A 72,089-nucleotide genomic window follows, 5' to 3' on the forward strand; every position below is an offset into this window, starting at 1 on the left:
AAAATCCAAGCCCTCTGCAGATCTAGGACGCAACTTTCACCATCAGGCACACATCACCCGCCGTCGGACGCCACCGAAAAGTTCAACGCGTACGACGCCCGCCCGCGCCTTTCGGCCGCGCCGATCAAGAAAGCCCGCGGCAACCCATCCGCGCGCGGGGACGAAACGCAACGCGACGACGACCGCGGCCTATCGACCGGCCGTTTTGTCGCCGGCCGGCCATCTCAGCCAGCCTACGCTACCAAGCTGGGGTCAAGCCGGGCGACGGCGATGCGGGTGGAAGATTTTAAGCGCGCGCGTCCACGTCGCGCCAGCCGAGCCGGCCCGGGCCGGGCGGCGTGACGACGGCGGGGCTGGGCTGTGCCGAGCCGAGCGCGGTCGGCCGACGGCGACGTGCGCGCGCGCTAGCCGTCGCAGGCCGGGCGAGCTCAGCTGCGCTGCGGCGTGTGAAAGCGCCCCTTGACCGTGGGGCCTTTTTCGTGTGGGTTGGTGCGGGATTTGCTTCCATCTTTAGCATTCCTTGGCGACGAAGTGCGGTCTCTTTTCGGCTTTGCCTCTTCCTTTCCTGAGCTTTCGGGGTCGGAGAGGCGGGTGTCCCGATCGGCGAATGCGATCTGTCAGACCATCAGAGCTGGCAGGTCAGGACGTGCGCGTAAACTGTAAAGCGCCTTTGGCGTTCTGTTCTTGGCCGGGCTCGGAGGGAAAGCGGCCAGCACGCCACCACGGATGGACGAAAGGAACGTGTGCGCCGCAAGGCAAGTGGGACACAGGCTGCACGTAAACGGTGAGTTTTTGGGGAGGACTGGGCCGGGTTTGCGCAGAATATGCAGGGCGGCGGACGTGGCTTTGCTCTCGGATGGGTGAATTATTACGCGCACTTGTATATGTACCTTTGGCCATTCAAAGATCTCCCGGGCAAAGCACTCGAGATTCACGTCCCGACAGAGGCAAATGCTATAGAAATGGAACCATTGACCGAGGTTGATGTCCACTGTGTGCGTGGTTCGGTCCGCAAAGCCACCGCGCAATCATCTCCAGCTCCACCCAACACGTCAGACGGGCAAAGCTTGTGCACGTGAAAAGAAGACTATACTATGCACACATTATAGTACTGGTGCCTACAGTATATTGTTAACTCAATAAAGGACAGTATACGTGTTTAGATAAGTAGTATACTGTCAGTGTCACTGGTTTCAACACACGAACAGTATACTATGCTACTGTACTTCTAATCTTTGCACCTGCAGATACGTGAACCGATGATCATCCCACGACACGGTTTAACGTTATCCTCGTCGCTTTACCTCTTTCTCCCATGATGATTAGCGCGGATTCGCGGGCCGCAAAGACTACAGAAGAGAAGAGCCGAAAAATCTCTCTTATTTCTTGGTGGGCCGACAAATGCCGAGACACAGGAAACGGGAAGTGATTGTCTCAAAAAAAAAGGAAACGGGGAGTGAAAAACCAAGAGCGCTCTGACATCCCTGCCTGGAGCGCTCGCTTGGAGCGCCGCGTTCCCACGGACCCCGACATGGCGGCGCGCGCGAGATCGATCGATACAGCCCCGACCCCGACCGGAGGCGGGGTCCACTCCCGTCTCAACGCCGTTGCATGTGTCGCCCAGACTACCCACAATGAGAGTAACATAGATAGTAATATCACACATATCTAGATAAAATAGATAATGTGACAAGCAATAAATAAAGAAAAAGAGGCATATGGTAACATAGCTAGTTACTACTAGTGAAAAGTAACATCACACATATCAAGACAAGATGAGTCTATAACCTAATAAATAAAGTGTTGCATGTTATCACACATATGTTACTCTCCACTATAGAGATAGTAACATAGTGTAGTATCATGGGCATGCTACTACTCTATATTACTATCCATTGTGCCTAGTCTCACTCGATCGGTCCCGAGCTGGCTCTAGATTTAGACCAGTAGTAGGGCGAGCTGGCCATGCACGAGTCCGACGCGAGTCTCCGCCTCATTAACTCATGTCAGGCTACGCTCGCTCGCTTTCCTCACGAACGTTGGCAGCGCCTCATTTACGTGCCGTGCCGAACAGCAAGCGCCATCAACGATTGATCTGGTATTTCTAGCTCTGCACTCTACGTAGTACTCCACAGTGAAGTGAGCATGCTACACCAGGACAAGGCTACCGGCGGCACTGAAACAGAAGCGCACGGAGCGTGGCGACGAGACGGCGGCCGGAAACCGGGGCCAAACGAGAGCTAGCGGCTACCGGCCTCGCCTGCGTTGTGTTGCGTTGCGTCCGGCCGGCCGCTGGCTGGACAGGTCAGGCGCATTAACCTCGGGTCTTAATAGCCCATGCCCCACCGCGAGTTAAGGCCGCGCGGCCGTAGGATCTGATCTGATCTGACGTGGCCGAGCAGCCGCGCGGTCAAAGCCAGCCGTAGGCCGCAGCCGAGGCCAGAGGTGATGTCGCGTCAGCAGCGCAGGGCCGTGGGGGGCCGCGCGCGAGCAAATGGCCTGCACGGGTCACGTCACGGGCGGGGCGCAGGGGCGCGGGCGGGCGGCCGCGACCATGGAGTACAGTGCTACGGCCGCGCGTCGCCTCGCCTCGGTTCTCGGCGTTGGCAGGCGGGCCTGGGGGGCCGGACGGAGGAGGGACAGCGAGACGTCACGGGCCGGCGGGAGGAACGGGTCAGCGTTCGGCGTGGCAGCGTGGCCCACCTTGTGCCCCGTCCAAGATTTTCTGCGGGCAACACCCGTCGTCCGATGGATGGCAGCTGGCTGGCTGGCTGTACGAGTAGCAGACCAGTGCGTGTACGCTAGCATGGGGGTACCGAATCAGCTCAACGTAGTTTCAAAAAAGAAAAAAGAATCAGCTCAACGTGTCGTACATGACGTGCACCGGCGGAGCAAGGCACTGTTGGGATTTTTGGGATTGCGGTAAAACGAAGGAAAAAGAAAAGTATACTACTAGGAGCAAAATTTTGTGGCGAGAAACTGTACCGTACCAATTGATTGGCTGTTCGGAACGTAGGGACATTTGGAAAGAGATTCTACCGATGTTGGTCCCACCAAACGAGTATAATACGTTAAAAGCACCCAGTTTATGTCGTAAATCCATATTCTATGGGTGTGGCTAGGTCTCAGTCGTCTGGGATTTAACCAAGTCTAAGTCAAGTGATATAGTATAGTATGTAAGGAGAAGAAAGAAAAACTGAAAATAATTTTTTTGCACAAATCTTCATGCAAAATCAAAGTAAAATACTATCGACTGAGACACAATGAAGTCTAAGTCGACTGAGACTTCGCAAAACTGATATTCTATATATGACATGGGCCCATGGGGGGCCAGATGCAGGGTTTCCCTTCCCCTTGCCTCGGGCCTCCGCGAACACATGAGGTGGGACTGGATGTTATTTTTTCTTCAGAAAGTGCACGTAGACAAGACTTTACAGAGGAAAGGAAGTGATGAATCCTTGGTTCCAAACGCTCTGAACGAAAGAATTCCTGTAGGATCGGCGTTCCTCCAAAATTCCTGCACGATTCCTACGTATCGAACGGAGCCTAATCAGCTGATCATTTTTTTTGCGGGAAATAACTCGTATTACTCATGTAGCACCTGCTACATCATAATTACAGAGTTCCACAATATTAACAGGACCATAGGTAAGCCAAACTGCAGTTCTACCACTGGTCCTCCCATAGCTAGCTAATACACGACTCATCAAATCATGGTTTCGTCGAATATGAGTAATACAAGAATTTATATGTGACATGAGTGATCTAATCTCATACACCATGAAGCCAAAAGAGTTCTATCCTTTCCATTTTTCTTTAACAGATTTACTGCTTCAACTGAGTCTGTCTCAATGTGAATTGGCATCTGCCCGTATGCAAGGCCAAAGCCAAACCTTCCTTGATTGCCGAGAGCTCCGCTTCAAATGCTTCGGAAGAATAGTGTAAGCATCTGCATGAAGAGAAAACAATGTCTCCTGCTTGGTCCCTAAGGATCATACCACTTCCTGCTGATCCATCTTCTCGAACAAAAGCTCCATCAGTATTTAACTTGACCCACATAGGTTCAGGGAGCTACCAAACGTATGCCACCATCGCCAGCATGTCCATGTCCATCGCGTAGCTTCAAATTTGCAGAAGGTTTAGAAACCGGCGCCTTGCCTTTTACTGGGTCGAAGAGAGGATCATTTTGGATAGCAAGGATGGACTGGACATAACTACACAAGAACCGCTTGGACATATCAGTAGGAGGTGGAGGTTTATAATGTTTAATTTCATTACGGACGAACCAAATCCTCCACAAGAGCATAAGCAGATGTAGCCTTAGAGATTCTCACCAACCAGAGGCAACAACCATTCATGTCCTGTATTCTGAACCTCGAGTACCGGTGGTAGCGGCCAAATTTTTGCGACTCAATTCCAAAGATCTACTGCATGGGGGCACCGGCACAACACATGAAAATGCTTTCAACCTCAATCGCAAAGATGGGACATCTAGCATCCGATTCCAGAGAAATTCTATGCTTCCTTTCCAATGTAGACTTTTGATATCCATCTATCCCTCTTGGTATCCATCTATCCCTCTAGATTCTTACTTGAGTACCATTGCCTATCGTCCACAATAGATCCTTTTAAAGGAGCTCCAACCCAAAGGCAATACCCTGCCATGATGATGATGGATTCGAAGTAAACACTATGTCCTCTAAACGACCATTGAACGCCCTGAACATCATGCATCTCTTAGGGTGTGTTTGGTAGCATTCCCAACCTAGCATGCTTGTTCTCCTTTGATACATGCTGAATGTAGACATGCTGAGTACATGCATTTGTTGTTGCTTGGTAGCGATGTATGTGTTGAGACATGCTAAACTGAGACTTTGTTTGACAGCTTGTATCTGTTTAGACATGTCGGTTGGTAATGTAGCAACGATATTTTCAAATAAGTGAATTGTTTTTTGAAAAATGTGAACATCTTTTTCAAATTCTGAAGTTTTTTTCAAAAATTAAACAAAATTTGAAAGTTTGATCTTTTTAAAAATTTAAAGAAAAATCCGAACATTTTTCGGGAAATCATTTTGTTTGAAAATCTGAACATTTTTTGGGAAATTATTTTTGTCTGAAAATCCAAACATTTTTTGAAAAATTTAAATAAATTTTGAAAATCTATTTTTAAAATTTAAACAAACTTTTAAAATTATGAAATTTCTTTGAAAATTTTAACAAAATTTGAAAATTTGTGCATTTTTGAAAATTTTAACAGAATTTGGAAATCTAGACTTTTTTGAATATTTTTTTTGAAAATCTGAACAAGGTTTGAAAATCTGAACAATTTTTTGGTATTCTGAACATTTTCTGAATCTTTTTTAAGAAATTCTGAACATTTCTTAAAACACGTTGTCGCTTGCTTCGCTCATGCATGCTGACCAGCGAACATGTGTTGGGTGATCTCTCTTTGTGGATGCTACGAGGATATTTGGGCTGAGCTCATGCATGCTGAGAAGGCCCCGTGTAGGTTACCAAACACCCAAAAATGGGTAGAGGAGAAAACTTTTGAGCTCATGCATCCTCCATGCACTATACCAAACACACCCTCAGGAAATAAGGAATGCTTCACGGACAGCGACGCTTCGTCTCATATGGCATATGAGCACAATACTCTTTCTTCCCTCCAACCCACCTCTCAAAATGTCATGGTCGGTAATGGTCAGTCTATTTCACCCACCCACATTGGTTCCCAAACCATTTCTCTCTTCTGCTCAACCTCTTTTTCTTCATAATATTCTAGCTATTCCCAATATCATAAAAACCTTATGTTCGCCAATTCATAGTTGGCATTCTTTTGTAGTGTTTCGACCCCTTTGGCTTTTCCGTGAAGGTGTTCCCTCTCAGAACCATGATCCTTCGATGCAATAGACGCGGACCACTCTACCATCTACATCGACCCACAGAGGCTACAATGTTCATCATAACCACCTCGTCATCACCATTGCCCTGGCCATCCCGGTCATCATACCATGTCACAACTTCAACAATCCCAGACATATCTTAAGTAATGAAATGGTTGATCTCAAAGGAAAAAAGAACTAAATACAGATGGATCAGTGCTCGAAGGTAATGCAGGCATGGTCCTTAGAGACCACGAGGGGATAATTATATTTCGCTCCTGTAGACACCTAATCTCATGCAATGATATATTGGAAGCTGAACTCTTGGCAATTAAGGAGGGGTTATCTCTGGCACTACAATGGGGTATTCTACCAATTGATCTGGAATCTGACTGTTTGGAGGCTGTCATGATGATTAAAGGAGGTGCTGAAGGAAATATGCCCTAGAGGTAATAATAAAGATGTTATTTATATTTCCTTATATCATGATAAATGTTTATTATTCATGCTAGAATTGTATTAACCGGAATCTTGATACATGGGTGAATACATAGACAAAACAGAGTGTCCCTAGTATGCCTCTACTTGACTAGCTCGTTAATCAAAGATGGTTAAGTTTCCTGACCATAGACATGAGTTGTCATTTGATGAACGGGATCACATTATTAGAGAACGATGTAATGGACTAGACCCATCCATTAGCTTAGCAATGATCGTTAAGTTTTATTGATATTGCTTTCTTCATGACTTATACATATTCCTTTGACTATGAGATTATGCAACTCCCGAATACCAGAGGAACACCTTGTGTGCTATCAAACATCACAACGTAAATGGTTGATTATAAAGATGCTCTACAGGTGTCTCTGAAGGTGTTTGTTGGGTTGGCATGGATCGAGATTAGGATTTGTCACTCCGAGTATCGAAAAGGTATCTCTGGGCCCTCTTGGTAATGCACATCACGATAAGCCTTGCAAGCAATGTGACTAATGAGTTAGTTGCGGGATGATGCATTACGGAACGAGTAAAGAGACTTGCCGGTAACGAGATTGAACTAGATATGAGGATACCAATGATTGAATCTCGGGCAAGTAACATACCGATGATCAAGGGAATAACATATGTTGTCATTGCGGTTTGACTGATAAAGATCTTCGTAGAATATGTAGGAACCAATATGAGCATCCAGGTTCCGCTTTTGGTTATTGACCGGAGATATGTCTCAGTCATGTCTACATAGTTCTCGAACCCGTAGGGTCCGCATGCCTAACGTTCGTTGATAATTTATATTATGAGTTATGTGTTTTGGTGACCGAAGATTGTTCGGAGCCCCGGATGAGATCACGGACATGACGAGGAGTCTCGAAATGGTCGAGAGGTAAAGATTGATATATTGGACGATAGTATTCGGGCACCAGAACGGTTCCGGATCGTTTCAGGTATTTTTCGGAGTACAGGGAGGTTACCGACCCCCCCCCCCCGGGGAAAGTAATGGGTCACTATGGGCCATAGGGGAGAAAGGAGGCAGCCCACAAGGGGTGCCTCCCCATGGGAGTCCGAATTGGACTAGGGAAGGGGGCGGCGCCCCCCTTTCCTTCTCCTCCTCCCTCTCCTCCCCCCTTTCCCCCCTCCATGAGAAGGAATAAGAGGGGGGTCGAATCCTACTAGGACCAGGAGTCCTAGTAGGACTCCTCCCACTTGGCGTGCCCCCTAGTGTCGTCCTCCTCCAAATCCCTCCTTTATATACACGGGCAGGGCATCCCTTGGAGACACACCAATTGTTCCAAGCCATGTGCGACGTCTCCTTCCATGGTTTACTCCTCCGGTCATATTCATGTAGTGCTTAGGCGAAGCCCTGCGCGGATCACATCACCATCACCCATGCCGTCGTGCTGATGAAACTCTCCCTCGACACTTTGCTGGATCAAGAGTTCGAGGGACATCATCGAGCTGAACGTGTGCTGAACCCAGAGGTGCCGTACGTTCGGTACTTGATCAGCTGGATCGCGAAGACATTCGACTACATCAACCGCGTTAACCTAACGCTTCTGCTTTTGGTCTATGAGGGTATGCTACCTCTTGAGCACTGCGTTGGATTTCCTTGAAGAGGAAAGGATGATGCAGCAAAGTAGCGTAAGTATTTCCCTTAGTTTTGAGAACCAAGGTATCAATCCAGTAGGAGGCTACGCGTGAGTCCCTCGTACCTGCACAAAACAAATAACTCCTCGCAACCAACGCGATAAGGGGTTGTCAATCCCTTCACGGTCACTTACGAGAGTGAGATCTGATAGATATGATAGAATAATATTTTTGGTATTTTTATGATAAATATGCAAAGTAAAATAAAAGCAAAGTAAAAAGCAAAGGAAATAACTAAGTATTGGAAGATTAATATGATGAAGATAGACCCGGGGGCCATAGGTTTCACTAGTGGCTTCTCTTAAGAGCATAAGTATTTTACGGTGGGTGAACGAATTACTGTTGAGCAATTGACAGAATTGAGCATAGTTATGAGAATATCTAGGTATGATCATGTATATAGGCATCACGTCCAAGACAAGTAGACCGACTCCTGCCTGCATCTACTACTATTACTCCACTCGTCGACCGCTATCCAGCATGCATCTAGAGTATTAAGTTCATGAAAATAGAGTAACGCCTTAAGCAAGATGACATGATGTAGAGGGATAAATTCATGCAATATGATAAAAAACCCATCTTGTTATCCTCGATGGCAACAATACAATACGTGCCTTGCTGCCCCTACTGTCACTGGGAAAGGACACCGCCAGATTGAACCCAAAGCCAAGCACTTCTCCCATTGCAAGAAAGATCAATCTAGTAGGCCAAACCAAACTGATAATTCGAAGAGACTTGCAAAGATAACCAATCATACATAAAAGAATTCAGAGAAGATTCAAATATTGTTCATAGATAATCTTGATCATAAACCCACAATTCATCGGTCTCAACAAACACACCGCAAAAAGAAGATTACATTGAATATATCTCCACAAGAGAGGGGGAGAACATTGTATTGAGATCCAAAAAGAGAGAAGAAGCCATCTTGCTAATAATTATGGACCCGAAGGTCTGAGATAATTAAACTACTCACACTTCATCGGAGAGGCTATGGTGTTGATGTAGAAGCCCTCCGTGATGAATGCCCCCTCCGGCGAAGCTCCGGAACAGGCCCCAAGATGGGATCTCGTGGATACAGAAGGTTGCGGCGGTGGAATTAGGTTTTTGGCTCCGTATCTGATCGTTTGGGGGTACGTAGGTATATATAGGAGGAAGGAGTACGTCGGTGGAGCAAAAGGGGGCCCATGAGGGTGGAGGGCGCGCCTGGGGGGGGGGGGGGGGGTAGGCGCGCCCCCCTACCTCGTGGCCTCCCTGTTGGTTGCTTGACGTAGGGTCCAAGTCTCCTGGGTCTTGTTCATTCCGAAACTCACGTTCCCGAAGGTTTCATTCCGTTTGGACTCCGTTTGATATTCCTTTTCTTCGAAACCCTAAAATAGGCAAAAAAACAACAATTCTGGGCTAGGCCTCCGGTTAATAGGTTAGTCCCAAAAATAATATAAAAGTGGATAATAAAGCCCAATAATGTCCAGAACAATATATAATATAGCATGGAGCTATCAAAAATTATAGATACGTTGGAGACATATCAGGGTACATGGACACACTCTCCCCCTCTCGTTGCTATGCATGTCCTAGATAGATCTTGCGTGATCATAGGATTTTTTTTGAAATTGCATGCTACGTTCCCCAATAGTGGCATCTGAGCCAGGTCTATGCGTAGATGATATTGATGACCCACAAGTATAGGGGATCAATTGTAGCTCTTTTGGATAAGTAAGAGTGTCGAACCCAACGAGGAGCGGAAGGAAATGACAAGTAGTTTTCAGTAAGATAATGTCTGCAAGTGCTGAAATTGTAAGTAGTTGAGTAGTTTGATAGCAAGATAATTTGTAACGAGCAAGTAACGATAATAGTAACAAGTATGCAGCAAGGTAGCCCAATCCTTTTGAGGCAAATGACATTGCCAAAACGGTCTCTTATAATAAGCAAAGCATTCTTGAGGGTACACGGGAATTTCATCTAGTCACTTTCATCATGTTGGTTCGATTTCTGTTCGCTACTTTGATAATTTGATATGTCGACGGACCGGTGCTTAGGTGTTGTTCTTACTTGAACAAACCTCCTACTTATGATTAACCCTCCCGCAAGCATCTGCAACTACGAGAAAAGTATTAAGAATAAATTCTAACCATATCATTAAACTATAGGATCCAATCGGTCCCTTACGGAATAGCGCATAAACTGGGGTTGAAGTTTCTGTCACTCTCGCAACCCATCATCTATTTGATACTCCACAATGCATTCCCTTAGGCCCAAATATGGCGAAGTGTCATGTAGTCGACGTTCACATGACACCACTAAGGGAATAACAACATACATACTATCAAAATATCGAACACATATCAAGTTCACAAGATTACTTGCAACATGATTTCTCCCGTGACCTCAAGAACAAAAGCAACTACTCACAAATAATTATCATTATCAAGATCAGAGGGTTATTAAATAGCATAGTGGATCTGAACATATAATATTCCACCAAATAAACCATATAGTAATCAACTACAATATGTAATCAACACTACTAGTCACCCACAAGTACCAATCTATAGTTCCGATAACAAGATTGAACACAAGAGGTGAACTAGGGTTTGAGAGGAGATGGTGATGTTGAAGATGTTGATGGAGATTGCCCTCCCCAAGATAGGAGAGTTGGTGGTGATGATGATGGCGATGATTTCCTCCTCCAGGAGGGAAGTTCCCCCGGCACAACGGAGGGCAAAAGTGCTCCTGCCCAAGTTCTGCCTCGAGGCTGCGGCGCTTCGTCCCGAAAGTCCTCTTTTTTTTCTAGGTCAAAACCACTTATATACCAGAAGATGGGCACCGGAGGTGGGTTGAGGAGGCCACAACCCAACAGGGTGCGCCCAGGTGGGTTGTGCCCACCTGGTGGCCCCCTCTGGTGTTGGTGTAGAATACGTGGCCCCCTTTGGTGTTTATTGGCTCCAGTATTTCTTATATATTCCATAAAAAATCTCCATGAAGTTTCAGCTCATTTGGAGTTGCGTAGAATAGGTGGCCTGACGTAGCTTTTCCAAGTCCAGATTTCCAGCTGCCGAATTCTCCCTCTTGGTGTGTTCCTTGCAAATAATGAAAGAAAAGGCATTAGAATTACTCCAAAAAGCATTATTATGGATAAAAACATTATAAATAACAGTAAGAAAACATGATGCAAAAATGGACGTATCAGATATGCACGAGTAGAACACAAAACAGTTGTGGGCGATCATAGTCATACTACTTACCACCAACGTCTTATTTTGATTCGGCGGTATTGTTGGATGAAGTGGCCCGGACCAACCTTACATGACCACGTTCATGAGACCGGTTCCACCGACAGACATGCAACTTGTTTTGCATAAAGGTGGCTGACGGTGTCTGTTTCTCCAACTTTAGTTGAATCGAATTTGACGAAAAATCGTTGTGGTTTTGATGCATAGGTAAGAACTGTTCTTACTAGAAGCCTGTAGCACCCACGTACAGCTTGCAACAACAAAGTAGAGGTTGTCTAACTTGTTTTTGCAGGGCATGTTGTGATGTGATATGGTCAAGATATGATGTGATATACGTTATTGTATGAGATGATCATGTTTTGTAAAAGTTATCGGCAACTGCCAGGAGCCTTATGGTTGTCGCTTTATTGTATGAAATGCAATCGCCATGTAATTGCATTACTTTATCACTATGCATTAGCGATAGTAGTAGAAGCAATAGTTGGCGAGACGACAACGATGCTGCGATAGAGATCAAGGTGTCAAGCCAGTGACGATGGAGATCATGACGGTGCTTTGGAGATGGAGATCAAAGGAACAAGATGATGACGGCCATATCATGTCACATATTTTGATTGCATGTGATGTTTATCTTTTATGCATCTTATTTTGCTTAGTACGGCGGCAGCATTATAAGATGATCCCTCACTAAATTTCAAGGTATAAGTGTTCTCCCTGAGTATGCACCGTTGCGACAGTTCGTCGTGCCGAGACACCACATGATGATCGGGTGTGATAAGCTCTACGTTCACATACAACGGGTGTAAGACAGTTTTGCACATGCAGAATACCCGGGTTAAACTTGACGAGCCTAGCATGTACAGACATGGCCTCGGAACACCGAGACCGAAAGGTGGAACGTGAATCATATAGTAGATATGATCAACATAGAGATCTTCACCATTGAAAACTACTCCATCTCACGTGATGATCGGACATGGTTTAGTTGATATGGATCACATGATCATTCAGATGACTGGAGGGATGTCTATCTAAGTGGGAGTTCTTAAGTAATATGATTAATTGAACTTAAATTTATCATGAACTTAGTCCTGATAGTTTTTACATATCTATGTTGTAGATCAGTGGCCCGTGCTACCGTTCCCTTGAATTTTAATGCGTTCCTAGAGAAAGCTAAGTTGAAAGATGATGGTAGAAACTACACACACTGGGTCCGTAACTTGATGATTATCCTCATTGTTGCATAGAAGAATTACGTCCTTGAAGCACCGCTAGGTCCAAGGCCTGCTGCAGGAGCAACTCCGGACGTTGTGAATGTATGGCAAGCTAAATCTGATGACTACTCGATAGTTCAGTGTCCCATGCTTTACATCTTAGAATCGGGAATTCAAAGACGTTTTGAACATCATGGAGCATATGAGATGTTCCAGGAGTTGAAGTTAATATTTCAACCAAATGCCAGAGTTGAGAGATATGAAGTCTCCAACAAGTTCTATAGCTGCAAGATGGAGGAGAACAGTTCTGTCAGTGAACACATACTCAGAATGTCTGGGTACCATAACCACTTGACTCAGCTGGGAGTTAATCTTCCGGATGATAGTGTTATTGACAGAGTTCTTCAATCACTGCCACCAAGCTACAATGGCTTCGTGATGAATCATAATATGCAAGGGATGGAAAAGAAGGGGTGGAAAAGACTATTCCCGAGCTCTTCGCAGTGCTCAAGGCTGCGGAGGTAGAAATCAAGAAGGAGCATCAAGTGTTGATGGTTAACAAGACCACTAGTTGCAAGAAAAAGGGCAAAGGAAGGAAGGGGAACTTCAAGAAGAATAGCAAACAAGTTGTTGCTCCCGGGAAGAAGCCCAAGTCTGGACCTAAGCCTGAAACCGAGTGCTTCTACTGTAAAGAGACTGGTCACTGGAAGCGGAACTGCCCCAAGTATTTGGCGGAGAAGAAGGATGGCAAAGTGAAAGGTATATTTGATATACATGCTATTGATGTGTACCTTACTAATTCTCGCAGTAGCGCCTGGGTATTTGATACTGGTTCTATTGCTCACATTTGCAACTCGAAACAGGGGCTACGGATTAAACGAAGATTGGCTAAGGACGAGGTGACAATGCGCGTCGGAAATGGTTCCAAAGTCGATGTGATCGCCGTCGGCACGCTACCTCTACATCTACCTTCGTGATTAGTTTTAGACCTGAAAAATTGTTATTTGGTTCCAGTGTTGAGCATGAACATTATATCCGGATCTTGTTTGATGCGAGACGGTTATTCATTTAAATCAGAGAGTAACGGTTGTTCTATTTATATGAGTAATATCTTTTATGGTCATGCACCCTTGATGAGTGGTCTATTTTTGTTCAATCTCGATCATAGTGATAGACATATTCATAATATTGATGACAAAAGATGCAAAGTTAATAATGACAGTGCAACTTATTTGTGGCACTGCCATTTAGGTCATATTGGTGTAAAGCGCATGAAGAAACTCCATGCAGATGGGCTTTTGGAATCACTTGATGCTTGCGAACCATGCCTCATGGGCAAGATGACCAAGACTCCGTTCTTCGAAACAATGGAGCGAGCTACTGACTTATTGGAAATAATACATACTGATGTATGCGGTCCGATGAGTGTTGAGGCTCACGGCAGGTATCGTTATTTTCTGACATTAACAGATGATTTGAGCAGATATGTGTATTTTTTGGCAACTGGCAGGAGCCTTATGGTTGTCACTTTATTGTATGAAATGCAAACGCCATGTAATTGCTTTACTTTATCACTATGCGTTAGCAATAGTTGTAGAAGCAATAGTTGGCGAGACGACAACGACGCTACGATGGAGATCAAGGTGTCAAGCCGGTGACGATGGAAATCATGACGGTGCTTTGGAGATGGAGATCAAAGGCACAAGATGATGATGGCCATATCAGGTCACATATTTTGATTGCATATGTTGTTTATCTTTTATGCATCTTATTTTGCTTAGTGCGGTGGTAGCATTATAAGATGATCCCTCACTAAAATTTCAAGGTATAAGTGTTCTACCTGAGTATGCACCATTGCGACAGTTCGTCGTGCCGAGACACCACGTGATGATCGGGTGTGATAAGCTCTACGTTCACATACAATGGGTGCAAGACAGTTTTGCACATGCGGAATAATCGGGTTAAACTTGATGAGCCTAGCATGTACAGACATGGCCTCGGAACACTGAGACCGAAAGGTCGAACGTGAATCATATAGTAGATATGATCAATATAGAGATCTTCATCATTGAAAACTACTCCATCTCACGTGATGATCGGACATGGTTTAGTTGATATGGACCACGTGATCATTTAGAAGACTCGAGGGATGTCTATCTAAGTGGGAGTTCTTAAGTAATATGATTAATTGAACTTAATTGATCATGAACTTAGTCCTGATAGTATCTGCATATGTATGTTGTAGATCAATAGCTCGCGTTGTAGCTCCCCTATGTTTTTGATATGTTCCTTGAGAAAACTAAGTTGAAAGATGATAGTAGCAATGATGCAAACTGAGTCCGTGATCTGAGGATTATCCTTGTTGCTGCACAGAAGAATTATATCCTTGATGCACCGCTAGGTGACAGACCTATTACAGGAGCAGATGCAGACGTTATGAACGTTTGACAAGCTCGGTATGATGACTACTTAATAGTTTAGTGCACCATGCTTTACGGATTATAACCGGGACTTCAAAAATGTTTTGAACGCTGATATGTCTCCAGCGTATCTATAATTTTTTATTGTTCCATGCTATTATATTATATTTTTTGGATGTTTAATGGGCTTTAATATGCACTTTTATATTATTTTTGGGACTAACCTATTAACCGGAGGCCCAGTGCAGATTGTTGTTTTTTTGCCTATTTCAGTGTTTCGCAGAAAAGGATTATCAAACGGAATGAAACCTTCGCTAGGATCTTTCTTGGAACAAACGCAACCCACGAGACTTGAATTACAAGTCTGGAAGTCCGCGAAGCTTCCACGAGGCAGGGGGCGTGCCCAGGGGGTAGGCGCCCCCACCCTCGTGGGCCTCATGAAGCTCCACCGACGTACTTCTTTCGCCTATATATACCCATGTACCCTAAAAACATCCAGGAGAGCCACGAAATCACTTTTCCACCGCCTCAACCTTCTGTACCCGTGAGATCCCATCTGGGGCCTTTTCTGATGATCTGCCGGAGGGGGATTCGATCACGGAGGGCTTCTACATCAACACCATAGCCTCTTCGATGATGTGTGAGTAGTTTACCACAGACCTTCGGGTCCATAGTTATTAGCTAGATGGCTTCTTCTCTCTCTTTGGTTCTCAATACAAAGTTCTCCTTGATGTTTTTGGAGATCTATTCGATGTAATACTCTTTTGCGGTGTGTTTGCCGAGATCCGATGAATTGTGGGTTTATGAATTTGATTATCTATGAATATTATTTGGTTCTTCTCTAAATTCTTATATGCATGATTTGATATCTTTGCAAGTCTCTTCAAATTATCGGTTTAGTTTGGCCTACTAGATTGATCTTTCTTGCAATGGGAGAAGTGCTTAGCTTTGGGTTCAATCTTGCGGTGTCCTTTCCCAATGACAGCAGGGGCAGTAAGGCACGTATTGTATTGTTGCCATCGAGGATAAAAAGATGGGTTTATATCATATTGCTTGAGTTTATCCCTCTACATCATGTCATCTTGCTTAATGTGTTACTCTGTTCTTATGAATTTAATACTCTAGATGCATGCGGGATAGCAGTCGATGTGTGGAGTAATAGTAGTAGATGCAGAATCATTTCGGTCTACTTGACACGGACGTGATGCCTATATTCATGATCATTGCCTTAGATATCATCATAACTATGCGATTTTCTATCAATTGCTCGACAGTAATTTGTTCACCCACCGTAATACATGCTATCTTGAGAGAAGCCACTAGTGAAACCTATGGCCCCCGGGTCTACTTTACATCATATAAGTTTCTGATCTATAATTCTAGTTTACTATTTATTTTATTTTGCAATCTTTATTTTCCAATCTATACAACAAAAATACTAAAAATATTTATCTTATTATCTTTATAAGATCTCACTTTTGCAAGTGGCCGTGAAGGGATTGACAACCCCTTTATCACGTTGGTTGCAAGGTTCTTGATTGTTTGTGCAGGTACTAGGCGACTTGTGTGTAGTCTCCTACTGGATTGATACCTTGGTTCTCAAAAACTGAGGGAAATACTTACACTACTTTGCTGCATCACCCTTTCCTCTTCAAGGGAAAACCAACGCATGCTCAAGAGGTAGCAAGAAGGATTTCTGGCGCCGTTGCCGGGGAGATCTATGCTCAAGTCAAGACATACCAAGTACCCATCATAAACTCTTCTCCCTCGCATTACATTATTTGCCATTCGCCTCTCGTTTTCCTCTCCCCCACTTCACCTTTGCCGTTTTCTTCGCCCCTCTTCCGTTCGTCCTTCTGTTTGCTCATGTTACCATGTGCCTTCTATTTGCTTGCATCTTCGCTTGCTAAACATCTATTGTTATGGGTCCTCATCCTCTTGCTAATCTTTTTAAAAGATCCAATTATGATGAACCAATTACTAGTGAGTTGAGTGCACTAGATTATCTTTATGAGGTTTTGCTTGAAATTCGTGAATCTAAAAATTGTGATGAAGTACTTTATGAAGTGATTCACGATAGATCTTTGAATAAACAACATGATTGCAATGATGTTATTATAAATTCTATGAATGTCAATTGTGCTAACAATATGCAAAACCCTAAGCTTGGGGATGCTAGTTTTGCTATGTCCACTACTTGTTGCAATGATCAGGATTGGGGTGATTCTTCTTACAATCTTGAAAATTTATTTAAACAACTGAGGAGTTTGGCATACTAATTATGATTGGTTATCTTTGCAAGTCTCTTCAAATTATCGGTTTAGTTTGGCCTACTAGATTGATCTTTCTTGCAATGGGAGAAGTGCTTAGCTTTGGGTTCAATCTTGCGGTGTCCTTTCCTAGTGACAGCAGGGGCAGCAAGGCACATATTGCATTGTTGCCATCGAGGATAAAAAGATGGGGTTTATATCATATTGCTTGATTTTATACCTCTACATCATGTCATCTTGCTTAATGCGTTACTCTGTTCTTATGAACTTAATACTCATTTCGGTCGATGTGTGGAGTAATAGTTGTAGATGCAGAATTGTTTCGGTCTACTTGACACGGACGTGATGCCTATATTCATGATCATTGCCTTAGATATCATAATAACCATGCGCTTTTCTATCAATTGCTCGGCAGTAATTTGTTCACCCACCGTAATACATGCTATCTTGAGAGAAGCCACTAGTAAAACCTATGGCCCCCGAGTCTACTTTACATCATATAAGTTTCCGATCTATAATTCTAGTTTACTATTTATTTTATTTTGCAATCCTTACTTTCCAATCTATACAACAAATATACCAAAAATATTTATCTTATTATCTTTATCAGATCTCACTTTTGCATGTGGGAATGAAGGGATTGACAACCCCTTTATCGCGTTGGTTGCAAGGTCTTGATTGTTTGTGCAGGTACTAGTCGACTTGCGTGTAGTCTCCTACTAGATTGATACCTTGGTTCTCAAAAACTGAGGGAAATACTTACGCTACTTTGCCGCATCACCCTTTCCTCTTCAAGGGAAAACCAACGCATGCTTAAGAGGTAGCAAATTCCATGGAGCATATGAGATGTTCCAAGAGCTGGAAATGATATTTCAGGCTCATGCCCGTGTTAAGAGGTATGAGACCTCCGACAAGTACTTTGCCTACAAGATGGAGGAGAATAGCTTAGGTAGTGAGCATGTGCTCAGAATGTCTGGGTACTACAATCGCTTGAATCAAGTGGGAGTTAATCTTCCAGATAAGATAGTGATTGATAGAGTTCTCTAGTCACTATCACCAAGTTACTAGAACTTCGTGATGAACTATAATATGCAAGGGATAATGAAAAAACGATTCCCAAGCTCTGCGCGATGCTGAAATCGGCGAAGGTAGAAATCAAGAAATAGCATCAAGTGTTGATGGTTAACAAAACCACTAGTTTCAAGAAAAAAGGGCAAGGGAAAGAAAGGGTACTTCAAGAAGAATGGCAAGCAAGTTGCCACTCCCGTGAAGAAGCCCAAAGCTAGACTCAAGCCTGAAACTTGGTGCTTCTACTACAAAGGAAATGGTCACTGGAAGCGGAAGTTCCCCGAATACTTGGCGGATAAGAAGGATGGCAAAGTGAACAAAGGTGTATTTGATATACAGATTATTGTGTACTTTACTAGTGTTCATAGCAACCCTTGGGTATTTGATACCGGTTCAGTTGCTAAATTAGCAAATCGAAACGGGAGTTGCAAAATGAACAGAGACTAGTTAAGGACGTGGTGATGATGTGTGTTGGAAGTATTCCAAGGTTGATACGATCACCATCGCACACTCCCTCTACTTTGGGATTAGTGTTGAACCTAAATAACTGTTATTTGGTGTTTACGTTGAGCATGAAGATGATTGGATCATGTTTATTGTAATACGTTAATTCATTTAAGTCAGAGAATAATTGTTGTTCTGTTTACACGAATAAAACCTTCTATGGTCATACACCCAATGTTAATGGTTTATTGAATCTCGATCGTAGTGATACACATATTCATAATATTGATGCCAAAAGATGCAAAGTTGATAATGATAGTGCAACATGCTTGTGGCACTGCCGTTTAGGTCATATTGGTGTAAAGCGCATGAAGAAACTTCATGCAGATGGACTTTTGGAATCACTTAATTATGAATCATTTTATACTTGCGAACCATACCTCATGGGAAAGATGACTAAAACTCCGTTCTTCGGAAGAATGGAGCGAGCTAATGACTTGTTGAAAATAATACATACCGATGTATGCGGTCCGATGAGTGTTGAGGCTTGCGGCGGGTATCGTTATTTTATAAACTTCACAGATGATTTGAGCAGATATGGGTATATCTACTTAATGAAACACAAGTCTGAAACATTAGAAAAGTTCAAAGAATTTCAGAGTGAAGTGGAGAATCATCGTAACAAGAAAAATAAAGTTTCTACGATCTGATCGCAGAGGCAAATATTTGAGTTACGAGTTTGGCCTTCATTTAAAGAATGTGGAATAGTTTCACAACTCACGCCACCTGGAACACCACAACGTAATGGTGTGTCCGAACATCATAACTGTACTTTATTGGATATGATGCGATCTATGATGTCTCTTACCGATTTACCACTATCGTTTTGGGGACATGCATTAGAGACAGTTGCATTCACGTTAAATAGGGCACCATCTAAATCTGTTGAGATGACACCGTATGAACTATGGTTTGGCAAGAAACCTAAGCTGTCGTTTGTTATAATTTGGGTTGCGATGCTTATGTGAAAAAGCTTCAGCCTAATAAGCTCAAACCCAAATCAGAGAAGTGCGTCTTCATAGGATACCCAAAAGAAACTGTTGGGTACACCTTCTATCACAGATCCGAAGGCAAGATATTTGTTGCTAAGAATATATGCTTTCTAGAGAAGGAGTTTCTCTCGAAAGAAGTGAGTGGGAGGAAAGTAGAACTTGATGAGGTAATTGTACCTTCTCTCGAATTGGATAGTAGCTCATCATAGAAAACTGTTCCCGTGATGCCTACACCAACTAGAGAGGAAGCTAATGATAATGATCATGAAACTTCAGATCAAGATACTACCGAATCTCGTAGGTCAACCAGAGCATGTCCGCACCAGAGTGGTATGGTAATCCTATTCTGGAAGTCATGTTACTCGACCATGACGAACCTACGAACTATGAGGAAGCGGTGATGAGCCCAGATTCCGCTAAATGGCTTGAGGCCATAAAACCTGAGATATGATCCATGTATGAGAACAAAGTGTGGACTTTGGTGGACTTGCCCGATGATCATCAAGCCATTGAGAATAAATGGATCTTCAAGAGGAATACGGACATTGATGATAGTGTTACTATCTACAAAGCTCGACTTGTTGCAAAAGGTTTTCGACAAGTTCAAGGTGTTGGCTACGATGAGATTTTCACTCATGGTGATGCTTAAGTCTATCCGAATCTTGTTAGCAATTGCCACATTTTATGAAATCTGGCAAATGGATGTCAAAACTACATTCCTTAATGGATTTCTTAAAGAAGAGTTGTATATGATGCAACCAGAAGGTTTTTTCAATCCTAAAGGTGCTAACAAAGTGTGCAAACTCCGGCGACCCATCTATGGACTGGTGCAAGCATCTCGGAGTTGGAATATACACTTTGATAAGGTGATCAAAGCATATGGTTTTATACAGACTTATGGTGAAGCCTGTATTTGCAAGAAAGTGAGTGGGAGCTTTGTAGAATTTCTGATAATATATGCGGATGACATATTGTTAATCAGAAATGATATATAATTTATGGATAGTGTAAAAGGATACTTGAATAAGAATTTTTCAATGAAAGACCTCGGTGAAGCTGCTTACATATTGAGCATCAAGATCCATAAAGATAGATCAAGACGCTTGATAAGATTTTTAATGAGTACATAACTTGACAAGATTTTGAAGTAGTTCAAAATGGAACAGTCAAAGAAGGAGTTCTTGCCTATGTTGCAAAGGTGTGAAGTTGACTAAGACTCAAAACCGACCACGGCAGAAAATAGAAAGAGAATGAAAGTCATTCCCTATGCCTCATCCATAGGTTCTATAAAGTATGCTATGCTGTGTACCAGACCTATTGTGTACCTTGCCATGAGTTTGGCAAGGGGGGTACGATAGTGATCCAGGAGTGGATCACTGGACAATAGTCAAAATTATCCTTAGTTACCTAAGAGGACTAAGGAAATGTTTCTCGGTTATGGCAGTGATAAAGAGTTCGTCGTAAAGAGTTACGCCGATGAAAGGTTTAACACTAATCCATATGACTCAAAATCTCAATCTGGATACATATTGAAAGTGGGAGCAATTAGCTAGAGTAGCTCCATGCAAAGCATTGTAGACATAGAAATTTGCAAAATACATACGGATCTGAATGTGGCAGATCCGTTGACTAAACTTCTCTCACAAGCAAAACATGATCACACCTTAGTACTCTTTGGGTGTTAATCACATGCAGATGTGAACTAGATTATTGACTCTAGTAAACCCTTTTGGTGTTGGTCACATGGCGATGTGAACTGTGGGTGTTAATCACATAAAGATGTGAACTATTGGTGTTAAATCACATGGCGATGTGAACTAGATTTTTGACTCTAGTGCAAGTGGGAGACTGAAGGAAATATGCCCCTAGAGGCAATAATAAAGTTGTTATTTTATATTTCTTTATATCATGATAAATGTTTATTATTCGTGCTAGAATTGTATTAACCGGAAACTTGATACATGTGTGGATACATAGACAAAACACCGTGTCCCTAGTAAGCCTCTACTAGACTAGCTCGTTTATCAAAGATGGTTAAGTTTCCTAACCATAGACATGTGTTGTCGTTTGATGAATGGGATCACATCATTAGGAGAATGATGTGATGGACAAGACCCATCCATTAGCTTAGCATTATGACCGTTCAGTTTTATTGCTATTGCTTTCTTCATGTCATATACATATTCCTTTGACTATGAGATTATGCAACTCCCGGATACTGGATGAATACCTTGTGTGCTATCAAACGCCACAACATAACTGGGTGACTATAAAGATGCTCTACAGGTATCTCCGAAGGTGTTTGTTGGGTTGGCATAGATCGAGATTAGGATTTGTCACTCCGAGCATCAGAGAGGTATCTCTGGGCCCTCTCGGTAATGCACATCATAATATGCCTTACAAGCAACGTGACTAATGAGTTAGTTGTGGGATAATGTATTACGGAACAAGTAAAGAGACTTGCCGGTAATGAGATTGAACTAGGTATGAAGATACCGACGATCGAATCTCGGGCAAGTAACATACCGATGACAAAGGGGATAACGTATGTTGTCATTGCGGTACGACTGATAAAGATCTTCGTAGAATATGTGGGAACCAATATGAGCATCCAGGTTCTATTGTTGGTTATTGACCGGAGAGGTGTCTCGGTCATGTCTACATAGTTCTCGAACCCGTAGGGTCTGCACGCTTAACGTTCGATGACGATTTTGTATTATATGAGTTATGTGATTTGGTGACCAAATGTTGTTCGGAGTCTTGGATGAGATCACGGACATGACGAGGAGTCTCGAAATGGTTGAGAGGTAAAGATTGATATATGGGACGATGGTATTCGGACACCGGAAGTGTTTCAGGATGCACCAGGTACTTATCGGGACACCGGAAGGGGTTCCGAGCACCCCCGGCAAAAGATATGGGCCTTATCGGCCAAGAGGGGAAACACACCAGCCACAAAGGGGCTGGTGCACCCCCTCCATATGGGCTGGCCAAATTGGAGAAGGAAAGGGGAAGAAGGAAAGAAAAAAGGGAATAGGATTCCCCCTTCCCCCTCTTCCCTTCCTACTCCGAATAAGAATAGGAAAGGGGGGAGGCCGAATTGGGAGGACCCCAAGTAGGGCGCCCCCTTGGCTGCCACTCCTCCCCTCCAACCTATATATATGAAGGGGGGCACCTCTAGAAGACACAACAAACATTGTTAGCCGTGTGCGGCGCCCCTCTCCATAGTTTACGCCTCCAGTCATATTCACGTAGTGCTTAGGCGAAGCCCTACGCGGATCACTTCACCATCACCGTCGTGCTAATGGAACTCTCCCTCGACACTTTGCTGGATTAAGATTTCGAGGGACGTCATCGAGATGAACGTGTGCGGAACTCGGAGGTGTCGTACGTCCGGTGCTTGATCGGTCGGAACGAGAAGAAGATCGACTACATCAACCGCGTTAACAAATGGTTCCGCTTTGGGTCTACGACGGTATGTGGACACACTCTCCCCCTCTCCTTGCTATACATCTCCTAGATAGATCTTGCGTGATCGTAGGAATTTTTTTGAAATTACATACTACACGTTCCCGAACAGATGTGATATACGTTATTGTATGAGATGATCATGTTTTGTAAAAGTTATCGGCAACTCACAGGAGCCTTATGGTTGTCGCTTTATGGTATGAAATGCAATCGCCATGTAATTGCTTTATTTTATCACTATGCTTTAGCGATAGTCGTAGAAGCAATAGTAGGCGAGACGACAACGACGCTACAATGGAGATCAAGGTGTCAAGCCGGTGATGATGGAGATCATCACGGTGCTTTGGAGATGGAGATCAAAGGCACAAGATGATGATGGCCATATATCATGTCACATATTTTGATTGCATATGATGTTTATCTTTTATGCATCTTATTTTGCTTAGTACGGTGGTAGCATTATAAGATGATCCCTCACTAAATTTCAAGGTATAAGTGTTCTCCCTGAGTATGCACCGTTGCGACAGTTCGTCGTGCCGAGACACCACGTGATGATCGGGTGTGATAAGTTCTATGTTCGCATACAACGGGTGTAAGACAGTTTTGCACGTGCAGAATACTCAGGCTAAACTTGACGAGCCTAGCATCTACAAACATGGCCTCGGAACACTGAGACCGAAAGGTCAAACATGAATCATATAGTAGATATGATCAACATAGAGATGTTCACCATTGAAAACTACTCCATCTCACGTGATGATCGGACATGGTTTAGTTGATATGGATCACGTGATCATTTAGATGACTAGAAGGATGTCTATCTAAGTGGGAGTTCTTAATTAATATGATTAATTGAACTTAAATTTACCATGAACTTAGTCCTGATAGTTTTTACATATCTATGTTGTAGATCAATGGCCCGTGCTACCGTTCCCTTGAATTTTAATGCGTTCCTAGAGAAAGCTAAGTTGAAAGATGATGGTAGCAACTACACGGACTGGGTCCGTAACTTGAGGATTATCCTCATTGCTGCATAGAAGAATTACGTCCTTGAAGCACCGCTAGGTGCAAGGCCTGCTGCAGGAGCACCTCCGGACGTTATGAACGTCTGGCAAGCTAAATCTGATGACTACTCGATAGTTCAGTGTCCCATGCTTTATGACTTAGAATCGGGACTTCGAAGACGTTTTGAACGCCATGGAGCATATGAGATGTTCCAGGAGTTGAAGTTAATATTTTATGCAAATGCCCGAGTTGAGAGATATGAAGTCTCCAACAAGTTCTATAGCTGCAAGATAGAGGAGAATAGTTTTGTCAGTGAACACATACTCATAATGTTTGGGTACCATAATCACTTGACTCGGCTGGGAGTTAATCTTTCGAATGATAGTGTTATTGACAGAGTTCTTCAATCACTTCCACCAAGGTACAAAGGCTTCGTGATGAACTATAATATGCAAGGGATGGAAAAGAAGGAGCATCAAGTGTTGATGGTTAACAAGACCACTAGTTTCGAGAAAAAAGGCAAAGGAAAAAAGGGGAACTTCAAGAAGAATAGCAAACAAGTTGCTGCTCCCAGGAAGAAGCCCAAGTTTGGACTTAAGCCTGAAAGTGAGTGCTTCTACTTCAAAGGGACTGGTCACTAGAAGCGGAACTGCCCCAAGCATTTGGCGGATAAGAAGGATGGCAAAGTGAAAGGTATATTTGATATACATGTTATGTATGTGTACCTTACTAATGCTTGTAGTAGCGCCTGGGTGTTTGATACTGGTTCTGTTGCTCACATTTGCAACTCGAAATAGGGGCTACGGATTAAACGAAGATTGGCTAAGAACGAGGTGACGATGCGCGTTAGAAATGGTTCCAAGGTCGATGTGATCTTCATCAACACGCTACCTCCACATCTACCTTCGGGATTAGTTTTAGACCTGAATAATTGTTATTTGGTGCCAACGTTGAGCATGAATATTATATCTGGATCTTGTTTGATGCGAGACGGTTGTTCATTTAAATCAGAGAATAATGATTGTTTTATTTATATGAGTTATATCTTTTATGGTCATGCATCCTTGATGAGTGGTCTATTTTTGTTGAATCTCGATCGTAGTGATACACATATTCATAATATTGACGCACCCTTGATGAGTGGTCCACAAGCGACACACGTTATCACTACTAGCATGTTGCGCACATAAGTGGGCAGCAAAGTTAGCCTCACGTCTTACAAAGATCAAATTACAATGTAGCAATTGTGAAGCGATCTCTTGAATCTGATGGAGGATTCCCATAATTTCAGACCGATGATGTTGACGAGCCTCCCAAAGTTGCACCAAATTATGATAGCCAGTTTCGACCGTTAGTCTCTGGAAGTTCAAAGTATTTGGAAGATCAACACCATCACGGTATGCGAGCGCTTCCACCGACAGGGCATTGGCCACAGAATTGTACCAACGACTTCTTGCAACAAGGATTCGACCCATGCTATCTCGTGCCACACATCCAGTAGCCCTAGTACCAGTTGTAGGATTAAAACTTCCATCTACATTTATCTTTATATCGTTTTCAGGAGGAGGGTTCCACTTAACTAGTTTCTTCTCATGATGATCAGTGGGATGAGTGGCACCAGATACCTCCTGTAGCACCTCTGCTACCCATCGGGCAACTTTGCTTGGTGAGAAGTTCTTATCTCCCCTTTTTTCCTTGTTTCGACTGGTCCATATGGCATATGCCGTTGTTGTAATAGTCGCAGCATCCTTCGCAGAACATACCTTCCCGTTGATGATATCTGATGCCCATGTTTCCAGGTGAAGACGAGGGAGTTTGATGCTAGTTGCCTTATTTACAGCTTTCCATGTTGCTTTAATAGATGGACACGATATAATCGCATGGAAGATAGACTCATCATTATTTCCACAGAAAGAACATGCCCCAATATGTTCAATATGTCTTCTCTTTAAGATACCCATGGTAGGAATGAACTCATGAAGTACTCTCCACCAGAAATGCTTTATCTTTGGGAGAACTTTGAGTTGCCAACATAGCCTCCACATGGGGTGATCAGAACCTCGTGATGATGTTGGATCAATGTGCCGGCGTGCAGCTGCATTACTCAATAAATAGTGATAAGCTGAGCGCACTAAATACATATCATGTTTCTCGAATGCCCAGGCTAAAGTGTCATAGTCCAAACCACCAAGAGGAATGGAGAGGATTGCATCAACATCCGAAGGGAGGAAAGAGTTTCTTATGAGATGATCATCCCATGTTCCATCTTCGTGAATGAGGTCACGCACTAGAGTAAGGTGAGTATTATCAGGTTTCCAAAAGGGGCGTAGTGATGAATTAGACATGATCCATTTATATTCCCAAATATTGATCTCTGTGCCCGTTCCCACCCTTTTGATGAGACCCATGTTTAGGACAGTTCACCCACTAATAATTGCTCGCCAAGTATGCGATGAGTGTTTCCCTTTCTTAGCTTGCATAAAATCGTAATGCGGGTAATATTTTCCTTTTAATACCCTAGCAAATAATGATTGTGGCTTCATCATTAAACGCCATCCTTATTTCCCAAGCATCGCGAGATTGAATGTAGGGAGATCACGAAAGCCCATACCACCATGCAGTTTGGAGTGAGTCATGTCCGGCCAATTTAACCAATGCATTTTCCTCTTCTCTGGACATCCTCCCCAATAGTAGCTGGATATTGACGATGTATTTTTTACATGTAACCGAACTAAGCATGAAACAATTCATTGAATAAATTGGCATGGCTTGCGCCACTGACTTGAGAAGAACATCTCTGCCGGCTGCATTTAGATTCTTTTCGCACCAACCTGATACCAATGAGCGTACACGTTCAGGAATATGCTCGAAGGCTTCCTTAGTGGGTCGACCAACAACCATAGGTAAACCCAAGTATTTAGCACCAAGGGCTTCATTTTGGATACCGAAGCTGTTACGCACTTCCATCTTAACATCATGTTCTGTATTTGGACTGAAGAAAACTGATGATTTTTGTTTATTGAGTAGTTGGCCTGAAGCTCGGTTATAATTCTCAATCACAGTCTTAATTCTGTCCGCTCCTTTCTTGGAAGCTTCAGAGAAAATAATGCAATCATCAGCGAACAAAAGATGTGACACCGAGGGGGCATGGATGCCAATTCTGATTCCTTTCGCTAAGTATCTTGGACCAGAATTCTTCAATAAAGAAGACAACCCTTCAGCACATAATATAAATAAATACGGTGATATGGGATCACCTTGTTGAAGTCCTCTGGATGGCTTGAAGAAACTTGAATATTCTCCATTCACATGCATGAAAAAGAGACCGTACATACACATTCCATTATTCGTTGTGTCCAAGCTTCACTAAAACCCAATGCAAGCATTATTTCTTGAAGATATAGCCATTCTACGCGGTCATAGGCCTTGGCCATATCAATTTTGATAGCACACCCACCGGTCTTTCCTTTCTTCCTTTTAAGGTAGTGAATACATTCATATGCCGTTAGAACATTATCAGCTATGAGTCTTCCTGGTATGAAGGCACTCCGTTCTTCCCCAATAATATCATCAATAATTATTCTCAAGCGATTAGCGAGCACTTTTGAGAAGATTTTATATAAAAACATTGCATAAAGAAATAGGGCGATGCTGTGACAAAAATTGCTGGTGTTTAACTTTGGGAATAAGAACCAGTACCGTCTTATTAATATCTTCGGGCATCACTCCACTATTCAAGAAATCTAGCACAACTGGTACCAACGCCATCTTTGACTAGATCCCAATGTTTTTGAAAAATCCTGCCATGAATCCATCTACACCCCGAATCTTATTTGGTCCCATACTAAATAGAGCTTTTGAGATTTCATCCTTTGTAAATGGTGCATCCAGGATCAAGTTCATGGCAGTAGTCACTTTCTTCTGAACAAAACGAGTGACTAGTGATGGGTTCAGTTCCTCTTGAGCTTGGAAAAGTTGAGCAAAGAAATCCTCGGCCATTGCCTTAAGTTCAGATTGATTAGTAGTGAGAGAACCATCTTCTTTAGTTAGAGGACCAATATGGTTTTGGCGGTTGCGTTCTTTTGCTTTGGCATGAAAAAATGCAGTATTTCTGTCACCATCTTGAAGCCATTGCACCCTAGACCGTTGCCTCATCATTGTTTCCTCACGGCTTAACATATTATTTAGCTGACGGATAAGGTTATGCTCCTCCACTGTTGGTCCTCGGTTGTAACACCCACGATGCGGCTATATCTCCCACGTGTCGGAGCACGACTTAGAGGCATAACCGCATTGTAGGCAATGTCGCAAGAGGGGTAATCTTTACACATCCCATGTACTGAAGAAGAAAAAGAGGTACATAGTTGGCTTACAATCGCCACTTCACACAATAGCATAAATATATCATTACAATCATACAAATACAATCAAGATCCGACTACGGAACCAAAATAAAGACAACCCCAAATGCATAATGTCCCCGATCGCCCCAACTGGGCTCCTCTACTGATCGTCTGAAAAGGAAACGTAGTATCGTCCTGAGTCCTCATCGAACTCCCACTTGAGTTCAGTCGCATCTCCTGAAACGGTATCATCGGCACCTGCATCTGGTTTTGGAAGTAATCTGTGAGTCACGGGGACTCAGCAATCTCACACCCTCGCGATCCAGACTATTTAAGCTTATAGGTAGGGAAAAGGTATGAGGTGGAGCTACAGCAAGCACTAGCATATATGGTGGCTAACATACGCAAATGAGAGCGAGAAGAGAAGGCAAAGCATGTTCGAGAATCTATGATGAAGAAGTGATCCTAGAAATACTTACGTTCAAGCATAACCCGAGACCGTGTTCTCTTCCCGGACTCCGCCGAAAAGAGACCATCAAGGCTACACACGTTGTTGATCCATTTTAATTAAGTTAAGTTTCAAGTTTTCTACAACCGGACATTAACAAATTCCCATCTGCCCATAACCGCGGGCACGGCTTACGAAAGTTCAAATCCCTGCAGGGGTGTCCCAACTTAGCCCATCACAAGCTCTCACGGTCAGCGAAGGATATTCCTTCTCCCAGGACGGCCCGATCAGACTCGGAATCCCGGTTACAAGACATCTCGACAATGGTAAAACTAAACCAGCAAAGACGCCCGAATGTGCCGACAAATCCCGATAGGAGCTGCACATATCTCGTTCTCAGGACACACCGAATAAGCAATCCGTACAACTAAAACCAACCCTCGAGTTTCTCCGAGGTGGCGCTGCAGGGGGCTCTAGTTTGGACCAACACTCAGAGGAGCACTGGCCCGGGGGTTTAAAATAAAGATGACCCTTGAGTCTGCAGAACCCAAGGGAAAAAGGCTAGGTGGCAAATGGTAAAACCAAGGTTGGGCCTTGCTGGAGGAGTTTTAATCAAGGCGAACTGTCAAGGGGTTCCCATTATAACCCAGCCGTGTAAGGAACGCAAAATCAAGGAACATAACACCGGTATGACGGAAACTAGGGCGGCAAGAGTGGAACAAAACACCAGGCATAAGGCCGAGCCTTCCACCATTTACCAAATATATATGCATTAAAGTAGACAAGATATAATAGTGATATCCCAACAATAAACATGTTCCAACAAGGAACAAACTCCAATCTTCACCTGCAACTAGTAACGCTATAAGAGGGGCTGAGCAAAGCGGTAACATAGCCAAACAACGGTTTGCTAGGACAAGGTAGGTTAGAGGTTTGACATGGCAATATGGGAGGCATGATAAAGCATGTGGTAGGTATCGCGGCATAGGCATAGCAATAGAGCGAGCAACTAGCAAGCAAAGATAGAAGTGATTTTGAGGGTATGGTCATCTTGCCTGCAAAGTTCTCCGAGTTGACGTAAGCTTGATCCTCGTAAGCGTACTCAACGGATTCCTTGATCACGTACTCGTCTCCCGGCTCTACCCAAAGCAAGAACACAAGCAAAGGGAGACACAATCAACCACGGTGCAATGCGCAAGCAACATGATGCAAAACATGGCATGATATGCGGGATGTGATATGCAATGCATATGCATGCTTCGGAAAGGAAAGACTGAACCAGGCCTTAACTTGGAAAACCAAGAGTGCCGCTGGAAAGATGAGTTGATTTCGGTCGAAATCGATATAAAGATCACCGGAATCGGATGCACGGTTTGCAAATGGCAAGCAAAACAATAATGGCACCAATCTGCGATTAACAGCACGATGCCATCTAAATGCATCAAGAAAAATAAGCTACTGCTCTCTAACATAGTAACAAAGCACATGGCAGTGATCCACTCAAGATGCTTGACAAAAGATGAACACTGAGCTACGGCTAAATCACACAATAGCAGGTTCAAACAAGCATGACAAAAGTGCAAAAGATATCAGGTTCACAGACTTAGTGAAAATAACAACATGCCAGGATTTAATATCAGGAAGCAATGTTTAGAGCCAGATAACAACATGCTACAGGAACATATCGTGGCAAAGCAAGGCATGACATGAACCTACTCAAAGCATATAACAAAAGTCCCTTACTGACGACAAGCCAAAAGGGATCAGAAAATTCAATGGCACCCATGTAAACTTAGCAAGTTTCATTAACAGATTCAGACTTAGCAGAAAACTGGGCATGGCAAAAACAGAGTTACGTAGGCATGTTTGCGAGCTCGATGCACTCACCACAAGGCATTGTATGACAAACTAAGCATACACCCAGCAAGAAGACATGATCAATAAGCTAACCATGGCAAGAACACTCTCATAGCATGCATGAATAAACTACAACAACCTCGGCAAAATTGCTTAACACGTAAACAATCTGCCAGGAACATTTTATAGCAAAAGTAGAGCAAGGTTGAGTCATGCTAGGGTACCCCATAATTGAAAACAATGGCATGGATGGATAGAACATAACAATATCTCAAAATCATCCTTACTGAACATGCTCAAAAGAGGTATGGATCACTCTGTAGCAACAAGAATACATGACATAAAAATATCATCAGGGAAATGACTTAGAAGAATTCTAAGTCCCTGAAATCAGTAACATCACGAGAGCTACTTTGCATGGTTGTGCTAGTCACCACATTGATCACAAAAATACATGGAATACACCCCTGTAAAGATGGCATGGCATAACCCAAAACACATGTAGGGCTAAAGTTCATAGGAGGCACATATTAAACATGGCAAAAATGACAAATGTCCATAATCTGTTAAGAAACAGAAACTAACATTACATAGCACTCTTGCAACAGCATTTAGGGCGTCAAGATGAACTTAAATGAACATGGTGCAATGGAATGAAATGAAATGCACATCCAAACGAACAATTTGATATGCTACACACCCAAAACGGAGCTACGGATGCAAAGTTATGACATGATGAAGATGCCTAAAAATACTGAAAAACTGGGGACTTAGTGGAAATAATAGACCTCGAGGTAAAAGTCAATGGCACGGAAACCGAGGCTCGTCGGAGCTCTCGCCGGAGCTCGGGGAGAAAGCAGTGGGGCTCGCCAGAGATGGCAGATCCGGGCCAGATCTCGCCGGATCTGGCCAGACTCCAGCGCGGGGAGGCGGAGGAGGCCGCGATCGGGCGCGGTGGTGGCACAGGGCGTCGGTGGCGCGCGGCGCCGGCGAGGCGGACGGCGGCGAGCAGTGCGGCGGCGGGGCGGAGCCGGCGAAGGCGGCTGGGCGGCGTGTGGGCGGCGGGGAGCGGGCGGAGCGCGCCGGGCTTGGGGGGGCCCGACCCGGGCTCGGGCGGGTCGGCGGCGATGTGGGCACGGGCTGCCCACGTGGCAGCCCCTGGTTGGTCCGGGCGGCGGTGCGGATGTGTCCGGCGGCAGCGAGGGAAGGAGCTAGGGTCTGGACCCGAAAATGAAGGAGGGGGAGGCCTATTTATACGTAAAGGAGCTAGGAGACTCCAAATGGAGTGTAGTTTTCGGCCACACGATCGTGATCGAACGACCGAGAGGATGGAGGGGGTTTAGGTGGGTTTTGGGTCACTTTGGAGAGGTGTTGGGCTGCAACACACACGAGGCCTTTAGGGTTCCTCGGTTAACCGTTGGAGTATCAAACGGACTCCAAATGGCACGAAACTTGACAGGCGGTCTACCGGTGGTATGCCAAGGCCTCTTGGCAAGTCTCGGTCCAATCCGAGAACATTTAACACCCACACACAAAAAGAGACCAAAAGGGGACACCGGAGGACATAGGAGTGCCGGAATGCAAAACGGACAACGGGAAAATGCTCGGATGCATGAGACGAACACGTTTGCAAATGCGATGCACATGATGACATGATATGAGATGCTTGACAAGGACAAAAAACAAAACGAAGACAAAACCCAACAACGAGGAAATATCATAACTTAGTGCCGAAAATGGCAAGAGTTGAAATACAAATATGGCAAGTTACATACGGGGCGTTACATCGATAGGAAGATACAGAACGAAGCTCCTCCAATTTTCCCGAATCACCTTGATACTTTTGCGGACTAAACCAAATTTAATATAACTCCAGTGTTGCAAATCGTTCTGAACTCTTCGTAAGGTGGATGCAATACCATTCAAATCATCCTGAACATTGTTCCTCTTCCATGCACCCTTAACAATATATTCATAGTCCTCATGTGAACACCACATATTTTCATACCTGATGGGTTTAGATGCCCTTTTATAAGCACTTGGATTATGGCCTCTTTTAATTTCTATCACCAGAGCACAGTAGTCTGACATAGTGGTCTGCACATGCTGAACCCATGAATTTGGAAAAGCATCTACAAATTCAACATTGGCCAAGGCTCGGTCGAGACAGATCTTAACATTGTTCTTTCCGTGTTGCCGATTATCCCAAGTACATGGTACTCCAACATAACCAAGATTCAATGGAATCACAGTAGTTGACAGCCTCACGAAAACCATCCATTTGCCATTCCTCCCTTGCCCCAGAACCAAAATATTCAGAATTGGGAAAAGCACCTCATTGAAGTCCCCAACACATAACCAGGGGCTTTTGAACCGTCTCTTTAAATACTTCAGCAAGTACCAACTATCTTTTCGATGTTCGCGACGAGGCTCTCGATAGAATCTTGTAAGCCTGAATTCTTTCCATTCCGAGTTATCCAAAGAGATAAAACTCATCTATATGGGCTTTAGCAAAAGATTTCAAGCTCACACAAATTTCTTTCTTCGACCACAGTGCAATACGACCACTTCGCCCGTCAGACTTAACACATAGTCCATGGGGAAAACCCATCATGCTATTATTAGAGAGATTATTAGTAATCTGGGACAGAGAGATTCTTGCATTGCCCATACTCGTCGGAACTGTAATACTGCTAGTCATGCCTTGGCTAATTTTGATAGGTTGCAACGCCGAACTATGGTTTGGATTTGTTCTGATCCAGAGGAGGTCCTGAAACTTATTGAACGAGATTGTACTAATATGTGATTGTACTAATCAGTTATTTTTAGGGTTTTGAGGGCTCTACTAGACTTGCTCTAACATCGGCAAATTACTACTCTATGTTACTCCCTACTGTGAGCAGTCTTAGAGACTATAAAGTTGTACTCCACAGAAGATCCTCCCACCTGAACGCCGCAGTTCAAGCCCCCCACGCTTTCTCCCTCCCATCTTACCGTTTGGGGTCACCGACCTCCATCCAAGTGCCAACAAGACCAGTACAGTCCAGTAGTACACCCCGAGGGCACCCCCGTCATTGCGCCCCACACAGTGTGAGCGTGCCCTCTGCCACTGCCATCACAGTGGCCACGCCCCACTGTTTTAAATCCCCCTGCCGCTCTCCTCCGCCGCCCCCCTTCCCTCCCCTCCCCTCCCCTCCCAATTCCTCCCCCCAAACCCGCCCCGATTCACCGGCGAGCGCCCCCGCGACTCTCCCACCCCGCAGACCGGCCGGGCGGAGGAGGGCATGGCGTACATGTGCGCCGACAGCGGCAACCTCATGGCCATCGCGCAGCAGGTGATCCAGCAGCAGCAGCAGCACAACCAGCAGCAGCAGCGGCACCACCACCACCACCACCACCACCACCTCGCCCCGCCGCCCATGCCGATGCCGCCCGCCCCCGCGCCCCCGCACGCGCAGATCCCGGGCTCGCTGCCGTTCGGGGCCGCCGGGTCCGCGGCCTGGCCCCAGGGAGAGAACTTCTTCTCCGACGTCTTCGGGGCGTCCGCCGCGGATGCCGTTTTCTCCGACCTCGCCGCCGGCGCGGACTTCGACTCCGACGTGTGGATGGAGAGCCTCATAGGCGACGCCCCCGTGTTCCAGGACTCGGACCTCGACCGCCTCATCTTCACCACCCCGCCCCCGGCCGAGGCCGAGGCGGAGGCCGTCGCGCGGGACGAGAATGCGCCGGCCGCGCTCCCCCCGGTCGCCGCCACGGCGCAGGCGGCGTGTTCTTCCCCGGGCTCAGCCGACGCGTCCTGCTCCGCCCCCATCCTCCAGTCCCTCCTCGCCTGCTCCCGCGCCGCGGCGGCCAGCCCAGGCCTCGCCGCCGCGGAGCTCGCCAAGGTCCGCGCCGCGGCCACCGAGTCCGGGGACCCCGCGGAGCGCGTGGCCTTCTACTTCTCCGACGCGCTCGCTCGCCGCCTCGCCTGCGGCGGCGCGGCGCAACTCGATACGGCGTCCGACGCGCGGCTCGCCTCCGACGAGGTCACGCTCTGCTACAAGACGCTCAACGACGCCTGCCCCTACTCCAAGTTCGCGCACCTCACCGCCAACCAGGCCATCCTGGAGGCCACGGGCGCGGCGACCAAGATCCACATCGTCGACTTCGGCATCGTGCAGGGCATCCAGTGGGCGGCGCTCCTCCAGGCGCTGGCCACGCGCCCCGAGGGGAAGCCGTCTCGGATTCGCATCTCCGGCGTCCCCTCGCCGTACCTGGGGCCGCACCCCGCGGCGTCCCTGGCCGCCACCAGCGCGCGCCTCCGCGACTTCGCGCAGCTTCTCGGGGTGGACTTCGAGTTTGTCCCGTTGCTCCGGCCGGTGCACGAGCTCGACCGGTCCGACTTCTCGGTCGACCCCGACGAGGTCGTGGCCGTCAACTTCATGCTCCAGCTCTACCACCTGCTCGGCGACTCCGACGAGCCGGTGCGGCGACTCCTCCGCCTCGCCAAATCGCTCGGCCCGGCGGTGGTCACCCTCGGGGAGTACGAGGTGAGCCTCAACCGCGCCGGCTTCGTCGACCGATTCGCCAGCGCGCTCAGCTACTACCGGGCGGTGTTCGAGTCGCTGGACGTGGCGATGGCGCGGGACTCCGAGGACAGGGCGACGCTGGAGCGGAGCATGTTCGGGGAGCGCATCCGCAGGGCCGTCGGGCCGCCCGAGGGCGCCGACAGGACCGACAGGATGGCCGGCAGCGCCGAGTGGCAGGCGCTCATGGAGTGGTGCGGCTTCCAGCCCGTCCGCCTCAGCAACTACGCCGAGAGCCAGGCCGAGCTCCTGCTCTGGGACTACGATGCCAAGTACAAGTATTCGCTCGTCCAGCTGCCGCCGGCGTTCCTCTCGCTCGCGTGGGAGAAGCGGCCTCTGCTCACCGTCTCCGCCTGGCGGTGACCCCTTCCTTCCGAAATTAATTAATGGTTAGCAGCAGATCGTTCTCCCTGAAGCTTTTGTAATTTGTACTCCTAGTTTCATCCCTCCCTTGAAAAAAAAGCTCTGTTTATTTATTTAGGATTTCGAATTATTATTACATGGTAATGGCTAGGAGGAGGAAATTTAGTTGAACTACTAGCTTGTCAGATGCCTGTTTTGCAGCATGTTATTATAGCTGGGGTTAAGTAGTAGACCAAATGTAGTGCTAATTGTATATGGATTTAGAGCATGCTATGTAGTAGGCCTTTAGGGGGAGATTTATCATCGCTCATACTATGATTTTTGGATTATGGTAATTGATGTTGTTATTTATGCTGCACATGAAATTGAAAATTGCTACTCCTATGTGTTGCTGGTAATATTGCTGTCAAGATGTGGATGATAGTTCCTCCATCTACATTTCCAAGTTAAGTCTCTGCAGCTTCTGAACCCCCCTTTCCATGTTCTGTTATGAAACGCTAGTGTAAAAAATGCTCTTATATAATGGGACGGAGAGAGTAGTCCTCAATTTGAAGTTGCCGTTTTATCTTTTATCTGAGTAGGTAGCCAGGCTGAATTTGTTCTTCCATGAGCTAATTTTGGGTTTTGCCGTCAATCCCCAGTGATCTCCATTCTAGTCGTGCATAACCATTGTACTTGCACATTTCCTTAGCAGCAAATCAATCAAGGCAAATGTGGTATTGTCAGTTATGTCTTGAAAAGTATTCTCTCATCGTATACTGTATATATTACTCTGGTATGTCTCATTTGCAACTCCTTTACTGTATGTATACTCTGTATATATAGCAAGTCAAGCCTCCTTTGCAGCTTCTGAACTCTTCTTTCCATGTTCTGTTATGAAGCTCTATAAGTAGTTCTCAGTTTGAAGTTGTCGTTTTATCTGAGTAGGTAGCCAGGCTGAATTTGTCCTTGCGTGAGCTAATTCGGGGTTTTGTCGTCAAACCCTGGTGATCTCCATCGTAGTCGTGCATTTCCATTGTAGCCAATCAATCAAGGTGACCTCTGTATTTTTCATTAGTTGTTTTCTTACAATGTATTGACTTGACTGTAACTTGTCAAGCTGTACACTGTATACTGTATTTAGCACTGCAATTGGAGGTTTGCAAATGTGCAATTCAGTAGCTGCACATTTCCTTCGTAGCGAATCAATCAAAGCAAACATAGCGTTGTCAGTTATGTCTCAGAAAGTATTATGTATATTACTGTATATGTATAACAAATGTTTCCATTCAACTGTTTGCTTTGATAAATTATGTCTTGGAACTATTTTCTCCCTGGACTTGTATCTGAATAAACATGCTCTAACTTTAGATGACTTTTTTTTAGAGAGCTTTAGATAACTTTCATTCTTGGCAAAGCACATTTTTTCCCACTCAACAGCTTATTTTGATGCGCTCCATAGTGTGAACTGATGTTACTCTAGCACTCTGTTACATTTCTTTGTTGATGATGCAAGCTGTCACATCTTATTACAAGGCGTTAGAAAATTTATCTTGACCTAGAAGGTAGCATCTTTTTTTAACACCTGCTTTGCCTCTTCTTCCGGAGCTTTTAACTTGTTCTTATCTTTGACCGGCTTTTGCCTTTTGGCCATCTGAACTCTCGAGATTGCACACGCCCACACCTGCTGTTGTTTTCAGGTTCTTTCGGTTTCTTGAACTACTGCAGTTGCCTGGTTGGCCTTTTGACCAACCAAATTGCTAATGGTCAAGATTTACAGCTAGCGTTGCCCTGTCCCGACTCTCTCAAGCAAGGAATTCTAAATATAGCATGGCCAATAAACAGTTGCAGAATTCTAAATATGGCATGGCCAATAACAGTTACAGTACCCATTTTTCAGTGTCCTGGTGATTTACCTGCTCTAAAACTAAAATTCATGTTTTGGGCAGATTGGCTCATCTGATTTCCAAAAAGGAACTGCAGAAGTGCACTGCAACTTGAGAGTCTTTTTCTAGGGTGAGTGCTGGGTGTGGCCACGATCTTGACTCTGGGTTGCGCATGTACCCACCCTCTATGGATCTCGCGGCCACTTGGAGTTGTCGCAGCAAGGCGTCCAAAATGGCCTGCACTCCGATTTGATTTGCGTGGAGAACTCCAACAAGAGTGGCCGGCCGACTAGTCGGCCAACTGCGGCTGTTATCATCATCATCAACATCTCCTTGACCGGCCGGCTTGACGTTGCCGCTGATTCGAGTGGATCCGTGCGGGCAGTGGTGCTGGTCTCCTGGTGCTCCCCACTGGGAGTGTACATCTACGTCGGAAAGCTGAGAGCCACTACGTTTGTGTTCGTGTCTCCAGTGGCAGTACTGGATAAGATAGTGGTAAAGAGCGGTAGACGCATCGTGCAATGCTGGCTGTCTCGGTCTGGCTTTAGCGGGACCTCAAAGTTCCAAAGGGCCCGGAGGAGAACGATCGTGCCTATGTTATGAATCGTTATCCATGGCTCCAGTCAACTATAGTATGGCGCAGCAAATGCAGCACTGAGGCTGAATGGCTCATGTAGCCTCAGTGCTGCATTTGCCTAACACTGAGCGGACGAATTGTGGATTTGTCATGACAGATACACAGTGTCAAACACCGGACTTGGCAAATTCGACCCTTCAAACACTTGCGAACGCGCCGGCAGTGATCGATCATGCCTCAAAAAATGCATTCCACATCCGGATACCTCAAGTCCATATTATTACATGCAACTTAGCGATCTTTGAGTGGAGCTTTGTCCGGTTCCGCTCCCCACCCGCCCGGCTTCGCCGTGGCCATGTCAGGCGGCTGGCTGCGCCCCTCAGAGTGTTGGTCCAGTTGCCGGCAAGGTAGGGCAATGCATGGGACATGAGCCGGCTCACAGGACTCAAGGCGCTGCCGTTTCCCATGCCCTGCTCTTCCTCGTCGAAGCCCGGAACCCGTTGGGTGCCCGTGGATGTCAGCTCGATGGCGGTTTCGTCCGGGGACGAGCCACCGACGTCCACCACGATGCAGTTGCGGCGTCCGGACCGATGCGCCATACGGGGTGCCGGAGAATGCGACCCCGCCTCGTTGACATCCACCGCCACGAGGGCTGCTGCCGCCTCCTGCTCCCTGTGCCTTGCACGGCGGGCACGCCCTGTCATGGCCTCGTCGGACAAGGCCCATGATGTGTCCCGATGCTCGCCGCGCCAACGGAGGGGTTGCGCGTCCACCAGCGTGTTCGGACGGCAGACAGACCGGACGGCCTCCGGCGAGGCAGCTACGGCTGCGTAGCACCGAATCCATGCACTATTTGAGCGGACACAATGGATTCCCGACGGATGGAGTCCGAGCGCAGCCGTGCAAGGGCCTCCTCTCGGGCGTGGCGGAGCGCAAGCCGAAGGCCGTCTCCTCTTTGAGGCTGCGTGAGATGAGCTCGGGGTCGACGGATCTGAAGGTGAAGGACTTGGATCCGCTGCCCGCCATGCCGGAGACGAGCTTGGGTGGCAGAGGGGAGTGGAGGGGAGAGGAGTCAAGTGACTATGGTTTGGTCCAGCGAGCGGATGTGGAGTAATTTATGTGGTGTCGGGCGAGCCAGCGTGGACCGGGCCCGACGTGGCAGGCGTGCCCATGCGTCACATATCCTCCCCATATTTAGGCTGGATATGAGGGATGTCGGTCAGTCCGGACATTTGAGAGCCGTTTGAGAGGACTGTTCGGGTCAAAGAAAACGTGACCAGACAGACTGGCGGCCCGGCCGGGCGTATGAGACGGGTTTGAGGCGCTCAGCTGTAGATGCTCTTAGAACATCTCCAAGGGAAGGCCCCAAATGTGCCCCCCCCCCCTCCTCCCCAAAATCCCCCCATTTTTCCGAACTATCCGTAAATCCCTAAAGTCAGCCCATATTGGGGAGGGTATTGGGATGTCCGGACATTCTATCAAGTAGGATCTGGTGCACTTTGGATCAATTTCTCTCCTTTCTCTATCTCTTTACATCCCCACCAATTATATGCATGTGTCCAGACAATTTTGAATACATTGAAGACACTGTTGTGTACCGGACAAATGAGGGAAAGGAGCGGACATGTCCTAAGACAAAAGAGGGAGGGGGGGGGGGGGGGGGGGGGTGTGTGCATATTTGAGTTTTGCTCTTGCCCCTTCCCATTAGATTTGCTCTTCACGCGTACACAGCTGCTAATAGAAATATGTTTCATTGAGTAACATGCATTATATGTTTTACGTTTTAGATCTATAAACATGATTCTCTAATTTATCATTCGAAACACCATGAAAAAGAGTTGGAATTCTTGACAATATTTACACGAGAAGCATCTTTTCTTTATAAAAAGGATATCGTTCGCAGCTGCAATGACTGATGCACGCAACTGCTTCACGAGACGTGCATATCATGAACAAAAAGTGGTTGGAAACAAGCGTATGAGGTTGTACTGTACTTGATACATATTTTTTTAGCTCAATTTACACGAGATAGATAGCATAGCGGGTAAGATTTCACTTACTACTCATGAATGAGAAGCATTTTAAGCATATGTCTACAATTTTCAATGGGATATCACACACTTTCTCGTTCTCTCCCCGTGTGTTCGCGCCCGCGTGTTTTTGTGTGTGTGTGTGTGAGAGAGAGAGAGAGAGAGAGAGAGAGATGGGTACAATTTTGGGAGGTCAAGTAGAAGAGCTTCTTCAAAGTCGGATGCAACTGATCATCAATGTATAAATTGATCAAGACGGTTGTACAATGAAGAAGATGACATATATGTATTTTAATGTATGTTGCTTGTTGTTTAGATCGGACACATCAATATCTCCAAGCTCTAGCGACACCACTAAACTTGCCAAGACTAGGAGGAAGCTAGACGAGAAATTTTTACAAATCTACAAATGCAAGTGAAATAACACGGTGTGTTTTTACTACAGTTTTATCCCTTAAACCAAGGCAATCCTAACACTTTGTCGCTACACTCCCTTTGATAGAAACATCATATGGATTTGTCCCTTGAAGCACCACCCAGGCCCATCATACTTTCCCATTGCCCCTCATGCTAATCAACTGAGATTTGTCTATGCGTCACAAACATTTTTCTTATACATAGAGAAAGTTGTCAAGAGCGCGAGGAAGCTAGACAAGAAATTGTTACAAACTGACAAATGCAAGGGAATACCATGGTATTATTGCTACTATTTCACCCCTTAAACAAAGATACTCTTAAAATATTTTCGCTATACTTCTCGTAGTAGGTCATTTGGCTCGACACCTAAGTTCCATATACTTTCTCAACCCTCTCGCTCTAACCAAGTTTGTGCCTATGTTTCATAATAGTCTTCTTATCTGTAGAGCAAGATCGACCCCATATATGATCTCATCGAAAAAAGATCAAATTTATGATGATATTACTTGTGACCAAAGATGTCAACGGCACACACTTTATATAGGGGTGGAAAGTTTTTGAGAAGAGGCAAGCACAATTGGATTAGTGACAATGAGGTTGCCTCAAGAAATATGTACTCATCAAGGGTAAAAGATGGTTGGAAACAAATGGACGGGGTTGTACTTGATATATTAAATTATTTATGTCAATTTGCATGTGCTATATAAAGAAGTACACATGCATCTATCGGGGAGGCATTTTAAATAAATTTAACCTATGTTCCAGTTGTTGCATGTGCATACCCTCAGAGAGAGAGAGAGAGAGAGAGCACATAGAGAGTGAGAGAAGGTACACGATATAGAGGAGACGTGACAGATCATGTCTGTTAGATCTTCACGACTATAACTAAACATACCATGACCATTCGATCGCCATAATTGTACGCAAACATATCATAACCACTCATCTCCATAATTCTGCACAGATCACAACAGTTAGATAATCATATTTTTTTCTAAGGCTCCACTTGGAACACACAAATTCAAAATACGGGAATATGAAAAAAATGTACATGGACAGGAAAAGAATCCATGTGAAAAACAACAAACACCAAAAAATGCCAAAAGCCTGTTTGGTATGTAAGAAAGACAATCCCATGTACCTAAATAGCCGATTCCCACTAACTTCAAATCTCTCAACATGCACAACATGCCATCATGCATGAGAGAACACCTGTATGCACTATGCATGCGACTCGTATTCAATACCCATTAACTACAATTCTCTAAATATGATGCCACCATGCAAGGAAAGCACCCATATCAACATGCACTATGCATGCTATTCGCATCAAAATATTACACAACTATGGAATAATCAATTATAATAAACTTTATGCATTTTAGTTTCAATTCATATGTTGTTAGTCTAAATACTAATGTTCATGCATCCAATTCTCATTGAAATAATCACAACCAATCCCCGTAGCAATGCACAAGGTATCATGTAATACCTCCAGTGTCATGCTACAGTGGCCTCACACAAATGGTGCCATGTCATCAAGTTTGACTAAGTCAAATTACCACTTAAGAAAAATCAAAGTCAAATTCAAAATTCAAATTGCAAGTGAAAATTTAAAGTTCACATACATGGTTGCAAAATAGTTCAAATTTTGCCAAATATTCAAAAACAAATCATGGTTGAGGAAAACAACATCACTTGTTTGGGCTCTAGCATTTAAAACAGGGACAAAACAGTAATTTAAATGATTTTCTAAATTATGAAAAAATCAAAATATTTCAAATGCTTTCCAAACTTTTTGTGGCAATGTCTAACTTTGTAAAACTATTTATAGACCAAGTTTCATATTTTATAAAACTGATTTACTATTAAAATTAAAGGCAAAGTAAAGAATAAAAAATACAGAAAAAGAGGTAAGAGGCACTGTGCACTCTAGCCCACTGGCTACAGTGTCGGCCCATCCCACCACCCGCTCTTCCCCTACCTCTGTTCACCAGAGGTTGGGTGGACGCCGTGCGCACGTCTGTTGCCGTGGATGGCCACGCGACGGCCATCCGACGACACCCCGACGTCCTACAAAATCCCCCGCGACCCCTGCGTCGAACCCTAGCTCTGCTCACCCCCATCCCCCTCTCCCACGCTCGATCTCGATCTCGCCCGAGCCCATCCATGGCCGCGCCGCCGTCGTTTGCATAGCCACCGCACACCCCTCGTAGTCTCGCCACGTACATCAGCTCGGGCGGGCTCCTCTTCGTCTCCCTCGCCGCAAGACCAGAGTCGGGGAGCGCCACCGCCGTCGCCAGCGTCATCTTCTCCAACCTTGGCATCCGTCTCGCCGTCAACATGCGCATCTCCGACCATCCCAAGCCTCTTGAGCCGCCCTACGAGTCCGTGGTGAGCTCCACTTGGAACACACAAATTCAAAATACGGGAATATGAAAAAAATGTACATGGACAGGAAAAGAATCCATGTGAAAAACAACAAACACCAAAAAATGCCAAAAGCCTGTTTGGTATGTAAGAAAGACAATCCCATGTACCTAAATAGCCGATTCCCACTAACTTCAAATCTCTCAACATGCACAACATGCCATCATGCATGAGAGAACACCTGTATGCACTATGCATGCGACTCGTATTCAATACCCATTAACTACAATTCTCTAAATATGATGCCACCATGCAAGGAAAGCACCCATATCAACATGCACTATGCATGCTATTCGCATCAAAATATTACACAACTATGGAATAATCAATTATAATAAACTTTATGCATTTTAGTTTCAATTCATATGTTGTTAGTCTAAATACTAATGTTCATGCATCCAATTCTCATTGAAATAATCACAACCAATCCCCGTAGCAATGCACAAGGTATCATGTAATACCTCCAGTGTCATGCTACAGTGGCCTCACACAAATGGTGCCATGTCATCAAGTTTGACTAAGTCAAATTACCACTTAAGAAAAATCAAAGTCAAATTCAAAATTCAAATTGCAAGTGAAAATTTAAAGTTCACATACATGGTTGCAAAATAGTTCAAATTTTGCCAAATATTCAAAAACAAATCATGGTTGAGGAAAACAACATCACTTGTTTGGGCTCTAGCATTTAAAACAGGGACAAAACAGTAATTTAAATGATTTTCTAAATTATGAAAAAATCAAAATATTTCAAATGCTTTCCAAACTTTTTGTGGCAATGTCTAACTTTGTAAAACTATTTATAGACCAAGTTTCATATTTTATAAAACTGATTTACTATTAAAATTAAAGGCAAAGTAAAGAATAAAAAATACAGAAAAAAGAGGTAAGAGGCACTGTGCACTCTAGCCCACTGGCTACAGTGTCGGCCCATCCCACCACCCGCTCTTCCCCTACCTCTGTTCACCAGAGGCTGGGTGGACGCCGTGCGCACGTCTGTTGCCGTGGATGGCCACGCGACGGCCATCCGACGACACCCCGACGTCCTACAAAATCCCCCGCGACCCCTGCGTCGAACCCTAGCTCTGCTCGCCCCCATCCCCCTCTCCCACGCTCGATCTCGATCTCGCCCGAACCCATCCATGGCCGCGCCGCCGTCGTTTGCATAGCCACCGCACACCCCTCGTAGTCTCGCCACGTACATCATCTCGGGCGGGCTCCTCTTCGTCTCCCTCGCCGCAAGACCAGAGTCGGGGAGCGCCACCGCCGTCGCCAGCGTCATCTTCTCCAACCTTGGCATCCGTCTCGCCGTCAACATGCGCATCTCCGACCATCCCAAGCCTCTTGAGCCGCCCTACGAGTCCGTGGTGAGCTCCTCGCCCCCCCCCCCCCCCCCCCCCCCAATTTTTTTCTGTCAAATCCGCCGCCGCAGGGCATCCCCCTCCCTCCTGCCTGGAGTTGCGTCCGGCGCGCTCCCCGGCCGCGCCCGCATGTTCTGGCCGTCCCCTGGCCATGCCTCGTGCGCGTGTCGTGCGCTGCGCCCGCGCGTCTCCGCAACAGCCCAGCCTGCGCCCTGCCTCGCCCCGGCTCGTGCTCCCTGCGCCCCGGCCGCCCTGCTGCAACCGCGCCCGCCCTCTACTGGCGCCGCCCGCGCGTTGCCACCGCTGTCGGGTGCCTCCCGCTGCTACTTGTTCGGCTGTTGCGCCGCTGCCGCTGCTCACCCTCAGCCGCCCTACGTCCGCCGCACCTCGCGCCTGGCCGCACTCGCCGCTGCCCCACGACCTACTATGTGCGTGCCCGCCGCTCGCCCTGGCCGCGTCCAGGCACACCCCCAGCAGCCGCATGCGGCCCTGCCTGTAGCTTGCGCCGGCGCTACTACCACCTGCTATCGCTGCTTGCTTTGCCTGATGCCGCTGTTGCTTCTGCTGCCTCTGTCCAGGAGGCCAACCTGATTAGATTAACTTAGTTTTAGGATTAGTTAATGTTTAATTACTATATAGTCTGTGACCAGTGGGAGCCACCTCTATTTATAATAATTAAAATTAGTTAAATAACTCCGTTGAACTATGTGACACTGAATGTGGGTGTCACCTTACTATTCAACCTTTGACCAGTCAACGGTCAACCACCGACTCAGCCCCGTGGCCCCACCAGTCAGCCTTTGTTGACTGGGCAGTTGAACAGTCAACTGGGGCCCACCAGTCAGCCCCTTGTATGCAATGGCTGGGTACAGCCTGCTGTGTACCTGCAGCTTTTTCCTTTTTTTTCAAAATAATATAATCTAGACAATTTTAGAAAATGTTTAAAACTTTGAAAAATCATATAAAATAATTCGTAACTCTAATGAAAATAATTTATATTTGAAAAATGGTCAGGAAAATATGATGAATCCGAATACACCATCCACATACCTGTCACATGCCCCCATCACAACAAACATGGAATCTTCTCCTCCGATTCGTCTGTCTGATAAATGCCTAGAGCCGGGAACATATTCCCGGATATTTTCCCGCCCCGTCTGCAATGTGTAGCACTAGTTAGGTTACCTCTAGCACGGCGTATTCTCATGTCATGCTTTGTGCTGCATTTGATTGCTCCGTTATTTATTTGTTTCCCCCTCTGTTACTTCTTTTCCGATAGACCTCGAGACCACTGTTGATCCGGTGATTGACTACTTCGCTATCGAGTCCGTATCTGTCTGAAGAGCTTCCAGGAAAGCAAACCCCCCTTGATCATTCCTATATCGCCCATTCTTTCTCTCTCATGCTTGCATTAGATTTTGCTACTGTATTTGGTTGCTCCTATTCTGATGCATAGCCTAATTTTGTAACCTGCTATTGTTACCTTAGCTGTTATCATATATGCTTAGTATAGGTTGGTTAGTGATCCATCAGTAACCCACCTCACCTTGTCCATGTTGCCCCTGCTTTGTTACCAGATGACTCGATCAACGTGATTGACGTCCAGAGCCCGACACATCACCACACACACCCTTAGTTGTACGACTCTGCAGAGGTACTATTGAGTGCCGAGGGTGATACCTCGTATAGCACTTCTGATGAGATCTCTATAGTGTAGTTAATCGGTCGTGGTCTACGGAGGGTGATTCCTCCTTCACCACTCCCGATAATGACTTTGCCGTGCAACACCTCAAGTGTGAACCCTCGAGGGTGATTCCTCCAAGTTCACCTTGACGGTTACATCAAGTGGAATCCATTGAGGGTGATCCCTCAGATTCCCCCTTGGTGTTATGGACACACGGTTACTTTGACTTTACCCCCAGAACCATGTTAAAGATGGGTCGGCCTCGAGGGGTACCCGTGAGAGTTACTGTTTCTGCGGGACTGGAGGGACAGGCGGTACCACCCCGGTAGAGGTGGACTGAGTTCCCGATAGTCTCTTGTGAGTCTGGTTGACCGTGAGGGTACCCGCGAGTGATGTGGAGTCAGGTTGACCTGGAGGGTGCCCGCGTGATAACTATGCGGCACAGCCGTGCATTCTTAGCCCTTGTATTAAGTCCGTGAGACGGGGCGACAAGACCACATATCATGGATCATTGATCGTCTCCGCACGCTCCCAAGGCACTAACGGTTTAGATATGTGATCCGAGTAGGCCTTTGGCCTTTTTGCACTAACCACCACGCGGGAATAAGTATGGGCACTCTATATTGTATGTTTCTTCCAAAAGCTCTCAGACGTCAGCAGTTGAGAGGCACGCGCCCGGGTTGTCCGTGTAAGCACCAGCTTTGTATAAAGAGGTAGCCATGACTGGTCCCGACCATCCTCGCAACGTGCAGGATTGCAAAGGATGATTGGCCCATGACTCCTTCGCATTTAGGATGTAGACCAGTGTGTTGGCCTCTCTATCAAGCCTAGGTAGGACTACGACATGTTGATCAGCCAGGGCCAGGCATGACCCAAAAAGTGTGTTCGACCGGAGTTAATCGAGTGTGTTGGGTAAGTTGGTGCACCCCTGCATGGAAGTTAATCTATTCGAATAGCCATGTCCATGGTAACGGACGCTCGGAGTTGTATCCCGATCTATTATAACTAGAACTGGATACTGGAGACACTAAATGGATATGATGGCTTCAAGATTGCTTTCTTGCAGGGATACAACTCCGAGGAAGGATCCCTAGGCATTACTACATTATACTTGCTATTTTTTAATATGCTAATATGCACTCTTCTAATGCTACAAGACCCTGCAAGATGCTAGTCTTCGATAGGCTAGGCCTTCCCTTCTATTCTGGCATTTTCGCACTTTAGTCCAAAGATATAGCCCCATTCCTTTGATACTGATGCATACTTAGTATATATCTGATGTAAGTCTTGCGAGTACTTTGCATGAGTACTCATGGTTGTTTTGCTACCCCTTTTCTCCCCTACCTGATTACTGCGATTAGATGACGGAGTCTAGGAGCTAGCTGATCCCGCCGATGACTACTACTACGTGCAGACCGTTGATGACCAGGAGTAGTTAGGAGGCTCCCAGGCAGGAGGCTTGCGCCTTTTCGATCCATGTTGTCTTTGTTTCGCTAGCCTTCTTAAGGCAGACTTATTTACTTATGTCTGCACTCAAATATTGTTGCTTACATCGACTCTTGTGTATTCAAGCTTATGTATTCGAGCCCTCGAGGCCTCGTGCTTGTAATACAAAGCTTGTATTATTTTAATATGTGTCTACAATTGTATTGTGATATCTTCCCGTGAGTCTTAGATCTTGATCGTGCGCATTTGCGTGTATGATTAGTGCATGATTAGGTCAAAGCATCACATATCATCTCTAGTTTGTATTAATGAATATACTCATGTAATTTTGGACGATCCACTCTTTTTGTTTAGTAAAATTACCAAATGATAGGCCTGTATATCAAATCAATAATCACATGAGCACATATTAAGAAGATGTTAGCACATTCTGGTTTCTTGTTCATATATAATAACTCATGGGCCATATCATGAAGTAAACTATTGCTTTACTTCTCCACCACACAACAAATGTCATAGTTGTCCTCCCAACTCCAACTCTACATAACTCACCCCTATCTCTCTAGCTAGCTATTTCTTCACCATGGCAAACTCCTGTTGTGAGCCAACACCATGATATTTTTTACAACTAATTCTCATTATGAAGATACAATAGTTGTGGCATGTTTATCACCATGTGGTTCATGGGAAGAGAGTATAAAAAGTATGAATAGCACTCAATAATAGTTCTAGGACCTCTAGTGCATTTCATTCTACGAATACCCCGTGAACAACATGGCCAATGCTAACCTCCCATTTGGGTTTATTGAGCGCTAGTGGGTGGTGAAATCCCAACATTATGTCACCTCCACACAGAGGAGCAGGGCAAGTTGGCGATGGGGTGAAAGATAATATCGACTATATAGTAAATAGTGCACCTACTTTCGATTCAGGTTTAATTAGCACTTGGTCAGACATGATAACATCCCTTCTTGATGTTACCTACATGTAAAGGAGGATTTGAATTATGTGTGTGGGGGTGAGAGAGAGACTATTGTTTCAGGAGACAAAGTAGAACAACATCCTTCGGTCAAATGGAACTGGTCGATGTATTAATTGATCAACACAGAGGTTTGTAATGCATGATTGTGTTTACCATGGAGGAGATATATTTTAAGTCTGTGGTATGCCGCTTGGCATTTTCATCAGTTGCACCGACATTTCTAAGCTCTAGCAACACCGTGAAAGCTACAAAGATTATGATGAAGCTAGATGGGAAGTTGGTGCAAACTTAAAACGCGAAGGGATACCACAATATGTTATTATTACCAATTCGTCCCTTAAACCATAATACTCCTTACATCTTGTTGCAAAACTCTTCTGGGTAGATACTTCAATTGGATTAGTCACATGAACTACCATTGGAGTGCAACATACTTCCCAAATGTCACTCATTCTAACCAAGTGAGTATGTGCCCCATGTCTTACAAACATCTTCTTACTTGTAGAGCAAGATACAACCCATACAAGATTGCAACGAAAAAACTATCAAGTTCCCCAAGATATTACTTCTAACTAAAGAGGTCAATTGCACATACTCTACATAGATGTTGTATGGCTTTCGAGAAGTGGCAAGCATGGCTAAACTGAGGCTACAATGAGGTTGCCTCAAGGCATATGTACATAGCGATGGTGAAAAACGGTTGGAGACCATTTAACAAGGTTGTAATTGCTAGATGAAATCTTTTAGGCGTATTTACATGTGCTAAATAAGAGACATACACATGCAAGTAAGTTGTCACCTACTATCCATGTACAAGAGTCATTTTAAGTTTTTTACTTAAAATTCAATGGGGGGTTCATGTATGCGCGCACATACACATGGGGGCGGCATGGAGCGTGGGGCGGCAGTGGGGGGAAGGCATGTAGTTATAAGACTTAGTTTGTTGGGGGAAATATCTGTTGTACCAAGGCTTGTGGTGCACCTTGCTTCGGTTGATACTTTTAAATGGTTTGAAAAATATATAAGAAACAGTTAGCACATATACACAACATTAATCTATGATGTCAAAAATCCCAAGTCTAAATTTTAAATTAATTAGAAATCAAATACAACTAATTTGTTATCAATATTAACAACGTACAAGTTTAGGGCCCAACTTTACATTAGCCACAATTTAGTGTCAAAATTTTCCATTTGTTTTTCTCGACGCGTGCTGTGAATTTTTATTTGATTTTTTAATATATTATATACCAGCGTTATATATGGCATTCATTCCTTAAAAGAGTTATTAACTAGGACTGGTTGCACAGGGAGCGCAACAAGTACCCACAAACTATATACCCCTATGTCCCCATTCACATGGCATTCTCATTTTTTGTGATTAATCTTGACCATTAATTTAACCAATAATATATGTCACTAAAGTTATAATGTTGAAGGTATTTTAACTAGTACAAATACAATAATATAATTTGTGTGACACATAGCACCTGTCTATTTGGTTAGACTTGACTTTAAAATGCATACATCCACGTAAATTAGGACGCATGAAGTAATTCGCCTTAGTTTGTTGTTACTGAACCATGTTCTATTTAGTTTAATTATAATTTGATGTGTAAGTTAGCTACGAAACTAGAATAAAATTGATCAACTATACATAAGATAAAGTTCCGTGAGACTACAATAAAATTGACCAACTATACAAAAGATAGACGGCGCTAGTTTGGAAAAGATGTCAATGCTAAATGTAGGGTTGCACCGTCACCATCCTACCATAGTTTATTTTTTCAAGGCTCATTTTTCATGAGACCCCCTATTTGAACTTTGTGCAACAAAAAGATGGGGGGATGCACGGCTCTCTACACAGGCCACCGAGTCGGACGTGCTACGGTTGTTAGCCAATGCTGGTTTTCAGTAGTTGTTTTTGGCTTTCCTAGTTTGTCTAGTTTTTTTGTTTTTAAATTAATAATTGAAACATTTTTTATATAAAAAAGTGAGTGCTTCTTAAATGTGTGAACATTTATATTTTTTCTAAAAGTGCACGAATATTCCAAAATGAGAACATAATAATTATCGCAGGGAGGTCAGACTTTAGAAGCTACTTGCTCCCACATTGCATTTACATAGATGAAAAGCAGAATAATTTTGTTCCTCTATATGGCCAACAATTATGTCATGCCTCCTTGCACAACATGAGCCAATGGCTTGCTTCAGTTTCAAATCTGCATGGATTGATGCAGGCAACTGCATCATGAGATGTACATATCATGGGAAAAAAAGTGGTTGGAAACAAGCATATAACGGCATTTTCAACACTGGCCCCTAAAACATACACGATATTTGTTGGTAGACTGTTCTGGACTAATCCGCAGACACTGATGCAGTAGTTGGGCATACAACCATGTCCCATACATTTCAAAGCGGATTTGAAAAAAAATTGAATGATGTTCATGCAAATTAGAGAGTATTCACTAAAGTTCAGACATAGTTTACATAAAATTGATAATATGTCGTTTGTCCAACAAAACCTAGAAAACCCTTGCACTAGCTCGTAGTGGATGGTGACCTCGTATGCGTGGACAATCTGGCCGGACGCACCTCCATTGGTGTCTGTGTCGTTGGAGAGAGAGAGAGAGACTACTGTTTCGAGAGACAAAGTAGAACAACTTCTTTGGGACAGATGGAACTGATCGATGTATTAATGGATCAACACAAATGTTTGCAATTTATGATTATGTTTACCATGAAGGAGATCTTTTTTTAGCATGTTATATTCCACTTGGAATTTTCACCGATGGAACTGAGATTTCTAAGATCTAGCGACACCGTGCAAGCTATCAAAATTGTGATGAAGCTACATGGGAAGTTGGTGCGAAGTTAAAAATGCAAGGGGATACCACGATATGTTGTTACTAAAAATTTATCCCTTAAACTTTAGTGCTCCATACATCTTGTGGCAAAACTCCTCGAGGTAGACAGTTCAATCAGATTACTCGCCTGAACTACCACTAGAGTTCAACATGCTTTCCCAATGTCGCCCATTCTAACCAAGTGAGTATGTGCCCTATGTCTTATAGATATCTTCTTACTTGTAGAGAAAAATCCAACCTATACAAGATAGCAACGAAGAAACTACCAACTTTTCCATGATATTACTTGTGACTAAAAAGAAGACAAATGCACACTCTTTATAGGTGTCATATGGTTTTCGAGAAGAGGCAAGCATAGCAGAACTGGAGCTACATTAAGGTTGCATCAAGCCATATGTACATAGCGAGGGCAACAAATAGCTGGAGACCACCGAATAAGGTTGTACTTGGTAGATGAAATCATTTAAGTGTATTTACACGTGGAATTAAGTTGCCACTTACTATTCATGTACAAGAGTCATTTTAATTTTTAAACTTAAATTTCAACGGGTTTTCATGTATGCTCGCGCACACACACATTTGGGGGGGGGGGGGGGCAAGGAATGTGGGATGTCGGTGGGGCAAGGTACGTAATTATAAGTAGAACATCATCCTTCAGTTAGATGTAACCGATCGATGTATTAATTGATCAACATGAATGTTTGCAACGCATGATTGTGTTTACTAGGAAGGAGATATTTTTTCTTAGTTTGTTGTATGCCGCTTGGTATTTTCAGCAGTGATACCGACATTTGTAAACTCTAGCGACACTGTTAAAGCTACCAAGATTGTGATGAATCTATATGGGAAGTTGCTGCAAACTTACAAATGCGAGGGGATACCACGATTTGATATTACTACCAATTTATCCCTTAAACCATAATACTCCTTGCATACTGTGGCAAAAAATCCTCAACATAGACACTTCAATCAGATTAGTCGCTTGTCGGGGTACACAAACATGAGTGTATGTTTCCCCTGACTTGTGCACGGACATCAGGCCTTCCACCCCGGTAGCCGAAGCCGCGGCAGGAGTACGACAACAACAAGCATCCAAGACAAGACCAAGCTGGAGAGATAGCTCCTTGAGGAACCAAAGGGCGGATCAAGAAGACCAAGACAAGCCAAGGGAACAAGATATCACTAAGGAAAAACCTCCCTTGGTGGGAAGGCGAGCCCGGTCAGGCCGAGGCCTCCCTAAGGACAAGTCCCAAGATTCCCCCAGCAAGCTTGCCGGGGTCGCTAAGGGTGGATTTCCCCGCCAAGACTCAACTACTTTGCCGCTCCACCGCACAACGACGCAAGTCACTTATCAGTGTGGTGTCGAGCCCCCAAGTGATTAAGTGGTTGTCATTTGGCACGTGACAACCATTTGGAAGGGAGATTCCCCCTTTATGACACCCATCAGAGGCGTGTCATGCAGACAGATAAGAAGGTGGTTAAGCAGCACGGCAGGCTTGCCGGGCTGCATCCTCAGTGTGACACCTAGTAGTGCATTTAATGCACTTTGTCCTAACTGCCAGAGTTAGGTATGATAACACTGTTGGATATCTAATCAGTAGATAATGACTGGTTTGCCACTGTAGTAACCTCTTAGCCTATAAAAAGGAGGGCCATGGCAACCCAAAATAGGATTCAGACCCTTGTACACTTCCACGTGCGTAGCTGCTCTCCCCGAGGCGATCTTGCCGGGCTTGAGCATTGCGTGTTCGTCGCGGTCCTCCATTCAATCCACCAAAGTAGGAGTAGGGTTTTACGCTTCACAGTGACTCGAACCTGGGTAAAAACCACAAGTGTCACCCCTGTCGTGCTACTCCATGGTCTCCGCTTTTTGTGAAATGTTCCCTTCCCCCTTGCCGAACCACAAGGGGCTGATGGCCCCATATGTGATCGTGTCCCACCATGACATCTTTGTCGCGCCAGGTAGGAGGAAGCGCTTGCACAAACCTGAGGTCGTGAGCAGCATTTCAAGACGCATCGTCATCAGCATTGGCGCTCACTCCGCCAACGGCTTTGGGGGGGGGGGAGGCAGCGTCACTCTCTCGTTCGTCTTACCCAGGCTCCGTGGCTCGTCTTCACGGTGGCTGCTGCTGCGGCGGCGGAAACGAGAGGTGGCGGCGACGCAACGACCCTGGATGGCTCGGGTAGCGTGGCCACCATGCAGCCCCCATTCGGGGGAAAAGGCGAGGTGATATGGTATATGGTTTCTTCCTCCACCACTTTCACTTGTCAACGATCGAGCCGCGCAGGGTTTAGCGCCATCAACGTCGATGAGCCCACGCGGAACTCGGTTCAGCATTTGTCCCGCCAAGGGAAAATCCTGAGTAAAACGCTGGTGCAAATCTGTTGATTGACGCCCCGGAAAGCATGCTCCGGCAAGGCCGTCTGCGCCAGCATGACCTTTGTGCCTACTGCCGTAATATTGATAAAAGTGTAAGGGGAAGGAGAGAGAGACCGACCCTACCTTTCACCATGCATTATTACTTGCAAGTTGTTGACACCGATTTCGGCCAAAAGTAAAATATGGCGCATAGATATTATTCAAATAAAATTATTTACATAAAATAAAAAATACTGAGTTGCTGAATACGCGGATAAAAAATATCATGATGAATTTCCGCGGCGCCGCTCAATATAAGACAACAGACCTGGAAATAAAAGAAAAGAAACAATACCGTCGCATAAATTAGAGGACATATGACTTTTGTACACATACGTCATCATCAACGGCGAAATTCTAACGTTGGCACAAATCCACAAACGCTTATTCTGTCACCGCTAAAAAAATATTGGCACGATAATGTTCGCGTAAAATAATATAACACGCGACGATGCAAAAAGAAAATGTCAAGCCATCATCTAATTATCGATGGAAAAATTGTTTTCCCGTGTCATTATAATAAACTTGACCAAGTGCACTTATACAAAATAGATACGTACATGCATGCATGTACGAGCTGCTACACGCATGCATGTGTTATGTCTAGATTAATTATGTGGCAAGATTAAGAAGTAATAGAGTGATTAGCCAACCTATGGCCCAAACACATACGAATGTCCCCAGTTGGCCCAAACACATACGAATGTCCCCAGAGAGAAGTAAAAACCCAACTTAGGCTCTTTAATCAATTAGATATGGATTAGTGGCCAAAGCCCATGCAAATGTGTGGATAGCCACGCCCCGGCCTTTCGATCACTCGGGCGCACGTACAAGAAGTCCATCGCTCGCCACACACACACACACACGCACACATGCACATGCACACGCACGCACACACGCACACGCACACGCACGCGCACACACACACAGGTAGAAAAAGGGCCTGTTGTCCCGGTTCGTAAGGGCCTTTTGTCCCGATTCTGGAACCGAGACTAAAGGATCGGTACTAATGCCTTGTCCCTTTAGTTCCGGTTCAATTTAGAACCGGGTCAGATGGGCCTCCATGTGGCCTGTGCGCGGAGTTCAGGCAGGAGACCCTTTGGTCCCGGTTGGTGGCGCCAACTGGGACCAATAGGCATCCACGCGTCAGCATTTCTGTGGCTGGGGTTTTTGTTTTTTTTGAAGGGGGGGGGGTTGGGGGTTTTGGGGGATTAATTTAGGTGTTTCATATATTGTGTTAGCTATCTATAATTAATAGAGAGAAGTGTCCTTTCTTATGTCCGTGCTTGGTCGACGCTACGTACTATACATACGTCATGCTAGTTAGCTAGTAAGCAAACGAAGGAAACAGAAGATCGTCATGAACATATATGCATACAGAGAGAAGTGATATCGACCACCTCTCCTTCTCCGAGAGATTGGTCGAACAACAAGTTCTCGTATATCTATCCGACACTACCGGCTACATATATACAATAATTATCTCTTATAAATATAATCATACGGACTCAGGGTCCATATAGTATTCTCCGTCTTCAGCGATCACGTGGTCAAGAAAGAATGCCGCCAATTCCTCTTGAATTGCTCGCATGCGAGCTGGTGCTACGAGTTCATCCCGCTTCCGAAACACCTAATTTAAAGAAGGGGGTCAATACATATATATATATATAAATGAATGAAACTCAACACAAATGATGGTAATAAAATAAAATTGTGAATGTTGTTATTTACGTACTTCATATTGTTCGTCAGTGTAGCCCCGCTCACAGGTCGTGTGGCGGATGGACTCGCAAACGTAGTATCCACAGAAATCATTCCTTTGTTCCTGCCACAACCACTTTACAAGAAATAGAGGTCAATCAAACTGATAAGCAAGAATGCCAAATGGTATTGATGAAACTAGCGCTTAAATCACTAGTAGATGTGCGGAACATGCTACTATAGTACTTACTTTCGGGTGTCTAAATTGCAGCTCCTTCGGCAGTCCCGGAGCTCTTCTTCTCTTTTTTTTTTCTTCTTCTTCTCTTCTTCTCTTTTTTTCTTCTTCTTTCTCTTTATTTTATCGGAAACGAGGGTCGTTGAGGGTCAGGGTCGTCGAACGATAGAGGAAACCCTAAATAGCAAGTATCGTGGGTGTGAGATACATGTGGCTGTCGGTGTCGGACACTACATCCACGTCCCACAAGTGACGTGGGCGTCGAAGCCCGCGCGACTTGTGGGACGTGGATGTAGTGTCCGACACCGACGGTACATGTATCTCACACCGACGATACTTTCTATTTAGGGTTTCTCCTCTACCGCTCGGCGACCCTCGACGACCGTCGTTTCCGATAAAAAAAAGAGGAAGAAGAAGAAAAAAAAGAGTAGAAGAAAGAATAGAGGGGAAGAACTCCTCTATTCTTTCTTCTCCTCTTTTTTTCTTCTTCCTCTTCTTTTTTTATCCTCTTCTTCCTCTCATGTTTGAGAGGATCGCCGAGGGGTCGGGAGGTTGCCTAATGTCAAAGGATTCAACAAAACCATGTCTTCATCATTAGGTGAAAGTAACAGGTGCATGATGGTACGAAGCTCTCCAAAGTTATTTTGGAACGGAGTCCCAGATAAGATAATTCGCTTTTTGGTACAAAGTTCAGCAAGAACCTTCCAAATATCGTTATTTGGAAGGCCTTTGCTGAAATTCATACAAAAAGGCAAATTATCCTATCCGGGACACCATTCCAAAATAACTTTGGAGGACTTCGTCATGCCGTGGTTACTTCCGGCTAATGATGAAGCCATGGATTTCTTCAATACTTTGACACTAGGAAACCTCTCTCGACCCCTCGACGATCCTCGACCCCTCGAACCCTCGATGACTCTGGAACCCTCGACTCCTAGACGACCCTGGAACCCTCGACCCCTCGACCCTATAGAACCCTCGAAGAAAGGAATAGCTAGAGGAGAAGATCGAAGAAAAAAAAGAAGAAAAAAAGAGGAGAAGAAGAAAAGAATATTCTATTTTCTCTTCCTCTCCACTATTCCTTTCTTCTTCTCCTCTTCTTTTCCTTCTTTTTTCTTCTTCTTATTTATTTCTCCTCTTCTTTTCCTCTCCTCTTCTTCTTTCTTTCCTCTTCTTATTTTCTTCTTTCCTATCCTTCTTTTTCTAAAATTGTAACTTTTGCATATACAAAACTTTTCTAAAATTGTAACTTTCTATATATGAACAAAAAACTTTCTATGAACAAAAAAACATTTTTAACATATATATTCAGCAAATTCTAGCCACATACATCCCATACACATATACATTATAGCCACATACACATATACATCACATATGAACAACAAAATAAACTAATAAATATAAAAAAACATATTGCAACATATGAACAAAAACATATAGCCACATACATACACATACATTATATATATATATATGAAAAAAATTAAACTAATAACCAAAGTGGTGGCGCCGGCGGGGCAGAGGGGCATGGCGGCAGCGGTGGCGCCGGCGGGGCAGGGCAGGGCAGGGGCGCGGGAGCGAGGCAAGGCAGGGGCGCGAGGCAGGTGCTCACAGAGGGGTGGCGGAGCATGGCGGGCGGCGTCGGGGCGCGGGGACGACGGTGAGGAGGCGGGCGGTGTCGGGGCGGCGGCGACGGCAAAGTTGAGCAGCCTGACGGCGTCGGAGGCGGCGACGATGGTGAGGTGGACCAGCCTGACGGCGTCGGAGGCGGCGGCGACGACGAGGTGGAGCAGCCTAACGGCTCGGCGACGACGGCGACGAGGCAGAGCAGCGGACGTTGGGCGGAGAAGAAAGGGATGGATTTGGTCGAAAACTGCTAAGTGCTGTATATATAGCAACAGCATTGGTCCCGGTTCGTGAAACCAACCGGGACTAATGCCACCTTTAGTCCCGGTTGGTGCTACCAACCGGGACCAAAGGCCAATTTTCAGCAGTCCAAAGGGCGGGAAGCGGCGGCCTTTGGTCCCGGTTGGTGGCTCCAACTGGGACTAAAGAGGGGCATTGGTCACGGTTCGTGGCACCAACCGTGACCAATGCCCCCTTTAGTCCCGGTTGGTGCCACCAACCGGGACCAAAGGCCTTGTGCTGCCCTGCGCCCAAATGTTTAGTCCCACCTCGCTAGTTGAGAGGGAGCCGCACCTGTTTATAAGGTGCGGTGCGCCTTCCCTCTCGAGCTCCTCTCTAAAGCAGGCTTTCGTGCCTAACCGTGCAATGTGTGCCTGTGGGCCTACTGGGCCTCCTGCGGGCCTGAATCCTGGCCCATGGTAGGGTTTCTAGTCATATTCAGGCCGTGGGTGCCCAGTAGGTGGCACTTTTTTTTGTTTTTTTTGTTTCTACTTACAACAAAATACTTATTGTTGCTATATTTAATTTTTTCCAGTTTTTTTGTTTTGTTTTCTGCATTATTTATTTTCTTTTGTTTTTTGCTTTATTTTTTTAATTCTTTTTGCTTTTAGTTTTAGAAAAATTATAAACTTTCTGTTAGTGCCATTAGTTTTCAAATTTGAAAACACTTTTTTTGTTTTTTTATTTTCTTTGTTGCTTTATTTATTTTATTTTGTTTCTACTTACAACAAAATACTTATTGTTGCTATTTTTTTCCAGTTTTTTTGTTTTGTTTTCTGTATTATTTATTTTCTTTTGTTTTTTGCTTTATTTTTTAATTCTTTTTGCTTTTAGGTCAGCAAAATTATAAACTTTCTCTTGCTTTATTTATTTTATTTTGTTTCTACTTACAACAAAATACTTATTGTTGCTATTTTTTTCCAGTTTTTTTGTTTTGTTTTCTGTATTATTTATTTCTTTTGTTTTTTGCTTTATTTTTTAATTCTTTTTGCTTTTAGGTCAGCAAAATTATAAACTTTCTGTTGCTTTATTTATTTTATTTTGTTTCTACTTACAACAAAATACTTATTGTTGCTATTTTTTTCCAGTTTTTTTGTTTTGTTTTCTGTATTATTTATTTCTTTTGTTTTTTGCTTTATTTTTTAATTCTTTTTGCTTTTAGGTCAGCAAAATTATAAACTTTCTGTTGCTTTATTTATTTTATTTTGTTTCTACTTACAACAAAATACTTATTGTTGCTATTTTTTTCCAGTTTTTTTGTTTTGTTTTCTGCATTATTTATTTTCTTTTGTTTTTTGCTTTATTTTTTTATTCTTTTTGCTTTTAGTTTTAGAAAAATTATAAACTTTCTGTTAGTGCCATTATAAACTTTTTGCTTTTAATTTGAATTCTTTGAAAATTGTTTGAATCACAAGTTTGTGATTAACTTACTAAAAAAATGAGAATAGATGCGCTTATAGAGAAAATTCAACCTAAATTCCTAATAAATTTCTATGAATTTCAGAGAAATTCACTATGAATTTAGGTTAAACTTTTCTCTATTAGGGCATCTATTTTCACTTTGAGAGGAGCTCAACAAGGTAGAGAGGGAAGGGCTTATAAACCGGTGTGAGCCCCCTTCGGTTGGCGAGGTGGGACTAAACTCTGCCCGCAAAGAGGACCAACCCTTTAGTCCCGGTTTGTGGCACAAACCGGGACTAATGGTCATGGGCCAGGGGCGAGGAGCAAAATTATAAACTTTATGTTAGTGCCATTAGTTTTAGAAAGTTGAAAGTTGGCATGGGCCAGGGACTAATGGTCATGGTATTACGAGGGCCGAACCATAAGACATGAAAGCATTTCAAATGAACTCTGAAAAAGTTGAAAGTTGGCATGGTATCATAATTTCACCCACATAGCATGTGCATGTACAAAACGGACAATGGTAGCATGTTCGTGTGTTACAAAGTTGGCATGGTATCATCATAATAGTTGCGGGAGAAAGTCTTCACTTTTTCTTTGCTTGTGTCATTTGCTTATTGCGCCGTAACCATGGATAATCTTCATTGTTTATCAGGATGCTTGGGTCAGCCTTGACATTGAAGGGAGGAATTTCATGAAACTTTTCATAATCTTTAGACATGTCTGTCTTGCCGTCCACTCCCAGGATGTCCCTTTTTCCTGAAAGAACTATGTGGCGCTTTGGCTCATCGTATGATGTATTCGCTTCCTTATCTTTTCTTTTTCTCGGTTTGGTAGACATGTCCTTCACATAGATAACCTGTGCCACATCATTGGCTAGGACGAACGGTTTGTCAGTGTACCCATATCCACTGTTGTCATTCCGTACTGTGGGTCTACCTGTACCCCGCCGCCTAACAGATTGACCCATTTGCACTTAAACAAAGGGACCTTAAAATCAGGTCCGTAGTCAAGTTCCCATATGTCCACTATGTAACCATAATATGTGTCCTTTCCGCTCTCGGTTGCGGCATCAAAGCGGACACCGCTGTTTTGGTTGGTGCTCTTTTGATCTTGGGCGATCGTGTAAAATGTATTCCCATTTATCTCGTATCCTTTGTAAGTCAATACAGTCAAAGATGGTCCCCTGGACAACATGTACAACTCATCACAAACAGTGTTGTCACCTCTGAGACGTGTTTCCAACCAACTGCTGAAAGTCCTGATGTGTTCACATATAATCCAGTCGTCGCACTGCTCCGGGTGTTTGGAGCGCAGACTATTCTTGTGTTCATCGACATACGGGGTCACCAAGGTAGAGTTCTGTAGAACTGTGTAGTTTGCTTGAGACCAAGAATATCCGTCCCTGCATATTATTGAGTCTCTTCCAAGAGTGCCTTTTCCAGTCAGTCTCCCCTCATACCGCGATTTAGGGAGACCTATCTTCTTAAGGCCAGGAATGAAGTCAACACAAAACCCGATAACATCCTCTGTTTGATGGCCCATGGAGATGCTTCCTTCTGGCCTAGCACGGTTACGGACATATTTCTTTAGGACTCCCATGAACCTCTCAAAGGGGAACATATTGTGTAGAAATACGGGCCCCAGGATGACAATCTCGTCGACTAGATGAACTAGGACGTGCGTCATGATATTGAAGAAGGATGGTGGGAACACCAGCTCGAAACTGACAAGACATTGCGCCACATCACTCCTTAGCCTTGGTACGATTTCTGGATCGATCACCTTCTGAGAGATTGCATTGAGGAATGCACATAGCTTCACAATGGCTAATCGGACGTTTTCCGGTAGAAGCCCCCTCAATGCAACCGGAAGCAGTTGCGTCATAATCACGTGGCAGTCATGAGACTTTAGGTTCTGAAACTTTTTCTCTGGCATATTTATTATTCCCTTTATATTCGAAGAGAAGCCAGTCGTGACCTTCATACTGAGCAGGCATTCAAAGAAGATTTCTTTCTCTTCTTTCGTAAGAGCGTAGCTGGCTGGACCTTTATACTGCTTCGGAGGCATGCCGTCTTTTTCGTGCAAACGTTGCAGGTCCTCCCGTGCCTCAGGTGTATCTTTTGTCTTCCCATACACGCCCAAGAAGCCTAGCAGGTTCATGCAAAGGTTCTTCGTCACGTGCATCATGTCGATTGAGGAGCGGACCTCTAGGTCTTTCCAGTAGGGTAGGTCCCAAAATATAGATTTCTTCTTCCACATGGGTGCGTGTCCCTCAGCGTCATTTGGAACAGCTAGTCCACCGGGACCCTTTCCAAAGATTACATAGTGTAAATCATTGACCATAGCAAGCACGTGATCACCGGTGCGCATGGCGGGCTTCTTCCGGTGATCTGCCTCGCCTTTGAAATGCTTGCCTTTCTTTCGACATTGATGGTTGGTCGGAAGAAATTGACGATGGCCCAGGTACACATTCTTCCTGCATTTGTCTAGGTATATACTTTCAGTGTCATCTAAACAGTGCGTGCATGCGTGGTATCCTTTGTTTGTCTGTCCTGAAAGGTTAGTGAGAGCGGGCCAATCGTTGATGGTCACGAACAGCAACGCCTTAAGGTTAAATTCCTCCTGTCTGTGCTCATCCCACGTACGTACACCATTTCCATTCCACAGCTGTAAAAGTTCTTCAACTAATGGCCTTAGGTACACATCAATTTCGTTGCCGGGTTGCTTAGGGCCTTGGATGAGAACTGGCATCATAATGAACTTCCGCTTCATGCACATCCAAGGAGGAAGGTTATACATACATAGAGTCACGGGCCAGGTGATGTGATTGCTGCTCTGCTCCCCGAAAGGATTAATGCCATCCACGCTTAAAGCAAACCATACATTCCTTGGGTCCTTTGCAAACTCATCCCAGTACTTTCTCTCGATTTTTCTCCACTGCGACCCGTCAGCGGGTGCTCTCAACTTCCCATCTTTCTTTCGGTTCTCACTGTGCCATCGCATCAACTTGGCATGTTCTTCGTTTCTGAACAGACGTTTCAACCGTGGTATTATAGGAGCATACCACATCACCTTCACAGGAACCCTCTTCCTGGGGGGCTCGCCGTCAACATCACCAGGGTCATCTCGTCTGATCTTATACCGCAATGCACTGCATACCGGGCATGCGTTCAGATCCTTGTATGCACCGCGGTAGAGGATGTAGTCATTAGAGCATGCATGTATCTTCTCCACCTCCAATCCTAGAGGGCATACGACCTTCTTTGCTGCGTATGTACTGTCAGGCAATTCGTTATCCTTTGGAAGCTTCTTCTTCAATATTTTCAGTAGCTTCTCAAATCCTTTGTCAGCCACAGCATTCTCTGCCTTCCACTACAGCAATTCCAGTACGGTACCGAGCTTTGTGTTGCCATCTTCGCAATTGGGGTATAACCCTTTTTTGTGATCCTCTAACATGCGATCGAACTTCAGCTTCTCCTTTTGACTTTCTCATTGCGTCCTTGCATCGACAATGACCCGGCGGAGATCATCATCATCGGGCACATCGTCTGGTTCCTCTTGATCTTCAGCAGCTTCACCCATTGCAGCATCATTGGGCACATTGTCTGGTTCCTCTTGATCTTCACCAGCTCCCCCCGTTGCAGCATCACCGTATTCAGGGGGCACATAGTTATCATCGTACTCTTCTTCTTCGCCGTCTTCCATCATAACCCCTATTTCTCCGTGCCTCGTCCAAACATTATAGTGTGGCATGAAACCCTTGTAAAGCAGGTGGGAGTGAAGGATTTTCCGGTTAGAGTAAGACCTCATATTCCCACATTTAGTGCATGGACAACACATAAAACCATTCTGCTTGTTTGCCTCAGCCGCATCGAGAAACTCATGCACGCCCTTAATGTACTCGCGGGTGTGTCTGTCACCGTACATCCATTGCCGGTTCATCTGCGTGCATTATATATAATTAAGTGTCCAAATTAATAGAAGTTCATCATCACATTAAAACCAAAGTGCATACATAGTTCTCATCTAACAACATATAGCTCTCCAGAGCATCTAATTAATTAAATCATACATTGAAACTATGTAAAACATTTCAATGCGAAAACAAATGCGATCATAATCGCAACCAAGGTAACAATTGATCCAACGGCATAATGATACCAAGCCTCGGTATGAATGGCATATTTTCTAATCTTTCTAATCTTCAAGCGCATTGCATCCATCTTGATCTTGTGATCATCGACGACATCCGCAACATGCAACTCCAATATCATCTTCTCCTCCTCAATTTTTTTTATTTTTTCCTTCAACAAATTGTTTTCTTCTTCAACTAAATTTAACCTCTCGACAATAGGGTCGGTTGGCATTTCTGATTCACATACATCCTACATAAATAAAATCTATGTCACGTTGGTCGACATAATTTTCATAAACAATAAATGAACCAATAGTTATAAAGATAATATATATACCACATCCGAATCATAGACAGGATGAGGGCCGACGGGGGCGGATACCAAAACCATCGCACTATATAAGATGCAATAATAAAAGTAAGAAAATAATACAAGTATCTATGTAAACATACAAGTAAGAATATTTTTCCTTTCACAAAGAAGATAAGAACAAGAGGCTCACCACGGTGGTGCCGGCGATGAGCTCGGCGCGGGTGATCGACGGCGGTGAAGACGGGGACGGGGCGTGACGGACCGCTAAACCTAGACAAATATTATGGAAAATGGAGCTTGGAGGTCGATCTTGGTGAGGAGAAAGCTTAAGTAGTGTGGCTCGGGCATTCCATCGAACACCATGTGTGCATAGGAGGTGAGCTAGAGCACCACCAAGCCCTCCCCCCCTCGGCCAGAGAAAAACAGAGCACTGGGGTGCTCTGCTCGCGAGCGAGGGGTATATATAGGCACCTCATTGGTCCCGGTTGGTGACATGAGCCGGGACTAAAGGGGAGCCTTTGGTCCCGGTTCAAGCCACCAACCGTGACCAATGGTGGTGGGCCAGGAGCGAGGCCCATTGGTCCTGGTTCGTCCCACGTGGCCCGGCCGGCCCCCTGGGCTCATGAACCGGGACCAATGCCCACATTGGTCGCTGTTCAGGACTGAACCAGGACTAATGGGCTGACCCGGCCTGGACCAAAGCCCTGTTTTCTACTAGTGACACACACACACACACACACGTACATACGCTGCAACGCCGCTCGCTGTCGTCGCCGCTGGTCGTTCGTCTCGCCGTCGTCACCGCCGGCCATTCGTCTCATCGTCGTCCTCGTCGCCGGCTGCTCCTCCTCGTCATCACCATCGCTGTCGCGCCGCTCCTCGTTGGCCACACACATCGCCGACCGATCATCGTCCGCACCATTCGTCGCCGGCTGCTCACCATCTGCATCGCCCACGAGCTGCTCTACACGGGCGACTACTCATCTACATCACCACATCACACGCACGTGACCACATCCAAGGCAAGGTGATAATACATGGCTACCTCCTTGCTCTCTGCTTGATGCACTCCTCTTGCACCATATGTCTCAAATAGTATTGATGTTCTATGTCGCTCCATATAGCACACCTAATTTGGTCTCATGGGATCTAGCATCCCTTGTTGACACAAACCATGGTTAAATTAGGTTCTTGTTTTGGTCTCATGGGATCTTGCATCTCATGTTGATACAATTCAAGAGTAAAAAAATATATCCCTTCTTGTTTTGGTCTCATGGTGATCTTGCATCCCATGTTGATACAATTCAAGATATCCATCAATGATGCTTTATTTTTACCACGTATCTCATATATTTTCGGTTCTACCCACAAGTTTTTTCTTGTTTTGGTCTCATGGTGATCTTGATCCCATGTTGATACAAATCAAGATAATGCATGAGATGCCTAGTGATCATATATATCACCCAATCCTATAATGATGCAAACTAAGTGCACACATGCGACTAAAAGTTATGCTCATCTTGTTTTGGTCTCATGGTGATCTTGTATCCCATGTTGATACAATTCAAGAATAAAAATATGTCTATCTTGGTTTGGTCTCATGGTGATCTTGCATCCCATGTTGATACAAATCAAGGATATAAATAGAAGTAAGCTCATATTGATTGGGTTTCATAAAGTCCCATTTTGTTCTAGACCCATAAATGCATCAGTATAGGGTGTAAACTTGGTGCATGCGGCTATATGTTCATTAGTCTCAAGAAGTAGCATCACATGCTCGGATTTTGTACTAGTGAAAACCCATGACTTTTGCTCTTCATAGTTTAGGGTCATATATCTAGACTTTGAGAATTGTCATATACTTCATCATGTCCATGCAAAATATAAACTGATATATACTTCTGTTTGGTTACACTACGAGCATACAGTTTGTGTTACGTTGGTGATAATACAAGCAAGAAGAAATCAACATACTTCACTTGGTTATGCTACACATGGGCACAATGTTGCTACATGATGTTAGTACTAATACAAGTGAAGTGAAACTTTCATAAAAATATTCTCATGGGTCACAAATCCAAAGTCATATAAATATTTGACTAGATTCACTTAGTCGCATGCCCATATATGATATGTTTGAGACTAGCAAAACTAGTATTTAAGCATAACCCATATGTCATAAAAGAATCCCTCATACAGAATCAAATCATGCATTCCTTTCATATAGGTGAATGCATCCACAAAACTAAAAGATAAATAGGGTCATAGCCCATGTCACTTGCACTAAACATAACATAGTGCAATTGAATATGTGATCACCAAATTTCATATAGCCCTCGGATATGAAGGCTTAGTGCAATGCTATATATGTTGATATAAAGTAAACCAAATATTCCACCCTTTCAGGCATGCACATAGAAATCACATGTGTGTCAAAATTAACTCATAAAAAGAGTTATGCCCCATATTGCACATACGCATGTTAGCCCGACTAGTTAATCATTAAATAGATCTTCATATGACTAAAAAGACAACCACTACATATTTGTGATGGTTAATGAGCTAGGCATGAACGTGCTATATGAATGGACATTGTCAAATCATGAATGTTATGCAATGCATATGTTAGCATAGACGAATTTGAAGCACTAGTAGAAAAAGGGTCAAATGTGAAGCACATTAGTGCCGGTTTGAATTTGAGCCGGCACTAATGTGTGCATTAGTGCCGGTTCCAGCGGCTAGCCGACCGCTCTCATTAGTACCGGTTGGTGGCGAACTTTAGCACCGGTTCGTGCCACGAACTGGTACTAAAGTGAGTGGTGGCAGGATGTTGCCAGTCCAGGGCCCCTCCGGCACCTTTAGTACCGGGTCGTATCACAAACCGGTACTAAAGGTCATCCTACATAGACCCTTCGTCCACCTGAGCTCGCTTTGTTCTTCCCCTTTCCCCTCTCCTCTCTGTTCTTTTCCCTCTTCCTCTCAAGCTCATCACACATTTTGCCCAAAATTTGTCAAGATTTGAAGGCTCCCATCCATTCAAATGATCACAAAGGTTAGCAACTTTGTCCTTTCATCTCTCATTGCTAGATTAGCTCGTGCAATGCTTTATATAGTGATTGATTTTTGAGTTTAGTAATTTTGGAGGAATTATATATATATGTGCTAGTATTTGATTTATATGCAATTTGAGGTCAAAAATAACACTTACTTTACATATGTAGGTGTGGTTTACTTAGTACCTTCTAAATCTCCGTCGTAACCACCGTCGATCGCTCGCAACGTCCCGTCATCGGCACCACCTTGTGGTGAGCCTCTTGTTCATGAAGTTTTATATAAAAAATGATGTTTGTGTGATTTGGATATATAGTTACTCGTATAATTATCTTACCCATACGTTGTTTGTTATACATAGTGCCATGGTTTTGATATCCATCCCCGTCGGCCCTCGTCCGGCTTATGATTCAGATGTGGTATATTCTCTTTTAAAACTATTCATTGCATTTCGTGTTTATGACAAATTATGCCCATCAAGTTGACATAGATATTTGTATGTAGGAGGTAGTTGAACCGGAAATTCCAACTGACCCTATTGTCGAGAGGTTAAATTTAGTTGAAAGAGAAAACGAGGATTTGAAGGAAAAATTGAAAAGAATTGAGGGGGAGAAGATGGAATTGGAGTTGCATGTTGCCGATGTCGTCGATGATCACAAGATTAAGATGGAGAAAATGCGCTTGAAGATTAGAAAGATTAGAAAATATGCCATTCATAGTGAGGTTTGGTATCATTATGTTGTTGGATCAATTGTTACCTTAGTTGCAATCTTGATCGCATTTGTTGTTGCATTTAAATTCTTTAGCTAGAGAGTTATTTGTTTTTTGCATTTAAGTGTTGTATGATCTTTATGTATGAACTTTATGTATTGTATTAATTTGGTGTTTTCGGTGCTGTGTATTGAAGATGAGCCAGCAATGGATGTACGATGACCGATGCTCTCCCGAGTTCATTAATGGCGTGCGTACTTTTCTGCTTGCGGCTGAGGCAAACATGCGGGCGGATGGTTTTATGCCTTGTCCATGTGCTGGCTGTAAGAATGGTCACAATTACTCTATGTCAAGAACCATTCACGTCCACCTGTTTGAGTCCGGTTTCATGCCCCACTATAATGTTTGGACCAAGCATGGAGAAAGAGGGGTTATGATGGAAGACAATGAAGAATAAGAGGACGACGACAGCTATCCTGGCCATGGGTTCCCTGAATACGATGATACAACAATGAGGGAAGAAGCTGAGCCGGTAATGCGGGAAGAAGCTGAGCCGGCAATGCGGAAAGAAGCTGAAGAAGAGGCATCGGATGAGCCCATTGATGATCTATGTCGGGCCATTGCCAATGCAAAGAGAAACTGCGCAAGTGATTTGGAGAAGAAGAAGTTGCAGCGCATGTTAGAGGATCACAAAAAATTGTTGTACCCGAATTGCGTAGGTGACAAGAAAAAGCTGGGCACCACACTGGAATTGCTACAATGGAAGGCAGAGAATGGTGTATCTGACAAGGGATTTGGAAAGTTGCTGGTAATGATAAAGAATATGCTTCCAAAGGACAACGAATTGCCCGAGAGTACGTATGAAGCAAAGAAGGCTATCTGCCCTCTAGGGTTAGAGGTGCAGAAGATACATGCATGACCTAATGATTGCATCCTCTACCGCGGTGAGTACGAGGATTTGAACGCTTGCCTAGTATGCGGTGCATTGCGCTATAAGATCAGCCGCGATGACCCTGGTGATGTCGAGGGCGAGCGCCCCAGGAAGAAGATTCCTGCCAAGGTGATGTGGTATGCTCCTATAATACCATGGTTGAAACGTTTGTTCCAAAACAAAGAGCATGCCAAGGCGATGCGATGGCACAGAGAAGACCGTAAGAAAGACGGAAAGTTGAGAGTACCCGCTGACGGGTCGCAGTGGAGAAAAATCGAAAGAAAGTACAGGAAGGAGTTTGCAGATGACGCAAGGAACGTATGGTTTGGTCTAAGCGCAGATGGCATTAATCCTTTTGGGGAGCAGAGCAACAACCATAGCACCTGGCCTGTGACTCTATGTTTGTATAACCTTCCTCCTTGGTTGTGCATGAAGCGGAAGTTCATTATGATGCCAGAGCTCATCCAAGGCCCTAAGCAACCCGGCAACGACATTGATGTGTACCTAAGGCCATTAGTTGAAGAACTCTTACAACTGTGGAATGGAACAGGTGTACGTGCGTGGGATGAGTAGATGGGGGAAGAATTTGACCTAAAGGCGTTGCTGTTCGTGACCATCAATGATTGGCCTGCTCTCAGTAACCTTTCAGGACAGACAAACAAGGGATACCACGCATGCACGCACTGTTTGGACAATACCGACAGTATATATTTGGCTAATTGTAAGAAGAATGTGTACCTGGGACATTGTCGATTTCTTCCGAGCAGGCATCCCGTAAGAAAGAAAGGCAAGCATTTCAAAGGTGAGGCGGATCACCGGACGAAGCCTCGCCACCGTACTGGTGCTGATGTGCATGATATGGTCAAGGATTTGAAGGTGGTCTTTGGAAAGGGTCCTGGTGGACAACCTGTTCCGAATGACGCTGATGGACGCGCACCCATGTGGAAGAAGAAATCTATATTTTGGGACCTGCCCTATTGGAAAGACCTAGAGGTCGGCTCCGCAATCGACGTGATGCACGTGACGAAGAATCTTTGTGTGACCCTGCTTGGCTTCTTGGGCGTGTATGGGAAGACAAAAGATACACCTGAGGCACGGGAGGACCAGCAACGTATGCACGGAAAAGATGGCATACATCAGGGTCATGCAAGCTACGCTCTTACCAAAGAAGAGAAGGAAATCTTCTTTGAATGCCTGCTCAGTATTAAGGTACCGTCTGGCTTCTCGTCGAATATAAAGGGAATAATAAACATGGCAGAGAAAAAGTTCCAGAACCTAAAGTCTCATGACTGCCATGTGATTATGACGCAACTGCTTCCGGTTGCATTGAGGGGGCTTCTACCAGAAAATGTTCGATTAGCCATTGTGAAGCTATGTGCATTCCTCAATGCAATCTCTCAGAAGGTAATTGATCCAGAAATCATACCAAGGTTAGAGAATGATTTGGTGCAATGTCTTGTCAGTTTCAAGTTGGTGTTCCCACCATCCTTCTTCAACATCATGATGCACGTCCTAGTTCACCTATGTGAAGAGATTAACGTTTTGGGTCCTGTATTTCTACACAATATGTTCCCCTTTGAGAGGTTCATGGGAGTCTTAAAGAAATATGTTCATAACCATGCTAGGCCAGAAGGAAGCATCTCCAAGGGCCATGAAAATGAGGAGGTCATTGAGTTTTGTATTGACTTTATTCCTGACCTTAAGCCGATTGGTGTTCCTAAATCGCGGCATAAGGGCAGACTGGATGGAAAAGGCACGCTAGGAGGGGAACAAATAATATGTATGGACGGACATTCTCTCACTAAAGCACACTACACAGTTCTACAGAATTCCGCCTTGGTGGCTCCGTATATGGATGAACACAAGAATTTGCTACGCTCCAAACACCCGGAGCGGTTACTGGATTACACGTGAACAAACCAGGAGTTTCGCCATCTGGTTGCAGACACATACCATGCATGACGCCTCTATTGAAGATGACCTGTACTTGCTGTCCCAGTTACCATCTTCGAATATAATGACTTTCAAAGGGTACGAGATAAATGGTAATACATTTTACATGATCGCCCAAGATAAGAAGAGCGCCAACCAAAACAGTGGTGTCCACTTTGATGCAGAAACCAAGACGGGAAAGGAAACATATTATGGTTATATACAGGACATATGGGAACTTGACTATCGACGTGGTTTGAAGGTCCCTTTGTTTCAGTGCAAATGGGTCAATATGACACGAGGCTGGGTAACGGAAGACCCGCAGTACGGAATGACAACAGTGGATCTCAACAATCTTGCGTATGCAGACGAACCATTCGTCCTAGCCAATGATGTGGCACAGGTTCTCTATGTGAAGGACATGTCTACCAAGCCAAGAAAAAGATAAGATAAGGAGGCGAATGCATCGTACGATGAGCCAAAGCGGCACATAGTTCTTTCTGGGAAGAGAAACATCATGGGAGTGGATGACAAGACAGACATGTCAGGAGATTATGAAAAGTTTGATGAAATTGCTCCATTCACAGTGAATATTGACCCGAGCATCCAGTTAAATGATGAAGATTTTCCATGGCTACGGCGCAAAGGGACACACGCAAAGAAAAAGTTTCACACCCAAAGATCTGGGATGTGATCGGCTTCACTATCATCACTTTCTTCTGTGTTTCACACCCAGGAGGGAATCTCTATAATAGTTAGGGTAGCTAGTTATGTGTTTTGGCATTTGAAACGCAAAGAAATTTTATGTGCAAACAAACTGGATGCACTTCGTGTACAAAATGGACAATCTCTTTCGAAGTATCAGGGTTTCGGACGAAAACTCATCTGTTACAAAGGCATTTCATTTTTTAAATAACCTAAGCATTACCAAATTGAATATAATGATAAAACACACTAATATTAAACGTAAGAAAAAAGAATCACTGAAAAATCTATTTTCAAAGTTAAGTTATTCACAAACTAGTGATTCACAGAAATTTCAAATAATTCAAAATTTAAACTATTCAAATTTGAAAACTATGGGCACTAACAGAAAGTTTGTAATTTTTTATACCTAAAGCAAAAATATTCACAAAGAAACTCTAAATACAGCAAAAAACAACTCAAAAATAAATAAAGCAAAAAAACAAGAAAATAAAAAAGCCCGCCTACTGGGCCAAAGCGGCCTGCATACGACTAGAAACCCAACATGTTGTTGGGCCAGGATGCAGGCCCGCAAATGCCCTGTAGGCCCACAGGGCAACACAGAACAGGTAGGCCTAGTAGGCCTGCTTTGGAGAGGAGTTCGAGAGAGCTACCACACTGGGGCTTATAAACCAGTGTGGACGCTCCTCGGCTAGCGAGGTGGGACTAAACTTGCCGCACCGCACCTGCGCCAGCACACTCCCTTTAGTACCGGGTCGTGGCTCCAACCGGTACTAAAGGGGGGGGGGTCTTTAGTACCAGTTGGTGCCACCACCCGGTGCTAAAGGGGTGCGCTTCCCGCCGCTTCGCCTGGCCAAAAGAGACCTTTAGTACCGGTTGGTGGCTCCAACCGGTACTAAAGGTGTTTTCTATATAAGAAAACACTTCGAAAAATTTCGTCAGTTTCCTTCTCCACTTCCCTCTTCTTCATCGCCGCCGCCCAGTCCCGCGCCGTCGCCACCCCTGTCGCGCCACCCCTGTCCTCGTCACGCCGCCCCCGTCACGCCGTCCGCGTCGCCGGCCCGTCCCCGTCCCCGCACCGGCCCGCGTCCACGTCCCCGCACCTGTCTGCGTCGCCGTCGCCGTCGCCTCCACCTCTCGCCCGTGCTGTGAGCCCCTGTCCCCCTCTCCTCCCTCCAATCGAAGCCGCCGCGCCGCCGACGCCGTCGCCTTGG

General features: G+C 44.8%; 1 protein-coding gene across 1 annotated transcript; it reads left to right on the forward strand.

Moving 5' to 3' along the window:
• The first annotated feature begins 34,013 nt into the window (after positions 1–34,013).
• LOC125550461 (GRAS family transcription factor) lies at positions 34,014–36,169 on the forward strand. Its single transcript, XM_048713460.2, has one exon. It carries the CDS (start codon positions 34,128–34,130, stop codon positions 35,769–35,771), a length of 1,644 nt encoding a protein of 547 aa, XP_048569417.2. The 5' UTR covers positions 34,014–34,127; the 3' UTR covers positions 35,772–36,169.
• Positions 36,170–72,089: the final 35,920 nt, after the last annotated feature.

The sequence above is a fragment of the Triticum urartu genome, chromosome 4A (assembly GCF_056163025.1).
Source record: "Triticum urartu cultivar PI428250 chromosome 4A, HENAU_Tu73, whole genome shotgun sequence".
Taxonomy (NCBI): domain Eukaryota; kingdom Viridiplantae; phylum Streptophyta; class Magnoliopsida; order Poales; family Poaceae; genus Triticum; species Triticum urartu.

Bases quoted from the DNA above. Each gene is read 5' to 3' on its own strand.
- LOC125550461 (XM_048713460.2), top strand. From the start codon at position 34,128: ATGGCGTACATGTGCGCCGACAGCGGCAACCTCATGGCCATCGCGCAG.